Genomic DNA, 72089 nt, shown 5'->3' on the forward strand with positions numbered 1-72089 from the left:
AACAAACGTTCATTTTCCAATTTGATCCAATAACGTAAGCATTTGTAGCTTATTATCTAGTTGATGATTGCCAGAGTTTCTTGCATTTAAAAACCTCTTTAAACAAACCTGAACTGCGATAGAATTGTGGCCTCGTCAGTAACTTTTCTACAATTCCTTACATTTTAATTCTTTTCCATTTTTTGAAAACTGCTCAAGAATTATTTTTTGGGCTCACTCGTTATTATTGCTTGTTGGAGTCTCACAATTGAAGCCCTTATGCTGTCCTTGGGTAGAGGAGCCAAAAACTGCAAAATTGTAAAAAAAGGAAACAATAGCAAGAGTTAAAAGATAAACTGGGTTGCAGTCTCAGCACAACGTGGATTATGTTTGAATTGCAGTTTATGTAGGCAAATGCAGGAACCAGTTGCACACAGCAATGAATAGCCAGATAATCTCTTTCCAATGGTGTTGTTTGAAAGAAGAAAGTTAGAACTTAAGAACATAAGAAATAAAAACACGGGTAGACCATACAGCCTGGCAAGCCTGCACCACCATTCAATATGATCATCACAGAATCGTTACTGCACAAAAATAGGCCATTTCGCCCATCATGTCTGCACTGGCACTCCAAATCAGCCTCAGTGCCATTCTCCCACCCTCTGCCCATAATCCTGCACATTCTTTTCAGATAACTCTCTTATGAGTCCTTAAATTAAACCTGCCTCTGCCATACTTTTAGATAGTGCATCCCAGGATTTTGCTCACTCACTGTGTGAAAAAGATTTTCCTCATATTGCACTTGCTTCCTTTGCCAATGACTTTAAATCTGTACTCTCTCGTTCAGCCCTTTTCTCCCTATCTACTCTGTCTAGACCCCTCATTATTTTGAATACCTCTATCAAATCTCCTCTCGGCCCTTTTTCTCCAGGGAACACAGTCCCAGATTATCAAAGTCTATTTTCTATTTTCAAGGCCAAAGATCCTTATCCCTGGAACCATTCTTGTGAATATTTTCTGCACTCTCTCCAATGCCTTCACATCCTTCCTAAAGTGTGGCGCACAGAGCTGGACACAGTAGTCTAGGTGAGGATGAACTAATTTCTTACACAAGTTCAACAAAAGCTCCTTGCGCTTGTACTTTAAATCCCAATTAATAAAGCCTAGGATACCAAATGTGTTTATTACCCATGCCCTAAATCTGTCTTGCCAACTTCAATGACTTATAAACCCTCTGCTCCTGCATCCCCTCCAGAATTGTACTTTTTTAGTTTTCTCTCCATGTTCTTTTTACTAAAATGAATCTCTTCACATTTCTCCACATTGAACTTTATCTGCCACCTGTCTGCCCATTTTGCCAATTTGGCCATGACCTTTTGAAGTTATACACCATCTTCCTCATAGTTCACAATGCTTTCAACATTCCTATCTTCTGCAAATTTTGAAATTGTGCCCTGTGCACCAAGGTTTAGGTTTTAATATATATAAGGAAAAGCAAGTTGGCTGATCTTTAGCTTTAACTCCACTTTCCTGTTCACTCCCTGTATCCCTTGCTTGCCTCAGAGAGCAAAAATCTGTCTATCTCAGCCTTAAATCTACTCAATGATGAAGCATCCACAACTCTCTGGGGTAATGAATTCCAAATATTCACAACTCCTTCAGTGAAGAGATTTTTCCAGTCCTAAATAATCACCCCTTAACCTGAGAGTCTGCCTCCATCTTCTAGATTTCCCAGCCAGGGAGAATAACCTCATAGTGTCTGCCCTGTCATTCCCCTTCAGAATATTGTATGATTCAATAAAATCATCTATCTTCATCCTTCTAAACTCCAGAGAATATTAACCCAATTTACACTGCTTTTGTTGACAAAGCCTTTCTTCCAATAATGCTATGGGGTCTTTACATCCACTTAGGCAGGTAAGCAGGGTCCCCATTTAATATCTCATTCAAAAGTTATCTCCAACAACGCAGCACTTTCTCAATGCTACACTGAAGTTTCAGCATAGAGTGGGGGCCCTGACATTCCTGAGGCCAGTGACTGGAGCTTTCCATTACAACAGACAGTACTTATCTGGCAGGGGAGAGTCAATGATCAGGCAGGTTGATCTAACCCATTACACTTAGGATGTGCTGACACCTGCAATAGTGGTTTGCCTAAGCTACGGTAAAGTAAAGTATCAGGGTAGCCAATGAGGTTAAACTGAGGCTTTGCCTGATGCAAGTTTTCAAAATCATCTCAGCCTTTTGGCTAAGGTAAAGCATTAGATCAAGCCTGAGAGGGGGTGCAATGCCTCATCCTGTCAGATTGGATCTTGTTTGATCAAGCCTAAGATGGAATGCAATATCATAGAATCATAAAATCATAAAATCCCTACAGTGCAGAAGGAGGCCATTCGGCCCATTAAGCCTGCACAGACAACAATCCCCCCAGGACCTATCCCCATAACCCCACCTATGTTCCCTGCTAATTCCCCTGACAATAAAGGCTAACGTAGCATAGCCAATCCACCTAACCTGCACATTTTCGGAGTGCAAACTCCACACAGACAGTCACCGTGGCTGGAATTGAATTCAGATCTCTGGTGCTGTGAGGCAGCAGTGCTAACCACTGTGCCACCATACAGCCGATGTCTTGTCTTGTCAGCTTGAATCTTGTTTGTGCCTCATGTGGGGACCATGATTGGACTTAATTTGAATTGGATTTTTGATTAGAAATAAATTACCGAAAAGTACCAAAAAAAGGCAATCACTGGCTGGAATTTGGGATGAAATTCAAAATCCACGGGCTGTTTGCTGTTTCAATCCTGTCAAAAATCCTGACACTTTCAGGAACAAGTGTGTGCCATCTACACAATGCACTGCAGCAACTCGCTAAAACTCCTTCAACATCATCTTTTTATTATTCATTCATGGGACATGGGCATCTCTGGTTGGCCAGCATTTATTACCCATCCCTAGTTGCCCAAGGGCAGTTGACATTCAATCACATTGCTGTGGCTCTGGAGTCACATGTAGGCCAGACTGGATAAGAACGGCAGATTTCCTTCCCTAAAGGACATTAGTGAACCAGATGGATTTTTCCAACAATCGACAATGATTTCATGTTCATCAGTAGATTCTTAATTCCAGATATTTTTTATTGAATTCAAATTCCACCACCTGCCATTGTGGGATTCCAAACCCAGGTCTCCAGAGCATTAGCTGGGTTTCTGGATTAATAGTCTAGTGATAATACCATTAGGCCATCACCTCCCCTATTACCACAAGGCTATCACCTCTTCTAAATCTACAACCTCTGTCACATAGAAGAACAAGGGCAGCAGACACATGGGAGTACCACCACCAGCAACTTCTCCTTCTGATTTGGAAATATAAAGGTGTTCCTTTACTGATACTTGGTTAAAATTCTGCAATTCCCTTCTAACTGCACAGTAAGTGTATCTACATGACATGGACTGTGATGGTACCAGAAGGCAGCTCACCACCACCTTCCCAAGGACAATTAGAGATGGACAATTAATGTTGGCCTTGGCAGCAACACCAACATGAGCAAATGAGCCAATTTCCTACATTTACACCTTTAGCAATGTAGAATCTCAGGCCATCTTTGAGTCCCTGGCACCTAGAATTAATAGGATGGTGGAACAATTGAGTGTAAAGTTCAAATGATAGTTTTACTGGTGACTGATTACATTGCTGAAATGGGAGAAAGTGAGCAATTCATTTTTAACATCTTGTCTCTCCTTCCCAGAGTTCCACATGAATTTGTCTCAAATGTCTCCAACTCTCAAAACAAAAGTGACACACCAGACAGACTATCCCAACTCTGTGATGTTGGGTTTCGGAGTGTGCAGGGTTGAAAAGCCCCAGAAATTAGTATTGGGTTGCATCCCAATGTGATTCCGTGTTCTTGCAGCTTTTCATGGGATGGTGGAGAATCCAGTTATTCCAGATAACAGTCGAGGAGATCTTTTGGACTATAACTGGTCTCACAAGCCCAGAAGACCCAGGTTAGTGCTTGTTGGGACTGCCTACTTCAAAATATGGGGACCAGCTTGACCCTCAGCAGTAGCTGCAAAAAGATGCATTCTCCCTCTGTAACATGTGGTGCCTGCACCAATCAAAACACATTACATTCAGTTTATGCCTGGATCTGGGAGAGAGTCTGAATGTTGGGTCAAGGCAGTTGAATGAATGGACACAAATGGTGGAGCAATTAAAATCAAGGATACACAAGAGACCAGGATTGGAAGAGCACAGAAATCGCAAAAGCTTACTCCATCTTCCGCCATCTCAAGCGTGATGCCATCCCCAAGTTCTCCACTTTCAGAATTCTGAAGGGACCATTCACTCCACAACACCCTGGTCCAATCGTCAGCCACCTCAACATCCCACCGCTCTCTTACAATACTTTTCCATGTGTTACAAATATAGGACTTTACAAGGTGGTTATATTTTAAAATGTCTCCTTTAACATAAGGTGAAACAGAATGTTCTTGAAAGCAGGGGTGGTGGTCATGCTAAATCCCTTCCTGGAGACTGGCCTACATGATCTTTTTGGCATGGAAAAGAAATCTAAACCAAAACCGATTGAAAATCAAGTGACCATTTCACATCTTGACACAGAAAAAGGGCATTTTTTGAGACACAGGAACAAAGAGAGAATGAAAGAGACAATGTGTCTGCTGTGAATAGCAGAGAAAGATCATGCTTCTGTTAGCAGCCAAGCAGGATGCTGTTAAGAGCTGGTATCTGTTCAAAATGAAGAAGATGAAGAAGTAGGAACAGAATGGATTTTGAGATTTAAAGAAAAAGGAGATGCTGATGTGGGCCTAGTGGGTGGTAATTGATTCTGGAATACTCAGGTTGAGTGGGACGATTTTTGAAGGACACCTGAAAATTTGACCTGGTGGCGAAGATCTGCTGAATTTTGAACATTTTCAGTTTTAATCTCAAAGCCTAAGAGGGCTGGAAGAGGCTACAGAGGTAGGAAGTATCAAGGCCATGGCGGCATTTGAAAACAAGGATTAGGGTTAAGGTTTTTAAAATTGAAGTGTGGATTGGGAGCCAATAAAGATCAATAAGCAAAGGATGATAGGTGAATGAGATTTGGAGCTAATGTAGCTATGGTCAGAAAAGTTTTGAATGTGCCCAATGGAAGGTAGAAAACAGGAGGACACCAGGAGAGCCAAGTAACAAAGGTATGGATGAGACTTGCAGCAGCAATTGAACTGAAGTATGGTTAGAATTGAACGGGAGGGAAGTAGGCAGTTTTGATGATATATGCACTTGGAAATTCATCTAATTGTAAAACACAAGTTTGTAAATGACTTACTCGGCTTAAGGCAGTTGTCAGGAATTGGAAATGGTGATCCGGTAATGGGATTCATGACACTGGCCAAAATCACTGGCTTCTCAATATTTAGTTGGAGGAAATTCTCTGCTCAACAAGTGTTGGATTTCAGACAATCAGGGTGATAAATCATTGACAGTGGACAGATCCAAAAAGATGGTGGTGAGGTACAGCTGAATGTCTTGGCAGACATGTGGAACTTGATGTTGTATTTTTGGAAGATATTGCCAAGGAATAGAATGCAAATTAGAGATAGAAGAGGATCAAGAATGGATTCTTGGAGATTCCAGAGGCAACAATCCAAGAATGCGAAGGGAAGCCATTGCAGAAGATTCTCAGACTACAACTTACTCAACAAAAAATGTAATCAAGCTAGGTCATGCTGGATGACAGAGGAGAGGCATTTGAGGAGGATATTGTGGTCAACTGCTTTGAATGTTGATAAATCGAGAAGAATAAAGAGGAATAACTTATCACAGTCATGGTTACAGTCACAAAGGATGCCATTTGTGACTTTGTCAACCAGCATTTTCAGTGCTGCCAGAAATTTAATTGCAAGGATTCAAACATGGAATTGCTGGAAAGATGGAGACAGATTTATGAAGCAACAAGGTATTCAATGATTTTGGAGAGAAATGGTTGGACTTGAGGCTGCAGATGTCTAGATCTTTGGGACAAAAATGTCCATGAACTCTCTATTGTCAGAGGTGAGGATTGAAGAGGTTGGGGAGGATTGTTTAAGAAGGCAGTTTGTGGTAGAGGAAAGAGGTCAGGGGTTATAATTGCATTTCAGGGTGATATTTGAATAGTGAGCACTTTTATCAATGGAGAGTCTAGTCCAGCCAGACCCGGTGATGAATGTCAAAATCAGTTGTTTGCCAAAGACATATTTGTCCTTCAGACTTAAGAGAGTGGAAATGAGGGGCATAATACGAGGGGGAATGATTAGGGTGAGAGAATAATAGTTCTAATGGGGCAAGGGCATTAAAGGCAATGGAGAAGGTATGATTTAGTAACTCAGTAGCTACAGAAATGTTATGATGAATTCTTGGTTAATGGTTGTGAATTTGAAAGTGCAACGGTAAGTAATTTGAAGTAGAGTTTTTTGCTGAACACTTTGAAGAGATATGCATCACACTTCCCTATGTGCAAGGTGCAAAAAAAGCAAGACCTTTCAAACAGAACATTGTGATAACATATTATTAATGGACTGAGATTGGGAATGGACTTCTACATTGATCAGTCATGGGACTTCTGGGGGACGATTCTCCCGTTCTTTGGGTGAGCTGAGTGGAATGAATCTCCAGGACTCTGTGCATCACAGAGACCGTAACGCGATTTACTCTGGTGGTGGTGGTGATGGTGGTGATGGGGGGGTGGGAGCCTGAACTTGCCCGAGAGGCCGGAATCAGTGCACTGAGTGGGCCACTGTGCATGCGATGATCTGTCAGTGGGGAAATTGGCGCATGCACACTGGCCCTCCCATCGCCAGCCTCCTGATCACCGGCCTCCCAATGTCATTGCTGACCACCCCCCTTGCTGATCGCCGGCCTCCATGACCCCTCATGCCCTTAATTGCCAACCTCCGTGACCCCCCCATGGCCAGCCTGAGCTCCCTCATGGCCAGCCCAAACACCTATGGCCAGCCCAAGCCCCCCCACCATGGCCAGCCCTCCCATGTCCAGCCCGGATCACCCCTCCCCATGGCCAGTCCCACACCCCTCCTAACTCCCGATCCCACTGATCCCTAATGCAGAGTGTGCAGCAGGTCCACCGACCCCCCCCCCCCCCCCCCCCCCCCGGCACTCCACCACCGCCGATGATGCCCGCCTACCGTAAGCCACGCCCAGTAGGCCCTGCTCTAATAGGCCCTCCCCCCTCAGGCCCTGTCCCTTGGCACTGCTCAATGCCCGGTGGGTATTGTCAGGATGTCCAGTGGGCAGTGCCAGGGTGCCAGGCACCCCTCCTGCCCTCGACCTCCTGGGGGGGAACCATACATGATTCCCACTGGTTGGAACCTCTCCCGTCGGGAGGGGCTACATTAGTGAGCTCAGACGCTACTGCTGCAGGCTTGCTAATGATATGAAAATTGACATTTCTATATTCTAATCAGCCTCGCGCTGATTTCCGGCGTGAGGCTGATTACATTTTTTTAAATGGCCTGGGAGAAGCGTGATCGGCTGGACACTGGTTGTAAATCCCACTACAAGCCCCCCACAGATATTTCCTGGCCCACCACGTTATTCGAGCAGAGCATTGGGCCGGGAGAATCACATTTCTTGTGTTTTATTCTAATCTATAATATTCTACCATGAGATAAAACATTTATTAATAATAATGACACGGGCATTGTACCAAGCCTGCCTAAATTTGGTGAGGATACAACACAGTACATAAAAGCAAGTCAGAAAAAGCATAAGTACAAGGCCTCCCAACAGCCCACGGGAAGTTGAGGAACGGATATGTAAGGAGATTCTGGACAGGTGCAGAAAAAATAGGGTTGTTGTAGTGGGAAACTTTAATTTCCCTCACATAGACTGGAAATCACTTAGGGCTGGGGGCCTGGACGGGGAAGAATTTATAAAATGTGTACAGGAAGGCTCTTTGGAACAATATGTTGACAGTCCAACTAGAGAGGGGGCTATACTGGACCTAGTACTGGGGAATGAGCCCGGTCAGGTCATTAAAGTTGCAGTAGGGGAACATGAGGCAAATAGTGACCACAATTCTGTAAACTTTAGGATAGTAATGGAAAAAAGATGAGTGTTGTCCTGTGGGTAAGGTGCTGAATTGGGGAAAGGCTAACTACAGCCGGATTGGGCAGGATTTGATGGCTGTTGATTGGGAGAGGCTGTTCGAGAGCAAATCCACATCTGGCATGTGGGAGTCTTTTAAGGAGCAGTTGATAGGACTGCAGGACAGGCATGTGCCTGTAAAGAGGAAGGATAGGAAAGGTAGGATTCGGGAGCCGTGGATAACCAGTGAAATTGTGGGTCTAATCAAAAAGAAAAAAGAGGCATACATGAGGTCCAGGCAGCTAAAAACAGATGGAGCACTGGAAGAATACAGAGAAAGTAGAAAAGAATTCAAACAGGGACTTAGAAGGGCAAAAAGGGGTCACGAATTGTCCTTGGCAGACAGGATTAAGGAGAATCCTAAGGCATTTTATACATACGTTAGGAACAAGAGGGTTGTTAGGGAAAGAATCGGACCTCTCAGGGACAAAGGAGGGGAATTATGCTTAGAACCAAAGGAAGTAGGTGAGATCCTAAACGAATACTTTGCATCAGTATTCACAAAGGAGAGGGACATGTTGACTGGTAGTGTCTCAGAGAGATGTGTTGACCCGTTTAGAAAAAAATCTCAATTACAAGGGAGGAAGTGTTAGGTTTTTTAGGAAACATTAAGACAGACAAATCCCCAGGGCCAGATGGCATCTATCCTAGACTCCTCAGGGAGGCGAGAGATGCAATTGCTGGGCCTCTAACAGAAATCTTTGTCTCTTCACTGGACACAGGTGAGGTCCCAGAGGATTGGAGGATAGCAAATGTGGTCCCGTTATTTAAGAAGGGTAGCAGGGATAACCCGGGTAATTATAGGCCGGTGAGCTTGACGTCCGTGGTAGGGAAGTTGTTGGAGAAGATTCTTAGAGATAGGATATATGCGCATTTAGAACTGAATAGTCTCATTAGCGATAGACAGCATGGTTTTGTATGAGGGAGGTCATACCTCACAAATTTGGTTGAGTTTTTTGAGGAGGTGACAAAAACGATTGACGAAGGAAGGGCCGTGGATGTCGTCTATATGGATTTTAGTAAAGCGTTTGACAAGGTCCCTCATGGCAGGATGGTGCAAAAGGTTAAATCTCATGGGATAAAAGGTGAGCTAGCTAGATGGGTACAGAACTGGCTCAGCCATAGAACAGTAAGAAGTCTCACAACACCAGGTTAAAGTCCAACAGGTTTATTTGGTAGCAAATACCATAAGCTTTCGGAGCGTGCTGCTCCTTCGTCAGATGGAGTGGTCTCGGAGGGCCGAAGGGCCTGTTCCTGTGCTGTATTGTTCTTTGTTCTCAAATAGATTCACAGAGACAACACAGTCCAGTAATTATTATCAAAAAGAAATGTATATTGGTGCTAAAAGTAAATAGATATAGTTACACAGTGATTGATGCATCTTTGAAGGAGATGACAGAAGTACAAACATTTGAATGTAATATTTGCACAATATCAAATTTTAGTGCAACAGCTGTCAGGATAATATCTTGCATTATTCAATCTTTTTGAGAAGAGGGAATAGAAACATAGAAAAACTACAGCACAAACAGGCCCTTCAGCCCACAAGTTGTGCCAAACACATCCCTACCTTCTAGACCTACCTATAACCCTCCATCCTATTACGCTCCATGTACTCATCCAGGAGTCTCTTAAAAGACCCTATTGAGTTTGCCTCCACCACCACTGACAGCAGCCGATTCCACTCGCCCACCACCCTCTGTGTGAAAAACTTACCCCTAACATCTCCCCTGTACCTACCCCCCAGCACCCTAAACCTGTGTCCTCTCGTAGCAGACATTTCCACACTGGGAAAAAGCCTCTGAGAGTCCACCCGATCTATGCCTCTCAACATCTTATACACCTCTATTAGGTCTCCTCTCATCCTTCGTCTCTCCAAGGAGAAAAGACCAAGCTCCCTCAGCCTACCCTCATAAGGCATGCCACTCAATCCAGGCAACATCCTTGTAAATCTCCTCTGCACCCTTTCAATCTTTTCCACATCCTTCCTATAGTGAGGCAACCAGAACTGAGCGCAGTACTCCAAGTGGGGTCTGACGAGGGTCTTATATAGCTGCATCATTATCCCCGGACTCCTAAACTCAATCCCTCGATTGATAAAGGCCATACGCCTTCTTAACCACCTCCTCCACCTGCGGGGCCGATTTCAGAGTCCTATGGACCCGGACCCCAAGGTCCTGCTGATCCTCTACAGTACTAAGTGTCTTTCCCTTTATATTGTACTCCTTCATCCCATTTGACCTGCCAAAATGGACCACGACGCATTTATCTGGGTTGAAGTCCATCTGCCACTTGTCCGCCCAGTCTTGAATACCGATACTTTGCATCGGTATTCACGAAGGAGAGGGGCGTGTTAACCGGGAGTGTCTCGGAGGGAGGTGTTGACCCGTTAGAGAAAATCTCCATTACAAGAGAGGAAGTGTTAGGTTTTTTAGGGAACATTAAAACTGACAAAGCCCCAGGGCCTGATGGCATCTATCCTCGACTGCTCAGGGAGACGAGAGGTGAAATTGCTGGGCCTCTGACGGAAATCTTTGTCGCTTCTTTGGACACGGGTGAGGTCCCTGAGGATTGGAGGATAGCGAATGTGGTCCCGTTGTTTAAGAAGGGTAGCAGGGATAACCCAGGAAATTATAGGCCGGTGAGCTTGACGTCCGTGGTAGGGAAGTTGTTGGAGAGGATTCTTAGAGACAGGATGTATGTGCATTTAGAACGGAACAATCTCATTAGTGACAGACAGCATGGTTTTGTAAGAGGGAGGTCGTGCCTTACAAATTTGGTGGAGTTTTTTGAGGAAGTGACAAAAACGGTTGATGAAGGAAGGGCCGTGGATGTCGTCTATATGGATTTCAGTAAGGCATTTGACAAAGTCCCACATGGCAGGTTGGTTAAGAGGGTTAAGGCTCATGGGATACAAGGAGAAGTGGCTAGATGGGTGGAGAACTGGCTTGGCCATAGGAGACAGAGGGTAGTGGTCGAAGGGTCTTTTTCCGGCTGGAGGTCTGTGACCAGTGGTGTTCCGCAGGGCTCTGTACTAGGACCTCTGCTATTTGTGATATATATAAATGATTTGGAAGAAGGTGTAACTGGTGTAATCAGCAAGTTTGCGGATGACACGAAGATGGCTGGAATTGCGGATAGCGAAGAGCATTGTCGGGCAATACAGCAGGATATAGATAGGCTGGAAAATTGGGCGGAGAGGTGGCAGATGGAATTTAATCCGGATAAATGTGAAGTGATGCATTTTGGAAGAAATAATGTAGGGAGGAGTTATACAATAAATGGCAGAGTCATCAGGAGTATAGAAACACAGAGGGACCTAGGTGTGCAAGTCCACAAATCCTTGAAGGTGGCAACACAGGTGGAGAAGGTGGTGAAGAAGGCATATGGTATGTTTGCCTTTATAGGACGGGGTATAGAGTATAAAAGCTGGAGTCTGATGATGCAGCTGTATAGAACGCTGGTTAGGCCACATTTGGAGTACTGCGTCCAGTTCTGGTCGCCGCACTACCAGAAGGACGTGGAGGCATTGGAGAGAGTGCAGAGAAGGTTTACCAGGATGTTGCCTGGTATGGAGGGTCTTAGCTATGAGGAGAGATTGGGTAGACTGGGGTTGTTCTCCTTGGAAAGACGGAGAATGAGGGGAGATCTAATAGAGGTATACAAGATTATGAAGGGTATAGATAGGGTGAACAGTGGGAAGCTTTTTCCCAGGTCGGAGGTGACGATCACGAGGGGTCACGGGCTCAAGCTGAGAGGGGCGAAGTATAACTCAGACATCAGAGGGACGTTTTTTACACAGAGGGTGGTGGGGGCCTGGAATGCGCTGCCAAGTAGGGTGGTGGAGGCAGGCACGCTGACATCGTTTAAGACTTACCTGGATAGTCACATGAGCAGCCTGGGAATGGAGGGATACAAACGATTGGTCCAGTTGGACCAAGGAGCGGCACAGGCTTGGAGGGCCGAAGGGCCTGTTTCCTGTGCTGTACTGTTCTTTGTTCTTTGTTCTCTGTTCTATCTATGTCCCTCTGTAACTTCTGCCATCCCTCCAGACTATCCACAACCCCACCAACCTTCGTGTCGTCGGCAAACTTACCAACCCATCCCTCCGCTTCCTCATCCAGGTCATTTATGAAAATGACAACAGCAAGGGTCCCAGAACAGACCCCTGGGGCACACCACTGGTGACCGACCTCCATTTAGAAAAAGACCCATCTATACCCACTCTCTGCCTCCTTTGGGCAAGCCAGTTCTAGATCCACCGGGCAGCAGCCCCTTGGATCCCATGCCCTCTCACTTTTTCTAGAAGCCTTGCATGGGGGACCTTATCGAACGCCTTGCTAAAATCCATATAAACCACATCTACCGCCTTCCCTTCGTCAATGTGTTTAGTCACATTTTCGAAGAACTCCACCAGGCTCGTAAGGCACGATCTGCTCTTGACAAAGCCATGCTGAGTATTCTTGATGCTCTAAATGCTCATATATCCTGTCCCTCAGGATCTTCTCCATCAGTTTACCAACCACTGAGGTTAGACTCACCGGTCGGTAATTACCTGGGCTATCTCTATTCCCTTTCTTGAAAATAGGAACCACATCCACAATCCTCCAATCCTCCGGCACCTCTCCCGTCTCCATCGACGACGCAAAGATCATCGCCAGAGGCTCTGCAATCTCTTCTCTCGCCTCCCACAGTAACCTGGGGTACATCCCATCCGGACCCGGCGACTTATGTATCTTGATGCCATTCAAAGATTCCAGTGCAACCTCTTTCTTAAAGTCCACATACTCAATCCTTTCAGTCCACCGCACGCCCGCAGTACATCCACCCAGGTCCTTCTCCTCTGTGAAAACCGAGGCAAAATACTCATTGAGCACCTCTGCCATTTCTACTGGATGTTAAAGTTATTTTGTGCTTTACTCAGGTAAACAATTCATTCCAGGTTTCTAAAATGTTGCTCATAAACCAGCCACAAAGAACTTGCTTCCCTGTTGCCTCCCCTTCTTTTGGATGAAGTGCAAGTCCTCTACTGAGCAAAGCTGAGACAGGAAACTCGCTGTCTAAAGAAGTACAGAAAGGATAGCCGACTTGACTCAAGACTTTGAGCACTGAGGCAGTCTGACCATTCAAATTTAAAAACCATCCGAGCAGAATATACTTATTTCTATGTTATTTTTAAAGGTGATACAATGAAAGGTGACAAAGTCTGAGGTAAGATGTTTTTGTCGTCTTTGTTGCTCTAGTAATGTGACAGCGGACAGTACAACAGCAGAAATAAACAGAGGAAGACATAGGATTAATGAGTGAGCAGGAAATGGGATTGGTTTTGGAATACTCTAGCAAATACCCATTATAGGCTGAATGGCGTGTTAGTGAGCTGTAAACTTCTATGGTTCTAAGATGTTCCCTGAAGGTTTTGGGACCTCATTACTACAGATTTAGAGAGAAATAATTTTCAGTTAATTACAGAGGGATTCCTTAACCAATAAATTATATGGTACTTTCCTGTAAACATACAATACAGTTCTCCTAATCGTAAAAAGTTTCTTATATAAGGTTTTAATGGAGGATGGACTATAGGTCTTGGCGGTTTACTGAAAATTAAACCACAAATAATTTTGGACACCTAATTCAACAATCCTCACTGATCATTTACTTTTCTGTAACTCATCGAGGGGAATTTTCCTATCTCACTGGTGACAGGTTTGGTGGTGGGCAGGAGCGGAGAATCAAGTGGGTGCCTAAAAAGTCAGAAACCCTCAGGTGTAAAATAACTGCAATTCTCCCAGTGGCAGGTTAATAATGGTGGGTCACTCTTGCTGCTGGCTGGTGGTGAGCACCACACCATTTACATTCATTTGCACCTCACGAAAGTTCATTAAAACAGCTGCTCACTGGAATTTGTCAGGCCTTCTAATCTTGTGTCATGCCAATATGAAATTACATCGGTCTGAAACCCAAGTGATAACAAATGGTGTGCACAAGGCAGTCCTCAGTTCGCAAGAGACTTTGATGTGAGTGCAACAAAGCCTTTCTGCCATTATGCTGCACTGCCCCCAATGCACAGTTCACCACACTGCCGGGGCAGACCGGTTCCTGCCTCCATCTCCATGCTGAGCTGGTCTTCATGGACAGCACCATACTGCTGGACCCATGAATTCTTCTGTGTCACTGAGTCGGATCAGCATTGCACCTGGGGCTGGGGAGTTAACTTCCCCTGGTGCTACACGCAGCACACTGGATAGCACTGTGCTGTGGGACTCCTGCAGCCACCGCAACAAAAGTCTGAAATTCAACCGGGGGTGGGGTGCGAAGTGAGGGCGGGGGTTGGAGTGGGCTGATGAAGACAAGGGAGCAATGTGGAAGGAGGGCTGTGCAAGGGGTGGGGAAAGACAAGGGCTCACGATGACAGAATGAGGGGCAAGGAGGTTGATGAAGAAAACAAACAATAGAAGGCAGAGGGGAGGCCAAAGGGATCCCAACAAGGCTGCATGACACACAGACAAACAAGGGGGTCTAAGGAACAGCACATGTATTACAGAAAGGGGATGCATGCAGACTGCAGATTAAGGGGTGGGGGTTTGTTAGTCCGGCACATTCGGGATTGTTCACACGAACACTAAACAGTTCAAGATTGCAGTGCTTTGTGAAGGCTACTGTTTTCCATAGTCCTCGTTAGAAGACAGGCAATCCAGGGGCTATGTGGACCTCAGTCTGAAGTCAGAGAAAGGAGACAGTGCTAAAGAGCAGCAGCCATGCAGCAGGAGCAATCACTGAAAGCTTCGTGCAGGGAGGGACGAGGGCTCTGCAGGACAAATGCACAGTTGGTGTGCAGGGCTGTCTGATAGTCAATGCCCCTGGATATGGTGGGCTCTGTACTGGGTTGGTGATGGTGATGGTCACTGGAACCATCTGCAGCCTGTAGAACACATAATACAGGTTGGGGAAAATGTGTGAATCTCTCATGGTGGGGAGTCCCTGTACACAGCCTCCAGATGGGGCGGGCACAGTTCCACATGAGGCATGGGTGTCTCACAGGTATTGGGTTCATGGGGGGGGGGGGGGGGGGGGGGGGGGGGGCGGAGGGGGGCGGGGGGGAGGGTGGTGAAGTGTGTCAATGTCTGCTACCACAATGACATGATCCAGTATTAGTGGAGGAGACTATTGAATAACAGGTGGCAACTTTACCTGCACATCATGTGGCTCCAGGAAAATTGGAGGCATGCAGACAATGAGGGAAGGAAGGTCGAACTCTGTCCTGTAATACAGGTGTAGCACCACTATCTGGACATTCAGATAAAACAGCATCTTCCAAAATTTAAAATAAACCCATTTCTGTCTGGGAGGGCTATGATGAAGTGTAGGAGTAACGCTAACCTGGGCTCTGGGGCTCCACATACTCACTTGTTGATGCTGCTACAGTGGAGAAGGTCCAGATCAATTACACAGAATTCCGAGATCATTGACCTGGAAGCAATAGAAAGTCAGCTTTTGAATTTTGAAATCTTAAAGGGATAGACACAACTTAATAGCCTCAGGTCAAATTTGGAAAAGCTACATTGTGGAAGTCAGGAATACAGCCTTTGGGAATGAAGGATGCAGCCTCATCAATCCTACCCTATCATCAGTGAAGGGGAGTCACATGTTAACAATTAACGCCATTCATCAGTAGCCAAATAGATTCCATTAATTCACCATGAACAAACAAACACTCATAGTTATGCCAAGTCAATGAGTGGAGTTCAGAGCCACATTAGTTCAATGATGAAATTCGCAAGTCCTCACCCCCCAGAGGGCTCTGTGTGAATTGCAGGATTTGGTAAAGTGATAGCACTGAAATCGATACTAGGTTGTTGGGGGAGATGAAGTTATGTTGCCACAGGAGTGATCTCTGTCCTTGTTACCGAGTTCTTGAACCTTCTTGAACTTGCTGAGGGTGATTGATGATGGGAAACTGGCGTTTGGCTGAATTACTACAAACACCCATTATTGTGGCACCATTGAAAATGGCCACACCAGCTAGACAGTCTACACCTCCGGACCTACAACATGTTGGGTACCATTGTTTTGGGGTGGCACAGTGGCACAGTAGTTAGCACTGCTGCCTCACAGTGCCAGGGGCCTGGGTTCAATTCCGGTCTTGGGTCACTGTCTGTGTGGAGTTTGCACGTTCTCCTCGTGTCTGCATGGGTTTCTTCCGGGCGATCTGGTTTCCTCCCACAGTCCAAAGATGTGCGGGTTAGGTTGATTGGCCATGATGAATTGCCCTTTAGTGTCAGGGGGATTAGCAGGGTAAATATGTGGGGTTATGGGGATATATTCCAATTCGATGTTCATGTTTGCTGACGACACCACCACAATGGGTCGGATCTCAAACAATGATGAGACAGAGTACAGGAATGAGATAGAGAATCTGGTGAACTGGTGCAGCAACAATAATCTCTCCCTCAATGTCAACAAAATGAAGAAGATTGTCATTGACTTCAGGAAGCGTAAAGGAGAACATGCCCCTGTCTACATCAATGGCAACGAAGTAGAAAGGATCGAGAGCTTCAGGTTTTTAGATGTCCAGATCACCAACAACCTGTCCTGGTCCCCCCCCATGCCAACACTATAGTTAAGAAAACTCACCAACGCCTCTACTTTCTCAGAAGACTAAGGAAATTTGGCATGTCAGCTACGACTCTCACCAACTTTTACAGATGCACCATAGAAAGCATTCTTTCTGGTTGTATCACAGCTTGATATGGCTCCTGCTCTGCCCAAGACCATAAGGACCTACAAAAGGTCATGAATGTAGCCCAATCCATCACGCAAACCAGCCTCCCATCCATTGACTGTGTCTACACTTCCTGCTGCCTTGGCAAAGCAGCCAGCATAATTAAGGACCCCACGCACCCGAGACATCCTCTCTTCCACCCTTTTCCTTCTGGAAAAAGATACAAAAGTCTGAGGTCACGTACCAACCGACTCAAGAACAGCTTCTTCCCTGCTGCTGTCAGACTTTTGAATGGACTTACCTTGCATTAAATTGATCTTTCTCTACACCCTAGCTATGATTGTAACACTACATTCTGCAGTCTCTCGTTTTCTTCTCTATGAACGGTATGTCTTGTCTGTATAACGCGCAAGAAACAATACTTTTCACTGTATGATAATACATGTGAATAATAAATCAAATCAAATCAAATCATCTGGGTGGGATTGTTGTTGGTGCAGGCTCGATGGACCGAATGGCCTCCTTCTGAACTATAGGGATTCTATGGCGAGGGTTTTACCAGCTCATTCCACCCATTGATGGGCGGCACGAGCTGGTAAAATCACGTGGGAGCCGAGAAACCAGGATCACGCCCGATTTATCGGCTCTCGCAATTTTACGAGACCCGGATTTCTGGCACGGTCAGCCTCACGTTGGCAGTGGGCCAGAGGCTGAATAATTTATTCAAATATATTTTACTGAGGATTTGCATCTATTTAGAGAGCCCGGCGCTCAATCGTCCCTGGCTCACCTTTTGGCCTCACAGGGAGAGATGCTCACTGGTGAGAAAAAAGCTGGTCCCCATAAATGGGGAACAGTTCTGTTGGCCTCGCCGGTGGGATCAGAGGCTGTTGAGGCCCCTCGGGGAGGCCGAGCAAGGGGGAAGCCCCTTGGGCAGTGCCACCCTGGCAGTGCCACCGTGGCACCTTGGCAATGCCCAGCAGGCACCATGGCACTGCTGACTGGAGTGGGCCTATGGGGGCAGGGCCAGTGGCAGGGCCTGAAGGGGCAGGGCCTGAAGGAGGTGGCCCAATCAAGGAAGGTGGGGGCTGCTGCGCACTCTGCAGGTGCGATCAGATGGGGGGGAATGGGCCACTGTGCACTCTGCCTGCGATTAGATTGGGGGGAGGGGGGCGCAATCAGTCTAGGCGCATGCTGTGGCGGGGGCCAGATGTCCGTGTGTTGTGGGGCTCGCGATTGGCCACGGGCCCCCACGATTGCGGTGGGGGAGGGGGGAGAAGAGATTTGAGGCTGCCTGCAGCAGCAGGGATTGACAGCTCTCTGTCTGTCAGACCCCTGCTGATGAAATTGCACATGTGCCGCATCAGAGGTCTGCACATGCGCAGTAGCCCCCTCTACAGGCTGGCGAGCGAATTAAGCCCTACCTACAGCCTGCAGCAGCTAGGAATGGTCTACACTATTTTTTTCAATGGCCAAGTCTGTAAGACTGGGCATGAAAACTCACCCAAAAAGCGGATCAGGAACTCTCCCATTTTCACTCTTGAATCAATCTCCTAAAATTCCGCCCAATGTTTGTATGAACACTGGTCCGGGTAAAGCAACAAGATTAAAAATCCTTGCTGATCGCTTCTCATTGGGCAAGCTTCTGCTCACTCATTAAGGATATTCATACTCCACAAAGTCCACAGGGAGATCTATCAATGATGCCCCATATGGCCACAGTGATGAGCTCTGCTGTCCCTTCCCTCGTCTGGGCTCATTTGGCCTGTCTAGAAACAAAAGAAAGAGATGTGCTCAGAGAGGATGGAACAGAGGTTGGGTGAAATGCATGTCCCCTGTGTGTGGTGTACCATATCCAGAAGGGGCAGAAAATGGAGTGTGAAAAACTAGACAGATGGGCTGGTGGTGTTGTGAAAGTCTTGTTGAAAGAATGAGTGTTGATTTGTGTCTCCCACAACTGGATGTGTGAGATCTATGAAGAAACTTACTGTTTGAGTAGATGTACCATGCCAGAAGTTTGAGAGTGGAGGAAGCTGAGAGGGGACTTACCCTGGAGGAATGGATGAGATCATTCATTTGCCACCTGCACTGGATGGCGTTTTGTGGGTGGGTGGCAGCCACACTAACCTCCTGGGCAACAGCCTCCCTGGCTGGAGAGGTGAGGTTGGTCAGTTTTCTTGAGGCATCTCTGGGATACAGCACATGCCTGTGGGTCCGCACTCTTCGAGGGCCCTGGTGATAAAAGCTGGTGCTGTCTTCCTGAGGCTGCCCGCCTTTTGTTTCTGGATTCCGGATATGTTGGAGAGTCTCCTAAAGACAAGTGGGCTGGATAGAATGACATGAGTGTGCTGGACTGGTATTTAAATATGGCACCATGACCTTTGAGCCCACCTGCGGAGAGCAGGTGGATGAATCAGCCCCCAACCTGCCAACTAAGGGGAGCAGCTGCTTCCTGTGCGTACCTCTCATAATCTTATATACCTCAATCAGGTCCTCTCTCAACCTGGTCTGCTCTAAAGAAACCAACCCGCCTCACTTCATAACTGAAGCATTCCAGCCAGGCAGCATCCTGGTGAATCCGCTCTGGACCCTCTTTGGTGCAATCATTTTTTTCCAATAGTGTGACAACCAGAACTGCACACAGTATTCTAGCTGTGGTCTAACGAGCATTTCATACAGCTCTATCATAACTTCCCTGCTCTCATACTCTATGCCTTGGCTAGTAAAGGAAAGTATCCCATATGCCTTCTCAACCACCTTATTTACCTCTCCTGCTGTCTTCAGGGACCTATGGACATGCACCCCAAGTCCCTCTGATCTTCTGTACTTCTTAGGGTCTGACCATTCATTGTGTATTCCTTTGCTTAGATAGTCCTCACAAAATGCATCACTTCACACTTTTCAGGGTTAAATTCCATTTGCCACTGCTCAGAAAGTCTTTCACTGTCAATTTTAGCCCCTGCTGCAGACACCATTACGAAGTGCAGGTTAGCTTTCTTCTGTATGTTCATCAATCATTGTGTGAAGATTAAACTCCTGACAATTCACGATGGGCTGAATGGCCTCCTTCTGTGCTATAACAATTTTGTGATTCTATAATTCTGTGATCCTATTGAACGGTAGCCTCTTGTCTTACTTTTGTAATTTAATTTGAAATCAAGTTTTGGAGTTACCATTTTTATGCATTATTTTATAGATCTCTTTAAGATTACCTCTCAATTATATCCTTTCATAGTCAAAAGATCTAATGGTTGAATTTTCTCCATTAATCTGCTTGATATTGCAGGAGACAGTGACTGAGCAGGAGACAAAACGAGAATCAGGTATGCAACCACCTCACTGCCCTGTGCTGAATTTCTTCCTGATTTATTTTGACACTATTCATGGACTGTACAGTATATGTTGCCCATTTATCTTTCTACATGAAGTATTTTACACTTATCTATATTAGCTTTCATCCGCCAATATTCTGCCCACTTACATATTTTTTAACTTGTTTTATAATTCCTTGTTTTCCTGCTTAGAATAAACCGCTCCTCCTAGTTTAGTACTTTCAGAAACTTTGACCAATTTGCACCGAGATTTTAAATCAGTTGTTTAAATAGAAAACAATAATAGTTGGATCATTAATTTATTGAACAGCCACTCAGCATGTCTCCTACCCTAAACATTTGTAACATTATCAGTCTGATCTGCCTATTGGACCTTTTAGCACCCCTTTCATTGAAATGCTTCGATGACCCTGGGGCAGGAGAATCAGATGCTTCATGCCTCACGCGTGGCGTTTTTCACATGGGGAACGGCCGGTAAAATCGTACCCAGAATCTCTGACAATGGAGTGCTCCCTCAGTACCCTACACACTCAAATTTCAGGAGTGGATCTTGAACCCATAAGCTTCTGACTGAGAGGTGAGAATGTTATCAACTGAGCCAAGATGAATGGAGGTCCCACTCATTACAAATTAACTAGGAAATCAACTAGGAAATCCCTGGAATGGCAGAAGCCTACTGCAGCTGCATCCACACTGTTTACAGAAAGGTTCCAGCAGTCTCCCACTGGAGCTACAACGGGAGAATCCCTGTGGAACTTCAAGCCAAGTTCTAACCTTTGATAATTCCTTGGAGGTTGGGTTTACCATTTCAGACACCCTAATATAAATGGCTGGATGGGAGAGGTGTCTGCCACCCAAAATAGTTTCTGATCAGAAGAAAATCTATTTGTGCAGATTGTTTAACTGCAGCAGCTTTAATTGTCTGTTGAAGGCCATCTACAGAAAAAGTCCCCTTGATTTTCATTGTCAGTTTCGTAGAGGTTGCGGGGGAGGTGCCAAGATCTCTGTAAACTAGGAAAAAGAGGTGATCAATCAATTACTGCAGAGCCAGCTAATCTGCTGGCAAGATTGCTGGAGATGAGCAGATACTGTCGTTAACACTCATGTTTGTATTCTGTGTGTGTGGGATTGAGCAAAACTGTACGTCATTGAATCATAGAAACCCTACAGCACAGAAAGAGGCCATTCAGCCCATCGAGTCTGCGCCGACCACAATCCCACCCAGGCCCTACCCCCATATCCCTACATATTTTACCCACTAATTCCTCTAACCTACTCATCTCAGGACACTAAGGGCAATTTTAGCATGGCCAATCAACCTAACCCGCACATCTTTAGACTGTGGGAGGAAACCGGAGCACCCGGAGGAAATCCACACAGACACGAGGAGAATGTGCAAACTCCACACAGACAGTGACCCAAGCCGGGAATCGAACCCAGGTCCCTGGAGCTGTGAAGCAGCAGTGCTGACCACTGTGCTATCGTGCTGCCCTGAATTGCATTCATGTGCATGCCTGCTGACTCTCTTGTGATAAAGTGGTACCACTGGTTAGTTACTGCTAATCTGTATTGTCTCCAAACATCTCCAAACTAAACATAGCTTTAATGGAATAAGTAATGTTGACCTTTCCTAAACACTCATTAAAACAATTGGGGGTTGATTTCCATCTGAATAAGCAATGTTTTTGTTCTGAGCTAAACGTTATCTATTCAATTTAAATTTGGCTTTTAAAAAATATTCATTTGTTGTTAGACATAAAGCCAAATCCTTAAGACCATAAGACCATAAGACATAGGAGCAGAATTAGGCCACTCGGCCCATCGAGTTGCTCCGCCATTCAATCATGGCTGATTTTTTTCTCATCCCCATTCTCCTGCCTTTTCCCCATAACCCCTGATCGCTTCATTAATCAAGAACCTATCTACCTCTGTCTTAAAGACACTCAATGACCTGGCCTCCACAGCCTTCTGCGGCAAAGAGTTCCATAGATTCACCACTCTCTGGCTGAAGAAATTCCTCCTCATCTCTGTTTTAAAGGATCGTCCCTTCAGCCTTACATTGTGCCCTCTGGTTCTAGTTTTTCCTACTAGTGGAAACATCCTCTCCACATCCACTCTATCCAGGCCTCGCAGTATCCTGTAAGTTTCAATAAGATCTTCCCTCATCCTTCTAAACTCCAACGAATACAGATCCAGAGTCCTCAACCGTTCCTCATACAACAAGCTCTTCATTCCAGGGATCATTCTTGTGAACCTCCTCTGGACCCTTTCCAAGGCCAGCACATCCTTCCTTAGATATGGGGCCCAAAATGGCTTACAATACTCCAAATGGGGCCTGACCAGAGCCTTATACAGCCTCAGAAGTACATCCCTGCTCTTGTATTCTATCCCTCTTATATCCCTTAAACTTATATTTTGACCATAAAATCAGTTTTGGAACAGTAATCACTATCAAGTTGTATCTCTGGACATCATTTGGGCTCTTTAAAAATTTTCAAGTGTCAAGACTATTTCTGGTTTTCGCCCCACTTGGGTCAGGAGTGAGCTGACAGGGGATTCTCGCAGAACGTAGTTGGTGAGGAGGCAACATCTGCATTCATCGTCTAATTAAGGTGGGAGGTGGGAGTGCAATGGATGCTGGAAACCACAACAGCGAGACGGGTGGGATTATTACTGAAGACTACACTCACAGAGTGGCATGGAGGCCCTGCAGCTACCATTAGTGTCTGTGGAGGGCTGCACAGTTTACTGCATATGGATATTGGAGAGATCCATCTCTGCAATTTTTTCAAAGAACGGGAAGGCTGCAATATGGGCAAACAGCAGCCTTGCCATATGCTGCTCATGAACTCTTCAACAGCCTCAAAAACAACAAGACCCCAATCTCACACTGAGAGGCCATTTCCTTTAACCTCCTGGAAGGCTCACAGCGCAGGGAAGTTGAGAAGTTGAGTGTGGACCAATGGCAAACTAGCTGAAAATACAAAACTTTGTGTGTACCATGACTATGTTCTCAGCACCTTCTTTTACAGTCGCAAAGTATGGACAATTTAATGCAAGCCAGGAAAAAAGGCTGAACAGCTTCCAGCCCTGCTGCCTCAGATGAATATTCAGATGAAGAGTGCTGAATAGAGAAGTACACCAATGTTCAGGGATCCCCAGCATGTTGGCCTCCTGTGTCAATGGCGACTCCATTGTCTGGGTCTTGTGAGCCACATGGATGATGACCATATCCCGAAAGATGTGCTCTATGGTGAGTTTGCTATTGGCAAGAGACTATCAGGTCACCTACATCTGCAATACAAGGGTAAGCAAAAGAGCAAGAGAGACTTCAAGTTGACTGGAATTAGAGTTGATGCATGGGAAATCCTTGCTGCTGATGCAAGTGCCTGGAGGCAAGCAGTCAGCAAGCATGTGGAACTTAGACAGGACAAAAGAAATGACCAGATTGCGGAAACGGTAATCCGTCAGAAGGAAAAAATGTCAGTCAACCTCAGTCCAAGCCTATTCATCTGTGCCAGCTATGGAAGGGATTGCCACTCATGAATTGGCCTTTACAGCCACAATGGATGATGTTCAGTATTAAAGTGATATATGCAGTCCATCACCTCCCAAGATGTACAGATGGTAATAATAATCTATGAATTGCTTTGATCTGTCCTAATATCTCCTTCTTTGGTTCAGTGCTATTTTCTGGCTGATTACACTCCTGTGACATGCTTTGGAGAATTTTAACACATTAAAGGCGCTGTATAAATACACAGTGTTGTTTATGTAAATTTGATTCCTACTTTCAAAATTGAGATAGAAAGATTGGAGGAATAGATGTGCAGGTTAGGTGCATTGGTCATGCTAAATTGCCCCTTGGTGTCCCAGGATGTGTATGTTAGGGGGATTAGCGGGGTAAATATGTGGGATTACAGGAATAGGGCCTGGGTGTGATTGTTGTCGGTGCAGACTCGATGGGCCAAATGGCCTCCTTCTACACTGTAGGGTTTCGATGATTCTATGAAAATATTTAGCAGAATTAGAGTATTATAGTTCTATTGTTAGTTACAAGGATGTTACTATTTATTTGTTTTAGATAGGTTTACTATAATTAAATTATTCCTGATGTTTGAATAATTTATACTACAATATTATGGCGACATGGTGGCACAGTGGTTAGTACTACTGTCTCACAGCACCAGGGATCTGGGTTCAATTCTGGCCTCGGGTCACTCTCTGTGTTCTCCCTGTAGTCTGCGTGGGTTTCCTCTGGGTGCTCCGGTTTCCTCCCAACTCCAGAGATGTGCAGGTTAGGTTGATTGGCCATGCTAAATTGCCCCTTAGTGTCAGCAGGGTCAATACTTGGAGTTACCAGGATAAGGCCTGGGTGGGATTGTTGTCAGTGCAGGCTTGATGGGCTGATTGGCCTTCTCCTGCACTGTAGCGATTCTATGATTCTAATAACATTTTCAATATTACAGTGGTGTGAGCAAAAGTAAAAAGTATTAGTCAGCCCAGGTAAACACTGAATTTCCCTCAGCCTGTCCAAGTTCTAAGGTCACATCTTCCTGAAAAAATAATGGCCGAAATCTTCCATCCCCGTTGGTGGCTGGGATTTTCCAGTGCTGCTGACAGTCAATGGAGTTTTGGCTGGAATGCCAAATTGTTCACAATGGGTCCTGCCATGGACGAGATGGAGAATCCCGCCCAATGTCACTAATAATGTGCAAATTGGCCAATATGTTCAGAGTAGTTGAAAATCTCCTGACAACTTTCATAGATATGGGCATCACCAGTAAGTTGAACATTTGTTGTCCAATCTCCAATTGTTTATAAACTGAGTGGCTTGCTGGGCCACATTGCTGTAGGTCCCGAGTCACATATAGGCCAGACCAGGTAAAGATAACAGATTCCCTTCCTTAAACAAGGTCACCATTACTTAGACTAGTTTTCAATTCCAGAATTATTAACTACTACCATGGTGGGAGCCGAACACTTGTCTGCAGAACATTAGCCAAGACCTCTGGATTATAAACTCAGTGATATTACCACTACATCATCATCTCACCTTCACTTCCTTGTCATTTTAAAGAGCTCGTTGGATTTATGTTTTAATTGCCCATTAAACTGGCCATAGAAAAACAGTGCTCACAATTAAAGGTGTAATATACTTTAAATGATACGATCATTGTTAATGCAATACCAATGAACCTCGCTCTCAAATAAAAGGAGCAATTTAAACTGTTAAGTCTTATTCTTGCATATAGTCAATTATATTAGAGATATTAAAAATGTCAATTCTAAATTTTGGGGCAACACAATGGCACAGTGGTTAGCACTGCTGCCTCAAAGCACCAAGGCTCTGGGTTTCAATTCTGGCCTCGGGTCACTGTCTGTGTGGAGTCTGCATGTTCTCTCCGTGTCCGTATGGGTTTCCTCCGGGTGCTCAGGTTTCTTTCCACACTCCAAAGATGTGCAGGTTGGGTTGATTGGCCATGCTCAATTGCTCCTTAGTTTCAGGGGACTAACGGCATAAATACGTGGAGTTAAGGGGATAGGGCCTGGGTGGGATTGTCGTCAGTGCAGGCTTGGTGGACTGAATGGCCTCCTTCTGCACTATTGGGGTTCTATGATTCTATGATGATTCTAAAAAATTATATTTCACTTTCCCTGACTGTTTTTTCCTCTCTCAATCCAATCTTTCTTTACTTCTAATTTTTTCCTTGCATACCGGAATGGACTCTAATTCAACCTGGGCAAACCTAGGCTAGTGAACCCATAAGTGGCCCTCCTTCATCTCAGTTGGCCACAAGATTGAAGTTGGGCATGCTGACTAACCATGATCTTATGAATAAGATTAAATACACTTATTACCCGTCAAATATTTCACAATGAGTTATAGAAAGTGCTTAATCATTCATATATTAATAGAACTATCAACTTCAAATGGTAAAAACAAAATAAATTTTTATATTTTGGACACAGAGGGAATGGATGGTCATTACAATCAAGGTTGTGTACTATCAGCATGCACCTCACTTCACATGCCCCTCCTTTATGTGCGCATCATTTCAATTATCCCGGTAGGGAAGAAACTACCTGAATGGAAATCTGCAGAACTTGGCAACCCTATGGTCAATAAAATGTCTCATAGGCCACACTCAGAACCCAGATGGACCACATGTGGCCCCTGGGCTGCAGGTTGCTCACCATTGTCCTAATCTGTCAGTTACTTTTTCTCTTAATCATCAGATGTTATTGTTAATCCCATCGTTCACCAAGATCCCAGATGCTGTCACAATGAATGGTTATCGGCCTGAAATGTTAACTCTGTTTCTCTGCACAGATGCTGCCTGACCTGTTTTTGCTCTTGTCACGCTCTTCAGAGTTTGTACATCCAGCAAGTTATAATGCAAAATATGTTTGAGCTGAAGGGCTTGTGCAAAATGGCCCATGCCATTTGATGCCTCACCCAGCAAGGTTTGACACAAATACATAATTTTTCAATAAATGTAGCATTTTAAAATGGTACCTTTTTTTTCCATAATCACAATGAGATTGGAGTTTGTTTCTGTCCCATTTTATAGGGCGGAATTTTCCCGTCCTGCCCACCATGGGAATTGCAGTGGGCATAAAATGGACCATGCAAAGGTTTGAGGTATGCGCGGCCAGAAAATTCCAACCTATAAGTTGTCTTTGACCCTGAACAAAGAGGCTTGTCTATCGTTATGAAATTCATACAACTGTGAATTGAATATTGAAACTGGCCTCAGAACAGCCTAGGTTTAATTATTTTTCTGTGCATGTTACCAGCAAAGGCAGAACTTAGTGCAAGTCCACATACTGTGGTGCAAAAAGACATAATTGTATTTGGGCAGCATAAAGTGGAGTTTTGTGACTACTGAATTAATGCTGATAAATTGAATTAAGTGCATTTCCTGAGTACTTTCATTTCAGAATTCTGTCTCTGCCAGCAATACAATGATCTCACACAGCTTACAAAAGTTAGAGGGGTCATTTATTTTCCAGTAGCAAAGCAGAGGGAAAAGTAAAGAGAAATCTGTTGGACTCAGTTGGAATTCTGTCCTTCGTGTCACTTGTATGTTGCTTAAAGATGCAGAATGGAGAATACTAAAGTAGAAATTGGTTAACCCCACTAAATCTTAAATGTAACCGGCAAAATTCACAATGGTTAAACACTAGTAAACAACTTTACACCATTATTGTTGGAAAGGAAATATGAAAGAAAGAGCTTGCATTTAGATAAAACCTTTCACAACCTATTTGAGCACAGCAATTTGCAACTCTGAGTGCAAACTCCCAAATAAATCAACTAAAATACAATACAGGGATATATATTACATTAAGTATTTAGGTGGCTCAAAAAATGAGACTTTCCCACTTAATTAATGCATTTATCATTTAAGCAGACACATGAACCAACATATGCAAAAGCTTAAATGCTTCTACAAGTAAAGTACACCATGAACATTTTTGTTTACAACAGCACAAATGTCAAAATATTGTTGGTGAAATATCGCATTGTTTCGTTAAGGTGTGTTATTGGCTAAGGTATGTTAAAGTATCCAAGGTATGTGAAGCTGTCAATGACCTCCAGATTAAGGGTGTTAGTGGTGATGGAAGGTGGAGTCTCTCTGTCCAGCCTAGAACTTTGATTTTCCTGACATTGATTGTCAGTCAGAACTCCTTGCAGATCGAGGAGAACCGGTCTACAAGCTGTTGCAAGTGAACTTCAGTACGGAGTCTAGCGCAGTGTTATCAGCACACAGCAACTCCAGAACCTGGATGTTACACACTTGATCTTGGCGCGCAGTTTTGCCATGTTGAACAGCTTGCCATTGGCTCTGGCATGCAGGTAGACACCCACATTTGACTCAAATAGCAGCTTGGAGAAAAATATGCCAAAAAGAGGTCATCGACAGCTTCACATACCTTGGCACCAGGACACAGTCATACTCTATCCCACTGTTGATCTTGAAAGCCCCAAATGATGCTTCAATTGTAACTGACAAAACTATGGCTCTTCCTGTGGAAAGAAGAAAGTACACCCAAGAGGGGAGCCTATTTTCCGCAAACGTTTGAGGGATCTGCCTCTGCTTACAATCCAAAGGCCTTGTTGAGATTTATGAAAGCAATAAAGAGTAGCCTGTGCTGTCTGTGGCAGTGAGAAAATCATGTCAGCTATCCACCTGTGATGTGGAGATGCCGGCGTTGGACTGGGGTAAGCACAGTAAGAAGTTTCACAACACCAGGTTAAAATCCAACAGGTTTATTTGGTAGCACAAGCCACAAGCTTTCGTGTGTCGTGAAGGCCACCTTGGAGAATGCTTACCCGAAGATCAGAGGCCGAATGCCCGTGACCGCTGAAGTGTTCTCCAACAGGAAGAGAACACTCTTATCTGGTGATTGTCGAGCGGTGATCATTCATCCATTGTCGTAGCGTCTGCATGGTCTCCCCAATGTACCATGCCTCGGGACATCCTTTCCTGCAGCGTATCAGGTAGACAACGTTGGCCGAGTTGCAAGTATATGTACCGTGTACCTGGTGGATGGTGTTCTCATGTGAGATGATGGCATCCGTGTTGATGATTCGGCGTCTTGCAGAGGTTGCTGCGGCAGGGTTGTGTGGTGTCGTGGTCACTGTTCTCCTGAAGGATGGGTAGTTTGCTGCGGACAATGGTCTATCCACCTGCCAGCTCTAAAGCCACACTTAGATTCAGACATAGATACAAGGTGCCAGGGTGTGCAATCTGTTCAAGGCAATGTGAACAAAGACCATCCTCATAGTTAACAAGGGCACAGTAGTCACTGTGATCCCCTTTGTTTTTGTAAAATCAAATTTGCTATTATTTCTTCCACACCTGTCTTGAGGCATAAATCTTTTCTTTCAGCAGAGACACGCAATAGTTCATGGAAATGCTGCAGCCAATTTTGATGATTTCAGGTAGAATGCCATTATTTCCTGGGCTTTACCACTGGCAAGACGGTTAAGAACATAAGAAATAGGAGCAGGAGTAGGCCATTTAGCCCCTCGAGCCTGCCCTGCCATTCAATAAGATCATGGCTGATCTGAAGTGGATCAGTTCCACTTACCCGCCTGATCCCTATAACCCCTAATTCCCTTACCGATCAGGAATCCATCTATCCGTGATTTAAACATATTCAACAAGGTAGCCTCCACCACTTCAGTGGGCAGAGAATTCCAGAGATTCACCACCCTCTGAGAGAAGAAGTTCCTCCTCAACTCTGTCCTAAACTGACCCCCCTTTATTTTGAGGCTGTGCCCTCTAGTTCTAGTTTCCTTTCTAAGTGGAAAGAATCTCTCCACCTCTACCCTATCCAGCCCCTTCATTATCTTATAGGTCTCTATAAGATCCCCCCTCAGCCTTCTAAATTCCAACGAGTACAAACCCAATCTGCTCAGTCTCTCCTCATAATCAACACCCCTCATCTCTGGTATCAACCTGGTGAACCTTCTCTGCACTCCCTCCAAGGCCAATATATCCTTCCGCAAATAAGGGGACCAATACTGCACACAATATTCCAGCTGCGGCCTCACCAATGCCCTGTACAGATGCAGCAAGACATCTCTGCTTTTATATTTTATCCCCCTTGCGATATAGGCCAACATCCCATTTGCCTTCTTGATCACCTGTTGCACCTGCAAACTGGGTTTTTGCGTCTCATGCACAAGGACCCCCAGGTCCCTCTGCAAAGCAGCATGTTGTAATTTCTTTCCATTTAGATAATAATCCAATTTGCTCTTATTTCTTCCAAAGTGAATAAAGGCCGTCTACTGTGGGAGCTCCAATATGGTGGGCCCGGTGACCAGTCCTTCGTGACAGGAAGGTCTGGAAAAGCGCTGAGAACTTTTTCAGTGACAACGTTCTCCATCGTGAGAGTTTGAGATAATGCCCCTTTCCATCTGTTTTCAAGGTTCAGTGACAGTCATTTCTGTCTTGGTTTTCAAGGAAGCTGATATTGTTGCTGCTTTCTTGATACTTATACATACCTCTAGCATCCCCGAATTCAGCAGTAGACTGTATGTTACTGCAGAGTTTCAATCAGTATTGATAGGAACACTAAGTGCCATGCAGTTAACTGAGATATGATTCTGGCAACTCTGAAAGCAGCCAGGTTTTGTTTGCTGGGGATTTGCTTGTAGTTCATGAGGGCTCTCCTCTTGATTGCAGTAACTAGCTCCATTTCAGTCCAAGAAGCCTCAAACCAATCAGAATTTCTCTGATCTCTTTTCCTGTAAGCAGTGAGTGCAGTGTTATAGATGACGTTGTGCAGATGATCAAACATTGATGCTACAGTCTGGCCTTGGGGGTTATTGTCCAAAGGAGCCTGATTGAGGATATTGAAAAACTCCTGAGTACTTTCTGGATCAGTGGTACAGCAAGTGTTGATCTGAGGATGACCTTTGTTTCTTGGAATGTTATGGTTTCCTTGGCTGAAGCCTGACTTTCTATGCACCAGTGAGTGGTCAGTGTCACAATCAACACTGTGATAGCTATGGAGGCTGAGGACACTGTTGAGAATGATAGGTCTGGTGTTATTGAAATCTAGCTGATGCTAGTGGCATGATCTTGGATCTCTCCAGGATATTGTGTGACATGATTTAGTTTGGAAGTAACTGTTTATCACACAGAGTCCATAGTAACGCAGCATAGCTCCAGCAAGTTCTGCCCATTTTCATTCATCTTACCAATTTCTCAGTGCCTTGTGCATGTTGGTCTAGCTGTGTATTTAGTACTCACTCTTGTGCTGAAGGCCCCTAGAACATATAACCCCTCAGTGCTGGGAATTCTACTAATTGCAGCAAAAAAACTCTCACACAATTGACCTTTGACTTCTGGGGTGGAGGTGAGTGTTGGACATGAGGTTACTGGGACCCATGTATGTTGGTAAGCAAAATATCAAAAGTTTTTCTTAATCTTCTTGGGTATTCAGTCCTCATGAGTGGAATGTTTTAACTGCAAATCACATTCCATGCTCATGTGCTACCTGTTGAGCTTTCCTCCGCTTGAAGAAGATGTAATGTTTCCCTTTAAGGAATTCACTTTGAGTGAGCCAAACTTCTTGCAGCACAGCAATGTCATGTCCACATTGGGCCCGGTAAATTCTTTATGGATCACAACGTCTTGTGTGCATCATCAATCTGCAGAAAGTGATCAGTAAAGTCAGGACGCACAGTTCTTATATTCTAGCTTGTTGTGGGAAAGGTTTAGTGTCCGGTTTGTTCAGTTGGTCTTGCTTGCCGCATAGATTAACAAGCTTCCTGTCAAGAAGATGAACCTTTAAGTCTCAAGCACCCATTGAAGCAAACAGGACATGGTGGGACAGCATCTAACTGACTGGGGGTGTCCAGCTTGAGGTGAGCAGTGGCTATCCAGTGGGACACAGTGATCTCTTTGCGAATATCGAGTGAGAACCTATAACTGCTAACTGTTTCTTCTCATGTTCATAGAATAGAATCATAGAATTCGTACAGTGCAGAAGGAGACCATTTAGCCTATTGAGCCTGCACCGGCAACAATCCCATCCAGGCTCTATCCCCATAACCCAAATATTTACCCTGCTAGTCGCCCTGACACTAAGGGGCAATTTAGCATGGCCAATCAACCTAAACAGCACATCTTTGGAGTGTGAGAGAAACCGGAGCACCCAACTCACACAGACATGAAGAGGACATGCAGACTCCACACAGACAGTGACCCGAAGCCGGAATCGAACCCAGGTCCCTGGCGCTGTCAGTCAGCAGTGCTAACCACTGTGCCACCGTAAACCACAAAGCTGGAGTGCCCTCTCCAGTGTCCAGGCCTGGACCAACAGTATGGAGGCCTTGAGCTTCTCAAGCATCGGACATACCCCTCAGCATTGCTGGTATTATTCAAAGGAAAGGAGGAAACTAGTATTGTTTGGCAACAGTTGCCATTAGCAGCTCTTTGGTTTGTTCAATATTGAACTGGAGGAAAGTTCAGCTGATCCCATACCACGTGTCCATACAGAGACAGTGGAGGGATTGAGAGACATGGTGGTGACATAGAACTGGATGTCATCAGCATGACATCTTTGGATGATGTTGCTGAGGCACAGCATTTAGATGAGAAATAGGAAGGGCCTCAAGATAGATTCTTGGAGGACCTCAGTGCTGGATAGGAAGAAAGGTCATTGCTGGAGATTCTCTGGCTGTGAATAGATGAGAATGGAACCAGGAGAAGGTAGTCCCGCTCATCTGGATAATGGAGGAGAAGCACTTGGAGCAGGATAGTGTCAGTCAACAATATCAAAGGCTGGAGACAGGTCAAGAAAGATGATGTGGGATATTGCACCAAGTTTGGAAATTGGGTGATAGTTTGCAAGGATAGAGGCATCAATGTTTTTTGGAAGAGGCAGATGATGGTCACAGGTTTGAAAATGAGGGTAACAATGTAAGGAGAGGGAATCAATTATATCTACTGGCATGGGGGTTGGGATGAGAGGTTGGGTGGACTGCAGTCTAATCAGAATAGGGTCGAGAGAACAGGAGTGGGTCTTATGGACAAGATAAGCTTGAGGGGAATGGAGGACATGGGGGTACAGAAGGAAAACTAGACAGAGAATCAAGCTCAGATCTATGGGGAGGGTAACTCGGAGGTGGTATATCCTGGTGGGTTAAGGAACATAGCAACAGGAATAGGCCATAAAGCCCTTTGAGCCTGTTCTGCCATTCAATGAAATCATAGCTGATCTGTGGCCTAAATCCAAATACCTGCCTTTGGCCCATATCTCTTAATACCTTTGTTTAACAAAGATGTATCTAACTCAGATTGAAAGATAACAACTGATCTAGCATCAGCTACGGCCTGTGGAAGAGAGTTCCAAACCTCTACCACCAATGTATGTAGAAATGCTTCCTAACATCTCTCCTGAATGGTCTGGCCCTAATTTTTAGATGATGTCCCCTGGTTCTAGAATCTCCAAAGGAAGGGAGGGATGTGGGAAGGGAAGCTGAACGGGTGATAATCTTACTGACAAAAGTCAATGAACTCCCTGGAGATGAGGATGGCAGAGGTAAAGAATAAAAGTATATTTTTAAAAATGATTTTAATTTGTTTAATATGAATATTAAAGGTGATGGGCCCAAAATTCCAAGGGATGGATTAAATTTTATTTGCACTAATCTTTGTTGCTTCCAGATGCTTTCAAACCTGAATCCTCTCTAATATCCTAGGTAACCCTATTTGCAAATCCAATGGAGGATCTATTATGCAAATCTCATGTAAAATGGAAGTAACATGCTGGGGGTGATTGGAAATTAGAGGACACCTTTAAGAAAAAAACACTACCAGCAGAAGATTGCAGCAAAAGGCTGTAGGACAAGCAGATAGGCAGCAAAGAATTTCCATCTCACAGTTTGCTGTCAGAGATAGTGGTTGGAACAGATTTGAATAATACCTTTCAAAAAGAAATTGGATAAATACTTAGAAACATAGAAAATTTACAGCACGAAAGATGACTATTAAGTCCACGGTGTCTGTGCCAGCCAAAGAAGTGCTATCCGACCTAATCCCACTTTTCGGCTTTTGGCCTGTATGCCCAAATGTTAAAGTACTCAACAAAGAACAAAACAGCACAGGAACAGGCCCTTCGGCCCTCCAAGCCCGTGCCGCTCCCTGGTCCAAACTAGACCATTCTTTTGTATCCCTCCATTCCCACTCCGTTCATATGGCTGTCTAGATAAGTCTTAAACGTTCCCAGTGTGTCCGCCTCCACCACCTTGCCTGGCAGCGCATTCCAGGCCCCCACCACCCTCTGTGTAAAATATGTCCTTCTGATATCTGTGTTAAACCTCCCCCCCTTCACCTTGAACCTATGACCCCTCGTGAACGTCACCACTGACCTGGGGAAAAGCTTCTCACCGTTCACCCTATCTATGCCTTTCATAATTTTATACACCTCTATTAAGTCTCCCCTCATCCTCCGTCTTTCCAGGGAGAACAACCCCAGTTTACCCAATCTCTCCTCATAACCAAGCCCCTCCATACCAGGCAACATCCTGGTAAACCTCCTCTGTACTCTCTCCAAAGCCTCCACGTCCTTCTGGTAGTGTGGCGACCAGAACTGGACGCAGTATTCCAAATGCGGCCTAACCAACGTTCTATACATCTGCAATATCAGACACCAACTTTTCTACTCTATGCCCCGTCCTATAAAGGCAAGCATGCCGTATGCCTTCTTCACCACCTTCTCCACCTGTGACGTCACCTTCAAGTATCTGTGGACTTGCACACCAAGGTCCCTCTGCGTATCTACACCCTTTATGGTTCTGCCATTTATCGTATAGCTCCTCCCTACGTTATTTCTACCAAAATGCATCACTTCGCATTTATCAGGATTGAACTCCATCTGCCATTTCTTTGCCCAAATTTCCAGCCTATCTATATCCTTCTGTAGCTTCTGACAATGCTCCTCACTATCTGCAAGTCCTGCCAATTTTGTGTCGTCCGCAAACTTACTGATCACCCCAGTTACACCTTCTTCCAGATCATTTATATGATTCACAAACAGTGCAAAGACAAATACTTTTTAAATAAAATGAGAGTTTCTGCTTCTGACACTTCTTTAGCAGTGAGTTCCAGACCCTCAACACCCTACAATAAAAAATATTCTCCTCACTTAACCTAGAATCATAGAGTCCCTACAGGGCAGAGGAGGCCATTCAGCCCATTGAGCCTACACCGACAACAATCCCACCCAGGCCCTATCCCCGCAACCCCACGCATTTACCCTGCTAATTTTCCTGATACTAAGGGGCAATTTAGCATGGCCAATCAACATAACCCACACATTTTTGGACTGTGTGAGGAAACTGGAGTACCCGGAGGAAACACACGCAGACATGGGGAGAATGTGCAAATTCCACACAGACAGTCACCTGAGGCTGGAATTGAACCCGGGTCCCTGGAGCTGTGAGGCAGCAGTGCTAACCACTGTGCCACCGTTAATCCTTCTACCAATTACTTTAAATCTTTAACCTTGCTAAGGGAAATAAGGGCTGGGATTTATTGGGCTTGCTAGTCCCTTATGGGAATCCTGGCAGCCTGTTTAATCGGGTGTTGAGCCTAAAACAGGATTCCCGCCTGGTGGCAAACCCATCACAATGCTTCTGGCCCACCTGCCAGAGTAGTCAGTAACCCAACAAATATGTAAAAATCCTCATAAACATGTAATTAAACCCATAAAATATCCAATCTAACTGCAATGTTTATAAACATTCAGTCTTTGATAGACAAGTTGCATATTTAACAAGGTTTAACATTTTCTAACCGCAATGTTTATAAAGTACTCGAGATGCATTCAAGCATGAAGGGAAAGAAAAACAAACAAGGCTCTTTTCTGGTGGGTAAATAATCCATACGTGTCAGTCAAACCACTTTATAGGATGCAAACCTCAGATGCTAACCATTTAATGTTAAAAGGGTACTCCCCAGTGAAATTGACCATCAAAGCACTTCAAAGTGGTTTCATAGCAGCTGTGGGCTATGAGAGAAGGCAAAGGGTCCTCCAGGGAAATCCTGTCAGATTATTTCTATAAGATCACTTTAAAAAGGGTTTTTAGCTCATGGGCCAACCCCTATGGTGGAATGGAGTGCTGCAGTGATTTTGAAGGCTTTCTGGTGTCCAAGGGGCATGGATGTCAAAGTGACCAGGGCACTCAAAGGTTTCAGAGGACAGAGGCAATAATGAATATTTTACCCCAGAATGGTGTCAGAATTCACCATCCTAAAACTGAACAACAGCAGAGAGGTACATGAACACACCACTTACCTCCTTGACCTCCCTGCCGCCTCGGAGTACAAGATATTACGTCAGGGTGTCACTGTTCAGATGCCTGGACAGTGCAAGGTTGGCAAGGGGGGCTCGGAGGGGTACCTGAGAGGGGTCCTGAGGGGGGGGGGGGTGTCCTGAGGTGGGAGGTGCTGAGGGGACCACATCTGAGAGTGTCCCTCTTGTACAAGGGGGGGTTCTTTGAGGCCTCTGGTTGTGGGGGGAGGTTCAAGTCATCCTCGTGCCTGTGTGGTTTGGGTGGGTAATGGGGTGACCCATTCTTTCAGTGCTGGGGGGGGTGGAGGATGTCCCTCTATGCAGAGAGGTTGGGGGTGTTCTCCTTGCCGGTGGGGGTCGCCAGGTCCGTTGTGGGGGGAGAGAGGCCTGTCTGTCAGTGCAGAGATTGGGGCACCTTTAAAAATGGCACCCTGATCTCTATAAAGCCTGGCTGCCTGGTGTGATTCCCGGGATGCATAAATTTAAATGCTGAAGTGGGTGAATCCCACCTGACAGGTGCTGTACTGCCAGTGGGAAACACTGGGATTCCCCCTGGTGGGAGCACTGAGAGTGCAAATGGGTGATTTACGCCCAAGGTCTTCTATGCACTGTATCTGGTCCCTCATAGTGTTGTGCCATTAAATCTCCCCTCAGATTTGGGCGGCACGGTAGCACAGTGGTTAGCACTGCTGCTTCCCAGCTCCAGGGACCTGGGTTCGATTCCCGGCTTGGGTCACTGTCTGTGTGGAGTTTGCACATTCTCCTCGTGTCTGCGTGGGTGTCCTCCGGGTGCTCCGGTTTCCTCCCATAGTCCAAAGATGTGCAGGTTAGGTTGATTGGCCATGCTAAAATTGCCCCTTAGTGTCCTGGGATGCGTAGATTAGAGGAATTAGTGGGTAAAATATGTAGGGATATGGGGGTAGGGCCTGGGTGAGATTGTGGTTGGTGCAGACTCGATGGGCTGAATGGCCTCTTTCTGTACTGTAGGGTTTCTATGATTCTATGATTCTCAGCATCCTCTATTCAAAAGAAAATAACCTCAGCTGACCTAATCTTTCCTCATAACTAAAATCCTGGCAACATCCTCATAAATCACTTCTGCACCCTCTCCAGTGCGATCATATCCTTCCAATTGTCTGGTGACCAGAACCGTACATAATTGTCTAGCTATGGCCTCATCATGCTTTATACAGCTCTGACATAACATCCTTGTTCTTATATTCTATACCTTGACTAATAGACAAAAGCATCCCATGAACTTCCTTAATCACCTTATCTACTTTTTGATCCTGCTACTTTAAGGGATCTATGGGCATGCAATTCTAGGTATTCCACTTCTCTATACTTCTCAGTATCCTCCCATTTATTGTGTAACTCCTTTTCTTCTTTGGAGGGCCAAATTCCAAAGGGTGAACCATGGAGTCACGTGCAATCTGTACATTCAGAATGGCTACCCATCTTATTGAGGAAGTTTTGGGGTTTAAAGTAGGAACTTGCAAAGCGACATGAATGTCACCTGTTACATTGTGGATCTTGGGACAACCAACAACCCATCAAACTGATTAGCTGTTTCTCACCACTGCCTTGCTGGAATGTAAAAGTCAATGATTTCCCCAACTTGTCTGTAAAGTGAATCAGTCACTTGATAACTCAATGGAACAAAACCGTTCGGAGCAGTCTTCGTATTTCTCAGGTTTTACGTTCTCGGCCTTTTGGCTAAGATCAAGTGTATGGTCGGCACCCCATTGTCGGCCGCACTTGGTCGAGGTCATTGGGTTACGCTGAGGCTTCATATGTTTCATATGAAGCAATTTTGAAAAGCGGCATCTCGGCCTTTTGGCTAAGATGCAAATGAGCTCAAGTCTTGGAGGAGGAACCTCCCCCTTCTCCAATCAGCTTGGCTCATGTAGATCAGGCCCAGGACAGGGTGGTTTGGTCGCTCGCCCTGTCTTGTCAGCCTGGATCTGAAATGTCTCAACTTGTTGAGACTCTGAATTGGATTTGATTTGATTGAATTGGAAAAGTATTTAAAAAAAAAAATTTTTTTTTAAGATAAACAAGACCAATTTGGATCAGTTTACTTAATTCCCCGTGTTATTTTTTTCTGTTTCCTTTTGGGAAATGCATGTCTGAACTACAACCTACCCGATACTTCAGGGATCCTCCTGCTCTGTGGCTCCCTGAAATGATCCAGCACTGTAGAAGTAGAGCAAATTTGTTTCTCTCATAACTGCAGAAAAAACACCACAGGTAGATAAGTGTAATTGTAGCTCCTCACACAGTGGGCCCTATTTTATCATTTTCATTCTAAGGCATTTAGAGATGCAAGGACTGATTAGGAACAGTCAGCATGGCTTTGTGAGTGGAAAATCATGTCTCACAAATTTAATAGAGTTCTTTGAAGGGGTAACTAAGAAGGTAGATGAGGGCAGTGCAGTTGATGTTGTCTAAATGGACTTTAGCAAGGCCTTTGACAAGGTACCGCATGGTTGTTGCATAAAGTTAAATCTCACGGGATCCAGGGTGAGGTATCTAAATGGATACAAAATTGCTTCTTGGCAGAAGCCAGAGGGTGGTTGTAGAGAGTTGTTTTTCAAACTAGAGGCCTGTGACCAGCGGTGTGCCTCAGGGATCAGTGCTGGGCCCACCGTTATTTGTCATTTATATTAATGATTTGGATGAGAATATAGGAGGCATGGTTAGTAAGTTTGCAGATGACACCAAGATTGGTGGCATAGTGGACAGTGAAGAAAGTTATCTCCAATTGCAGCGGGATCTTGATCAATTGGGCCAGTGGGCTGACGAATGGCAGATGGAGTTTAATTTAGACAAATGCGAGGTAATGCTTTTTGGTAGATTGAACCAGGGCAGGACTTACTCAGTTAATGGTAGGGCGTTGGGGAGAGTTACAGAACAAAGAGATCTAGGGGTACATGTTCATAGCTCCTTGAAAGTGGAGTCACAGGTGGACAGAGTAGTGAAGAAGGCATTCGGCATGCTTGGTTTCATCGGTCAGAACATTGAATACAGGAGTTTTGTTGAAGTTGTACAAGACATTAGTAAGGCCACACTTGGAATACTGTGTGCAATTCTGGTCACCCTATTATAGAAACGATATTATTAAACTAGAAAGAGTGCAGCAAAGATTTACTAGGATGCTACCGGGACTTGATGGATTGAGTTATAAGGAGAGGCTGAATAGACTGGGACTTTTTCCTCTGGAGCGGAGGAGGCTGAGGGGTGACCTTATAGAGGTCTATAAAATAATGAGGGGCATAGACAAGGTAGATAGTCAATATCTTTTCCCAAAGGTAGGGGAGTCTAAAACTAGAGGGCATAGCTTTAAGGTGAGAGGGGAGAGATACAAAAGTGTCCAGAGGGGCAATTTTTTCACACAGAGGGTGGTGAGTGTCTGGAACAAGCTACCAGAGGTAGTAGTAGAGGCGGGTACAATTTTATCTTTTAAAAAGCATTTTGATAGTTACATGGGTACGATGGGTACAGAGGGATATGGGCCAAATGCAGGCAATTGGGATTAGCTTAGCGGTTTTAAAAAAAAAAGAAAAGGGCGGCATGGACAAGTTGGACGAAGGGCCTGTTTCCATGCTGTAAACCTCTATGACTCTAAGTGCTGGGCGGACTTGAAACTGGGAGTGTTTCAGATCCGACTTTTAGACCCGTTCTCAGGCACCCCCATACGCACTCTGCCTGCAAAGATATCAGCAATTCCGAATCGTGCTGCAGAAGCTCGTGGGCGGTGCTCAATGCGCCCGAAACCCTGCAGCTCCGATCGGCACCTCAACTGCGCATGCGCAGAAAACAAAATGAGAGAATGCTCCACTGCCATATCCCTCCAGGGCCAGATAATGCCTCACCCTGGCCCCCAACAAACATTGCCCTACCCCCCACAATATTACTGACCTCCTTATCCCCCTACCCCCCTGCCACCCAGACTGATTGCGGGCCCTTCTCCCCCTTCCCTCCCCACTGATCTCAGGCAGAGTGGCAGCGGACCCCCCTTTCTCTCTACTGATCTCAGGCAGAGTGGCAGCGGACTCCCCTTACCCCCCCCCTCCACTGATCTCAAGCAGAGAGCTGTCGGACGCTAGGCACCTACCTCCTCACTAACTGGAGTGTCCGAATCGGACTTCTATGGAGCATGTCTGTTTAGTGGCAATTCTGGATGGGCGAACGCGATGGTAAAGGGGGAAGTGCCAGTAAAGTTGGGCTAGCAGCCCGTTAGGTCAATTTAAATGCATGTGTTTTGGGCGCAGTCCTGATCGTGGCCATTTTCAGGCCTTGGTAAAGGGGGAACCGGCGCGGAGGGGGCACGGATCGTGCTACTCACCTCACGCCCGACTTTACCAAGTTTTCGTGCCCGAAAATGGGCGCAACGCAAAGAGCCAGATTGTGACAAAGGTTCTCTGCTCCCTCTTTGGTGAGGTGCATTTGTCTAATTCACATCATCGTATGGAATCTAAGTTGCTTGTATATACTTTGATTGGGAGGGTGTGGCAGGAGATATATCTGCTAGGGTCCCTCTGTTTTCCTAAACTCCACCTGCTCTGCCTGCTCAGAGAGAACAGCGTGCGAGGCTAAGCTATGGAGCAATGCTATACCTGCTCTGAGAACCCCTTGTGTGCTTGGGTAAGTTAAGGAAGAGGGTCTTGGTCAAAATCCCAAACTGCAGAAACAGTCAGAAACAAGGCCAGGGCGGTGCAGAGAGGATGCCAAAAATATTGTTCCAAAAATCCCAGCTGTATCACAAGTCAAACTTTCAGCAGTCTTTAGGCTCAAAACCCCTCAATTCCACCAGTCTCAAGTGACCCTGGAAACAACTGTTCCTTATATTCATTACTTTAACTTGCATGCTTTGAAAAAAGAAATAAACTGATTTATATAGTGTCTTTCTCAGGCCATCCATTCCAAAATACTGTCAAGACAATAAAGTACTTTTGAAATGTGATGTAGGAAGTGCAGCAGCCAAATTGTGCACAGGAAGATCCCTCAAACAGCAATGAGAGAATAACCAGATCGATTGTTTTTTGGGATGTTGCTTGTTGTGAGTGCAAATTAGGAAACGCAAGGCTATAGCATATTGAATACTGAATTTATTCCATACAATACAAATTATTTGTGCCTGTATTTAACATCTAAGGTGCAAGTTTGGAAGGCTGAAGGGCCTGTTCCTGTAACTTTATTTGTTCTTTGAATGAATTGGATACTCCCAATCAAATTACTGAGGACAATCAAAGAGAAGACAACATAAAATTTAAATCTGCAGACTTCCAATGCTTCAAATCTACAATATACCTTCTGCCAGAACACTATTTATAAGATGCTGTGATATAAATTAGCAAGTGCTAACTACTTTGTTTGCATTCTGTGTGTTTTGATTATTCAATCAAGGCAATTGAGATGCAGTTTAGTACAACAACTGAAACTGTGCTTCTTCAGCTTGTTTTCTTAGACAGGAATTGGAAATTGCAATTTAAAATTAAATTTAAGTAGTGCCAGCTTTCATAAAAAAACTCCATGTTTAGCTTCATATCTCTTTTCAATCCATAATTGTAAACGGACTTTTAAAAATGGTTTGTTTATTGAGTAATGTTGGCTTTTTCTTTAATGATTTGATTTAACAGGAAGGTAATGGGACTGTTGGGATATGTTACAGGAAGCGTCCTACAGGTTTGAAACTGTATTCATTTATTTGTTTCATGTGCACACCATTTGTCTTCGTAAACATACATTATGCACGTATACAACCTAATTTTACTAGGTGATTTAATCAAATAAATTGGAGACAGTAGGCTTGTCCCTCAAACAAATGTCTTCTTGTTAATTTCTGGTGAATTTCATTAACTCAGATTTAACCAATTAGTTATTCCCCATCAAGATGATTAATTTTACTGGTCCTATCAGTAAAGAGATTACAAAAATAAAATTGAAATAGTCAAAGAAATTTGTTCAAGTTAGTTCAGTTGCAATCTTTTGTGGTAAGCCTTCATCGGGCAACAGAACTGCTGGTTCTATTTTCTTCGTATTATTTTAGAACATAGAACATAGAAAAAATACAACACAAACAGGCCCTTCGGCCCACAAGTTGCGCCGGTCATGTCCCTACCTACCTTGGCTTATATATAGGCTTACCTATATCCCTCAATCCTTTTAAGTTCCATGTACTCATCCAGAAGTCTCTTAAAAGACCCTATCGAGTTTGCCTCCACCACCACTGACGGCAGCCGATTCCACACACCCACCACCCTCTGAGTGAAAAACTTACCCCTGACATCTCCTTTTAATTCACATATCACCTTGAGTTGGAAATGTATCGTCATTTTTCGGTTATTTGTTGAGTTAAAATCCTCATGTGGTGTTTAGCATGTCCTAGCATGTCCTACCCCATTGGGGTATTTGGAGGCAGGGAAAGCAGCCTCGCCAGCCTCCCATCTCCACCCTGATTAAATCTGTGGTGAGAAAATCCTTGGATGGTCTTGCGTCCCGCTGGCAATTGAACCAATGGCAGGACGGCCTGTTGCCATTTGGGAGAATGGCAACACATTTATGTAGAGCCAGTAACGTAAAAAAAAATTGAATAAAATGGACAATGAGAGATAAGGAAGATGATTTTCGGAAGTCGCCAAAAGCTTGATTAAATGAGGAGGGAAGGGTCGGTGAAAAGGCATACAGGATTCGGAAAGGCAGCTGAAGGTAAGGCTACCAATGGTGGGGGGAAGCAGAGGGAAGTGCACAAGAAAGCAGAATCATTTTAGTAATGATGTTGAGGGATGAATATTGGTCAGTACATGGAGGTAAGCTCACCTGCTGTTCTTCAAAGTAGTGCCATGAGATCTTTTATATCACCTGAGAGAGTAGACAGAGTCTAGATTTAACCTCTCATCTAGAAGACCATACCTCAGACAATGTTGCACTCCCTCAGTACTACATTGAAATATAAAGTATGGAATTTTCCTTTTCCTTCCGCCTCTTGACGACTTAGGCCCTGATTTAACCAGCACGTCTGCCCCGATTTCAGGGCGGACGAGGCTCACAGAACGGCATTCTCCGTTGGCCTCGGGCGCGATCATACAAGCCTCGGGTGGGCATGCCAATAAAATTCTGGCCTTACTCTCCTACCTAAATTGGCGTAATCAGCAAATTTCGCAACCTATCTGGGCGTACATGTCCACCGATCACTGAAAGTGGCGACGCAGGTGGATAAGGTAGTCAAGAAGTCATACGGCATGCTTGCATGTCGGGGCATTAAGTATAAAAATTGTCAGGTCATGCTGCAGCTGTACAGAACCACATTTAGAATATTGTGTACAATTCTGGTCGCCACACTACCAGAAGGAAGTGGATGCTTTGGAGAGGGTGCAGAAGAGGTTTTTCAGGATGTTGCCTGGTCTGGAGGGTATTAGGTATGAGGAGAGGTTGGATAAACCTGGATTGTTCTCACTGGAACGACAGAGGTTGAGGGGTGACCTGATAGAAGTTTACAAGATTATGAGTGGCATGGACAGAGTGGATAGTCAGATGCTCTTTCCTAGGGTAGAACAGTCAAATACTAGGGGACATAGGTTTAAGGTGCATTGGGAAAAGTTTAGAGAAGATGTGCGAGGCAAGTCTTTTACACAGAGGGTGGTGAATGTCTGGAATGTGCTGCCCGGGGAGGTGGTGAGAGCAGGTATGATAGTGGCATTTAAGGGGCAATTAGACGAATACATGAGTAGGATGGGAATGGAAGGATACTGATTCCGTAAGTGCATACGGTTTTAGTCTAGGCAGGCATCATGATCGGCACAGTCTTGGAGGGCTGAAGGGCCTGTTCCTGTGCTGTACTGTTCTTTGTTCTTTTTTTGTTTGGTCCATTCATCCAAGTCACTGACGTAAATTGTAAATAGTTAAGACCTCAGCACTGATCCTTGTGGCACTCCGCAAGTAACAGCTTGCCAATCCATAAAAGACACATTTGTCCCTATTTTCTGCTTCCTGTTAGCTAACTAATCCTCCATTCATACTAATATGCTATCCCCTACACCATGTGCTCTTATCTTACGTAGTAACCTTTGATGTGGCACCTTATCAAATGTCTTTTGGAGATCCAAGTACAGAGCTACAGGTTCCCCTTTATCCACCTTTCTTGTTACTTTTTCAAAAAACTAATAGATTAGTTAAACACAATTTCTCTTTCACAAAGCTACGCTGACTCAAGCTGATCATAGTATCACTTTCTAAATATCCTGCTCTAACCTCCTTAATATTGGATTTGAGAAATTTTCCTATGACATATATTGGCTGGAATTTTCCTGCCGTTCATGCCAGCGGGATCTTCTGGTCCTGCCAATGGCGTACACCAACTGTGGGATTCCCAGTGGCACGGGGTGGATTCAATGGGAAAACCTGTTGACAACGACTGGACCAGTAGACCTCGCTACTGGCCAATGGCGGATCATCTCTACCGCCACTTAGTTTCCTGTTTCTTGACTCCCTCCTTTCTTGAATAAAGGTGTTACATTTGCTATTTTCCAATCTGCTGGGTCCCTTCCAGAACCTAAGGAACTTTGGAAGATAACAACCAATGCCTCTACCAACTGGAAAATCATGTCTCACAAATTTAATAGAGTTTTTTGAAGGGGTAACCAAGAAAGTAGATGAGGGCAGTGCAGTTGATGTTGTCTACATAGATTTTAGCAAGGCCTTTGACAAGGTACCGCATGGTAGGTTGTTGCACAAAGTTAAATCTCACGGGATCTAGGGGTGAGGTATCTAAATGGATACAAAATTGGCTTCTTGGCAGAACCCAGAGGGTGGTTGTATAGATTTGTTTTTCAAACTGGAGGCCTGTGACCAGCAGTGTGCCTCAGGGATCAGTGCTGGGCCCCCTGTTATTTGTCATTTATATTAATGATTTGGATGAGAATATAGGGGGCATGGTTAGTAAGTTTGCAGGTGACACCAAGATTGGTGGCATGGTGGACAGTGAAGAAAGTTATCTCCAATTGCAGCGGGATCTTGATCAATTGGGCCAGTGGGACGAATGGCAGATGAAGTTTAATTTAGACAAATGCGAGGTAATGCATTTTGGTAGATTGAACCAGGGCAGGACTTACTCAGTTAATGGTAGGGCGTTGGAGAGAGTTACAGAACAAAGAGATTTAGGTGTACATGTTCATAGCTCCTTGAAAGTGGAGTCACAGGTGGACAGAGTGATGAAGAAGGCATTCGGCATGCTTGGTTTCATCGGTCAGAACATTGAATACAGGAGTTGGGACGTCTTGTTAAAGTTGTACAAGACATTGGTAAGGCCACACTTGGAATACTGTGTGCAATTCTGGTCACCCTATTATAGAAAGGATATTATTAAACTAGAAAGAGTGCAGAAAAGATTTAATAGGATGCTACCGGGACTTGATGGATTGAGTTATAAGGAGAGGCTGGATAGGCTGGGACTTTTTTCTCTGGAGCGTAGGAGGCTGAGGGGTGACCTTATAGAGGACTATAAAATAATGAGGCGCATAGGTAGATAGTCAATATCTTTTCCCAAAGGTAGGGGAGTCTAAAACTAGAGGGCATAGGTTTAAGGTGAGAGGGGAGAGATACAAAAGTGTCCAGAGGGGCAATTTTTTCACAGAGGGTGGTGAGTGTCTGGAACAAGCTGCCAGAGGTAGTAGTAGAGGCGGGTACAATTTTGTCTTTTAAAAAGCATTTAGATAGTTACATGGGTATGATGGGTGTAGAGGGATATGGGCCAAATGCGGGCAATTGGGATTAGCTTAGGGGTTTTTAAAAAAAAGGGTGGCATTGACAAGTTGGGCCGAAGGGCCTGTTTTCATGCTGTAAACCTCTATGACTCTAAATCTGCACTTGGGATGCAGGCCATCTGGTCCTGGGGACTTGTTAGCCTTCAGGTCTACTAATTTTGCCAGCATCTTTTCACTGATGATGGTGACGGTTTTAAGATCCTCCCTCCTGTTCACCTCTTAAGCTTCAAGTATGTTTGGGAAGTTTTCTATGACTTCTACAGCGAAGGCAGACACAAAATAACTGCTCATTGCCTCTGCCATTTCCTTGTTTTCCAATGTCAAATCCCCAGACTCAGCCTCTAAAGGACCAACCCCAGCTTTAGCTATTCTTTTCCTTTTTGAATACTTGTAGAAACTCTTACTATCTGATTTAATATTATCATCCATCTTTCTCTCATACTCTGTTTTCTCCTTCTATATTATCTTTACAGGTATTCTATGCTGGTTGTTAAATCTGACCAATCTTCTGATTTATGATTAATCGTTGCAGATTTGTGCAGTGTTTCTTTCAATTTGACACAATCCTTAACTTCCTAATTTAACCATGGATGAAGCATCCTTCTCAAAGTGTCTTCCTTTCTCACTGGGTTGAATCTTTCCTGAGCGTTATTGAATATTTCCTTCAAAGACTGCCTTCGAATCTATGCTGTCCTACCTTTTAACCTAGTTTCCCAGTTCCAATGAGTGAAATTTGTTCCAATTTCCCAGTTCACTTCAACTAGATCTGCCCTCATACATTATTCAGGTTTAAAACACTCTCCCTTCAAACTGAACTGATGACATTGTAAGCAATAGTAGATAAAGGAGGAAGAGGTGTGAATCAGGGACAGATATTTGCAGAACTTCAGAGGTAATTTTGAGGAAGTCATTGCTTGAGACACTCTGGCTATATTTGGATGGGTAAGAGTAAAACCAACAGGGGGCAGTTCTACTAACCAGGACGAAGGAGAAGGGAAAATGGAGTTGAATAATTTGGTTGGCCATGTCAAAAGTTGCAGAGAGATCAAGGGAACATTGCCCACTAGCTGGAGTCATATTTAGCACAAAAGAAAGATGGTTGTGGTGTTTGAAGGCCAATCACCTCAACCCCAAGACATCACTGAAGGATTTCCTTCAGGTAGTGTCCTAAACCCAAACATCTTCAGTTTCTTTATCAGTGACCTTCCCTCCATCATAAGGTCTGAAGTAAGGATTTTCACTAATGATTGCACAATGTTCAGCAATTCCTCAGATAATGAAGCAATTGATGCCTGCATGCAGCATGACCTGGACATCACTCAGGCTTGGTTAGATGATTGGTAATTAATATTCGCACCACACAAGTGCCAGGAAACAACTATTTTCAACAAGAGAGAGTTTATTCCCCTCCCTTTGATACTCAGTGACATTAACATTACTGAAACCCGCACTATCAACATCCTAGGGTCAGTTTTGCACATACAGCAGATATATACTGTAGTTACAAGACTAGGGCTGAGGTCCAATATTCTGAGATTAGTAGCAACTCATCCCATGACTCCCCAAAGGCTTTCCATTAACTATAAGGTACAAGTGAGGAGTCGGCCAGAATAATTTCCTCTTGCCTGGATAGGTGCAACTCCAACAAGATTCAGGAAGCCTAACAGAATCCAAGTCAGAAAAGACAACTTGATTGGCAGCTCATCCATTATCCTAAACAACCACTTCCTCTACCACTGGCACATCGCAACTGCACAAAGCACACAGCAGCAACTCACTAAGGCTTGCTTGTCAGAACTTTTCAAAAGCTGCAACCTCTGTTGTCTAGGAAAACAAAGATGGCAGGCACATAGGAGCACCATTTCCTTCAAGTTCCCTTCCAAGCCACACACCTTCCTGACTTGAAACTATGGCTGGGGGGATTTATGCAACTCCTGCCAAAACCTATTGGATTTTTTGCCCCATTTCAGGTGGAGAGCGATGCGTCTGACTGTGCCCTCGTCGCCACTCTTAACCAGGCAGGCAGACCCGTGGCCTTCTTCTTGCGCACCCTCCAAGGCCCTGAAATTCGACACTCCTCTGTCGAAAAAGAGGCACAAGCCATCGTGGATGCTGTGCGGCACTGGCGCCACTACTTAGCTGGTAAACGATTCACCCTGCTCACGGACCAACGGTCCTTTGCCTTTATGTTCAGTAACGCGCAGCGGGGCAAAATCAAGAATAAGATTTTGAGGTGGATGATCGAGCTCTCCACCTACAATTACGACATTTTATACTGGCCTGGGAAGCTCAATGAGCCCCCAGACGCCCTGTCCCGGGGACCTGTGCCAGCGCGAACCTAGACCGATTACAGACTCTCCACGACGACCTCTGCCACCTGGGGGTGACCAGGTTCTTCCACTTCATCAAGGCCCAGAACCTGCCCTATTCCATCGAGGAAATCAGGTCTGTAACCAGGCACTGCCAAGTCTGCGCAGAGAGTAAGCCGCACTTCTATCGGCCAGACAGAACGCACCTCATCAAAGCCACCCGCCCTTTCGAACGCCTAAGCGCTGACTTCAAAGGCCCCCTCCCCTCTTCTGACCGCAATATATACTTCCTCAACGTCATCGATGAGTATTCGCGGTTCCCCTTCGCTATTCCCTGCCCAGATATGACCTCGGCCATGGTCGTCAGGGCCCTGCACAGCCTCTTCACCCTGTTTGGTTTCCCCAGCTATATTCATAGCGACCAGGGTTCCTCTTTTATGAGTGACGAGCTGCACCAGTACCTGCTCTCCAAAGGTATAGCCTCGAGTAGGACCACCAGCTACAACCCCAGGGGGAATGGACAGGTGGAGAGGGAGAGTGCGACAGTCTGGAAGGCCATTTTATTAGCTCTCCGGTCTAAGGGTCTTCCAGTCTCCCGCTGGCAAGAGGTCCTCCCTGATGTGCTACACTCAATTAGGTCACTACTGTGCATGGCTACCAACGCCACCCCTCATGAATGAATGTTTGTTTTCCCCAGGATGTCCTCCTCGGGGACCTCACTACCGTCATGGCTGACGTCCCCAGGCCCTGTCCTGCTCCGGAAGCACGTGCGGAACCATAAATCGGACCCCCTGGTCGAAATGGTCCAACTCCTCCACGCCAACCCCCGATGTGGCGTATCACGACAGGCGGGAGGACACGGTCTCCATTCGCGACCTGGCACCTGCAGGTACTACGTCCCATGGCCTCAGACCCCCAGCTCCCAACGTTGCCCATGATGCACCAGGGTCGCAGCACGCTCATCCAGCCCCTGTGTACGGCACACCTGAGCCCCAGGAGCAGCCTCCACACACCCGGCAGTCTGAAGGCGCTACGGACGGCTTCACCGATTATGGACTGGCATCTGACTCATCACCGCGGCCTCCTGAACCGGCATCACGGCCGACACTGCGGCGGTCGCAGCGGCAGATCAAGCCCCCGGAGAGACTGAACTTGTAACTCTGACTGTTGTTCCACCACCTCGCCCCCGCCAAACCTTTTTAAACAGGGGGTGAATGTGGTGAACCACTGTAGCATTGTCTGTTTGTGTGATATGCCTGGACACGCCCCTGCTGCCTCAATCCGGGGCTCCGCCCTTCTCTGGGTATAAAGGTGACTACTCTCCACCCCTTTTGCCTCAGTTCGGATTAGCTATCGGTTCGGGTGTGCTCCAGTTCTTTCGTTAATTTGTTAATTTTGCAACAACGAGTCTTTGCATAATCAATGGTGCATCAGACCCGCCATCCACCTCTGAGCCCCAGCTCCTTTGAAAAGGACAGGGAAATTGTACCTCAACAGAGTGAACTATTTACTATGCCAGCTAGCATGGGGCCAGGAAAGGAAGCTGGGTAGTCAGAAGTTTAGTGGCAATGGGCTCAAGGAACCTGGAACTAGATCTTATGACCTAGGACAAGGTTTTGGAGTACTATTGTTGGCTAAAGTAGTTTCACCCCAAGGTGGTGTCTGCATCTGTAGGATATGATTCACAGAAACATAACGTGGAAGCAGTCCATTTTGCCCAGTCAGTCTATGTTGGTCTTTACTATTCATATGAGCAATCAGTTCTAATCTCACTTACCCACCCTGTACCCACAAAAAGGGAGAAAATCCAAAAAGGAAAACATTGAGTTGCACTTACTCCGGAGGTTGAATTATTGACAACATCTCAGTGTGCTATAATAATTGTCAATTTTTTCTAAAGCGACATTTCTGTCTTAGTAAGAATCTTTCAGAGGGTAATACTTGTACAAGAGTACACAGTATACATCAATGTGGCTACAAGGTTGTACCTGCAGAACAATACTTTAAACCTTTAAACTATAATTTAGGATTTTCTTCTTGATTAGGATAAAATGCAAACATACATGTAATTTGCCCGTGCTTCCAGATCCAGGCAATCTGTGATTAACATGTTGTGAAGTTATGTGGGGGTGGAAGGGGAACTAAGTTATAATAACCCACTGCCTGTGTCTAATCAGTACACATTATTAATCCATTAGATTCTATCATGCTAATTAGATGTTTTCAATGCTTCCACATAATGTTCACCATATTTAATGGATCTCCATTTTCATACAGCCAGTTTGTTCATGTGTAAAATGGTGATCTTGGCCACACTGACTTTCAAAAGTTTCCAAACATTATTAAATGTAAACCATCAAAGAGGATAGTCATTTTGAAACTTCCTTGTCATCCAGTTTTCTTACAAACCAGAACACCAAGTTTATAAACAGATCAATTTGTTGGTATTATCTCACAATCAATTCATTTTTTCGACATTATTTGATGCAAAGTGGACAGTTTGATATAACAAGTTCCTGTTCTTCATTGTTGTAACATTTATCAAATTGATAGCTACCAGCAGAGAAACCAAAATTTTCAAAGTTAAAAATAATATTATTAATTTAATTCTCAATAACTGAGAAGTCTATTAATAGGGCACAACCATCTTTTCTAAATTAGGGGGAAAAATCTCACTGATGTGGTGGCATTTCATATGGATGAAAAAGGAGGTTTACGATTTAGAGAAGAAAACAGTCTTTTCCCTTGTTTGTTTGTGCAGATTAAAGAATAAAAGACTGACGAATATAAATAGGACCTGGTCAACCTTTTCTCTCCATGGGCAGTTTAGATTCCTCTTTTCTGATGAGCTGCCTGGGGTTAGGTACCCGATTAGGTTTCTGAGGCTCGTCAGTTCAATACTGAGGCACGAGGCCGAAAATTGCATGCACATACACCTCGGGCTTATTCGTTTAGGGGCAGGGATTATTCCTTCTGTTCATTTCATGCTAGTGTAAATGAATATCTAGGACATTGGAGGTGGTGGGGGTGGGGGGGGGGGGGGGGGGGGAGGGGAGTCGTCATTGGGTGGTCAGGAGCAGTGGGGAGTAGTCAGGGGTCCATGAGAGGGGGTGAGAGGGTGGAGGAGGGGGGGGCGGGGGGGGTGCGGGTTCAGTGCCATAGTTACCCAGGAGTTAGAAATAATTTTAATCCTTCTATTTTTTTCTGAGTAACTGTTCTGCAAAGAGTGTTCGAACCATCTGAAGTCTCCAAATTAAATCATTGTAGGGTAATTGCCCATTGGTCGTTTACATTTCCGAGGTAATTCCTGTGCAGTCTTTGCTGGGAACCTCTGGGAGAGGCCTCCCAGCACATCTTCTGGGATGTCTTTGTGGTATCTGAGTTGCAAGTTCCATTCCCCTGCCATATAAAAAAAAAATTATAATAACAGCTACAGATCCAGAAGTTACCTTCTAAAGAGTCATACTGTTTCACTACCATTCCATACCACTCCATAGTCAAGCAATGCTGCATAGGCCTTGTCAATTTTCATCTTGAGATTTGATGCTGTGTCCCCTGGAAATAATTGATCAAGTTGCTTGGCTCGAGGACTTATGAAGACAACAACAATCACCAGAGTTTACATTTTATCAGCAGTTCTGATGAGAGATCATCAATCTGAAGTATTAACTGTTTCTGTCTCCCCACAGATGTTGTCTGACCTGCTGAGTTTTATCAGCATTTTCTGTTTTTGTTGCATTTATTTAACTCCTATAATGTTGGAAAACATCCTAAGGTGCTACACAGAGGTGTATTTAGACAAAAATGGACGTCAAACCCAACCATCCGCAAAGTAGCGGATTTCAAATAACAAGTTGGTTCTATTGTCTTCACAGCTGTGAGGAAATAGTATATACATCTGCGCAGGAAGTCAGATAGGGATGGGAAGCTGTGAAAGTTACAACCTGGGAATTAAAAGAAAAATTGATTGACTAGACTGGATGTCATTTGGAAATATCCTCTTACGCGAAACCACCGACCATTGTGTAACTTATACAATATGATTGAAAAATGTAAAGAAGGCAAAGGAGCAGTAAAATGTGAGCCAAAGCAATAAAACATGTTTTCACTGGCTGAAGGTACAATTTACTACAGAATATACTTTTAAAATTGTGAACACATCCGTATTACTGTGAGGAGGGCTTGTTTATTCATTCTTGCTGCAGCTACTTTAAAAAAGGATAAAATTGAGAACAGTCAATGTCAGTTACACCATTTTAACAATGTGAGTGTAAAGCCAGTCAATGTAGTATAGGTCGTAAATGCTACATTTGTTGCAAAATTAGATGGTGACAAAAATGACCACAGGGGAATCCTAGCCTATATGATGTGGTTGGAGATAACGTAGGGATCTGGTATTTGTTCATAAACAGGCAGGCTGTGATGAAAGATCTTCATAGGCAGCTGTCATTATAGGAATTTGTAAATGTGTGACAAATGTGATAATAGGAAGTAAGATTTTATGGACAGGAAGGGCACACATACATAGTTCTTTTAATTTATTAGAGATTATTTGTCTTCCACAGCATATGATGATCTGTTCTTATCTTTTAATGTTGTGGAGATGCCGGCGTTGGACTGGGGTGAACACAGTAAGAGTTTTAACAACACCAGGTTAAAGTCCAACAGGTTTATTTGGTAGCAAATACCATTAGCTTTCGGAGCGCTGCTCCTTCGTTGAAGGAGCACCGTGTTGTTAAAACTCTTACTTACCTTTTAAACCAGCCTGTGGATATATATTACACCAATGTGTGGGTAACCATATTCTATAATATCCCTTCTCTCTCAGTGTGAGATGACAGCTCCAGCTAACCTTTACTTGGATGTACTCTTTGACAAGTCAGCTGTGTTCACCATATCACTTTGTGACTCAGAACATTTGCATCGATGAACATCCTGAAATATATTAATCCATTATTCACTATCAAACGGCCCCTACTGCACCTAGCCCATTTCAATCCTCAAATATAGTGTTATTATGCTGAAAAATTCAACCATAAAATCTAATTTTGAAGAAAAATATATTTTTCAAACAAAATAAATTTGTGTTTTAAATAAGATTCAATATTTAGGGATTGTATAATACTGATTTCTATCTAATGTTGTCTTTCATAAATTATGTGGGTAGGCAGAACATCTAAAAAAATGAGATGCAAAATCAGTACCTCATTCACTTTATATAGGCCTCTTTATTTTAAATAGTATGATATGCAAATGTCTGTACTCATGTTTAACTATCAATGTGCAGAGTTCTGTTTCACTTAAGTAAAAAGGCGCAAGTGAGGCAGCATGACTGAATAGTAATTTCTCTCTCTCTCATAACAGGCAAACTGCTACTTGTACAATGGCCAGATCTGCTATTGGAATACAACACAACATTTCACCAATTTCCTACTGATATCAAGCTTGGAGGAGTGGCACAAAGGATGCAAATTGACTGCAACAGGACGTAGAAAGAGTAGCAGAATGGGCAGATGGAATTTAATACTGAGAAGTATGAAGTGATGCATTTTGGCAGATGGGATATCGAGAGGCAAAATAGAACGGCATAATTCTAAACAATGTGCCGGGATGGAGGGACCTGGGAGTTCATTTGAATAGATCTTCAGAAAATGCTGGATTTATTGAAAGGCTAATTAGCAAAGCATATGGGATTTTAGGCTTCAGACGTAGAGGTAATGATTACAAAATCAGGAAAGTTATATTCTGGTTAGGGGTGATGGTGATGTACTGGTAATTTTACTGGACTAATGCTCAGAAAACATGAGTTCAAATCCCACCATGGAAGCTGGTGAAATTTAAATTCAATTAATAAATAAATTGGGAATAAAAAGCTAGTCTCTGTAATGGTGAGCATGGAACTTGAAGCTACTGGATTGTGATAAAGATCCAGCTGATTCATTGATGTCTGCCATTCTCATCTGGTCTGGTCTATATGTGATTCTTGACCAATAGCAATATAGCTGACTCTTAATCGACCTCTGATATGGCCTAACAAGCCACTCAGATGTATCAAACCAGTACAGAAAAGTTGATAAAGAATAAAACTGGAAAACCATTGCGCGTTGTCCTAAGTACTGGAAACAACTAAGGGCACATCCTGCCTAGTGGACCTGGCAAAGTCCTCCTTACTAACATCTGTGCATGTGTCCAAAAATTGGGAACGATGTCCCACAGATGTCAAGCAACATAGTATATAGTTATACTCATTGGATTATATACCTTTCAGTCAATGTCCCAGACACAACTGTCACCATTCCTGGGTATATACTGTCCTACTGACATGACAATTCCACTAGAAGTACATTGGTATACAGTCTTGGAAGTGCTCAACATTGACTCTGGACCTCATGAAATCTCAGGGCATCAGGTCAGGTGCTCCTGATTGATAACCTCCTTCAGTTGATGAATCAATACTCTTCCATGTTGAAAACCACATGGAAGAAGCACTGAAGATTTCAAGGACACACAATCGGGGTGGGGGCTTCATTGCCCACCACCAAGAGTGATCACCTACCTATCTCAGATACATCTCTCCATGACAGTATTGGCAGGAGTGACCACTGCGCAATCCTTGTGAAGACACCTTCCATCGTATTGTATGGCACTATCGCTGTTCTAAATGAGGTAGATTCAGAACAGATCTAACAATTCAAAACTGTGTATACATGAGATGTGTGAGCCCTCAGAAGCTGAGCTGTATTCAGCCACAATCCGTAACCTCATGGCCTGGCCTGTCTCTCACTCTACCATTACCATCAAACTAGGGAAACAACGTTGGTTCAATGAAGGATGCAGGAGGACGTGCCGGAAGCAGCATCAGGCATGCCTAAAATGACGTGCCAACCTAATGAAGCTACAGTACAAAACCATGTGCATGCTAAAAGCAGTTGACAATGGACAAAGCTAAGCGATCCTACAATCAATGATTCAGATCCATTGACAATGCAAGGTCTGCAAGACATAACAGGTTAAAGATGAAGGCAGGTAAAATCGCCAGATCCAATGCACCCCTCCAAGATGAGTTCAACACATTCTATGCCCGTTTTGAGCAAGAGGTCCTGCGCAGACCAGCTGGCGGGGGTATTCGCAGACATCTTCAATCTCTCTTTACACCAATCTGAGGTCCCTACCTGCATCAAGAAGACGACCATCATCCCGGTACCAAAGAAAAGCCAGGCAGCATGCCTCAATGACTATTGTCCGATGGCTCAAATATCCATCATTATGAAGTGCTTCGAAAGGTTAGTCATGGCACAAATCAATTCCTGCCTCCCAGACTGCCTGGATCCAATACAGTTTGCCTATCGCTGCAACAAGTCCACTGCTGATGCCATCTCCCTGGCCCTCTACTTAACCCTGGAACACCAAGATAACAAAGGCACCTATGTCAGAATCCTATTCATAGAATTCAGCTCAGCCTTAAACACCATTATTCCTATGAGACTCATCTCCAAACTTCGTGGCCTGGGGCTCGACTCCTCCCTCTGCAACTAGATCCTAAACTTCCTAACCCACAGACTACAGTCAGTAAAGATGGGCAACAACACCTCCTCCATGATCATGCTCAACATCGGTTGTCGGCAAGGCTGTGTCCTCAGCCCCTTACTATACTCCTTATACACCTCTGACTGACCCCTCCAACTCGATTTTCAAGTTTTCTGATGACACCACCATTGTGGGTCGGATCTCAAACAATGACGAGATACAGTACAGGAAAGAGACAGAGAATCTGGTAAACTAGTGTGATGACAATCTCTCCCTCAATGTCAACAAAATGAAGGAGATAGTCATCAACTTCAGGAAGCGTAGTGGAGGGCATGCCCCTGTCTACATTAATGGGAATGAAGTAGAAATATTTGAGAGCTTCAATTGTTTAGGTGTCCAATAACCTGCCCTGGTCCCTCTATGGGGACGCTATAGTTAAGAAAGCCCACCAACATCTCTACTTTCTCAGGAGACGAAGGACATTTGGCATGTCCGCGACAACTCTCATCAACTTCTACAGATGCACCATTCTTTCTGGTTGTATCACAGCTTGGTATGGCTCCTGCTCTGTCCAAGACCGCAACAAACTATCAAGTGTCGTGAACAAAGCCCAATCCATCACTGAAACCAGCCTCCCACCCATTGACACTGTCTACACTTCCCGCTGCCTCGGAAAAGCAGTCAGCATAATCGAGGACCCCACGCACCCCGGACATACTCTCTTCCACCTTCTTCCATCGGGAAAAAGATACAAAAGCCTGAGGACACGTACCAACTGACTCAAGAACAGCTTCTTCCTTGCTGTCATCAGACTTTTGAATGGACCTACCTCGCATGAAGTTGATCTTTCTCTATACCCTAGCTATGACTGTAACACTACATTCTGCACTTTTTTCTTTCCTTCCCTATGTATGGTATGTTTTGTTTGTTTAGCGCGCAAGAAACAATACTTTTCACTGTACAATAGTACATGTGACAATAATAAATCAAATCAAATCAAAGATCAGCTGTCTTGCCACATCCAGTTATGAGTGGTGGACAATTAAACAACTAAACAGACGAGGAGGCTCCAAAAATATGCCCATTCACAATGATAGGGGAGCCAAGTATGTCAGTACAAAGACATGGCGGAAGCATTTGCAACTGTCTTCAGCCAGAAGGATTGAGTGGATGATCCATTTTGGCCTCCGAGTCAATTTAATAATGATATCAAGAAATGACTGAATACACTGGAAACAGTAATGCTATGCACTATGACAATGTGATGTGGAGATGCCGGCATTGGACTGGGGTAAACACAGTAAGAAGTCTCACAACACCAGGTTGAAGGGGCAGCGCTCCGAAAGCTAGTGGCTTGTGCTACCAAATAAACCTGTTGGACTTTAACCTGGTGTTGTGAGACTTCTTACTGTGACAATATCCCAGCTGTAGTAAGGAAGACTTGTGTCCCAAAACTAGCTGCACCTCTAGTCAAGTTGTCCAGTGCTGCTATAACACTGGCATCTACCCAACTATGTGGAAAATTGCCCAGGTATGTCATGTACACAAAAAACCTTGCCAAAGGCAATCTGATCATTCCTGCCAATCAGTCTATTTTCAATCATCTGTAAGGTGATGGAAATTTTTATTGACAGTGCTATCAAACTACATTTACACAGCAACAACCTGCTCACTGATGCTCAGTTTGGGTTCCGCCAATGGCACTTGGCTTCAAACCTCATTACAACTTTGGTTCATGGAGCTGAATTCCAGAGGTAAGGTGAGAGTTACTGCCCTTGACATGAAGGAAGCATTTGACTGAGTTTGGCATCAAGAAACCCTCGGAAAATCGAAGTAAATGGGAATCAGATAAATAATTCTCTTGTGGTTGTGGTTGTTGGAGCCCGATCATCTCAGTCCAGGAGTTCCTCATAGTGTCTGAGGCCCAATTGTCTCCATCTGCTTCATTAATGATCTTCCTTCCATCATCAGATCAGAAGTGAGGATGTTCGTCCATGATTGCACAATGTCCAGTAACATTCCCAACTCCTCAGATTGAAGAAGTCAGTGTCCATATGCAGCAAAACCCGGATAACATTCAGACTCGGGCTACTTAATGGAAGTAACATTCATGTCACACACATTCATGCCAGCAATGACCATCTCCAACAAGAGAGAAACTAGTCATCTCCTCTCAACATTCAACTGCATTTCCATTGCGGAATCCCCTGCTGCATCAACATCAGCAGAAACTTTACGGTGCAGAAGGAAGCCATTTGGCCCATCTACTCCCCATAATCTTGCACATTATTTCTATTCAGATAGCAATCCAATTCCCTTTGAATACTTTGATCGAACCTCCAGCACCCTCTTAGGATGCTAGTTCCCGACTCCAACTACCCCGCGTAAAAATTCTTTCCTCACGGTTACCATTGACTAGAAATTTAATTGGACCAATTATATAAATATTGTGGCTATAAGAGGAGGTCAGAGGCCAGGAATACTGCAGTAGTAACTCACCTCCAAACTCACCAAAGCCTGTCCATCATTTACAACACGTAAGTCAGGACTGTGATGGAATACTCTCCACTTGCCTGGATGAGTGCAGCTCCAACTCAAGAAATGCAGCACCATCCGGGAAAAAACAGTCTGCTTGATTGGCACCTCATCCATCACCTCAGTATTCATTCCCTCCACCATCATGGAGCAGCATGGTGGAACAGTGGTTAGCACTGCTCCTTCTGCATTTTATGGATTCTATGATTCTAAGAAGGCTGAAAGGAGATGTGATGAAGGTATTGAAGATCCAGAGGGGTATGGACAGGGAAAATAGCAAGAAACTGTGCCCACGAAAGACAGCATTGAGAACTGGAGAGCACAGATTCAAAATAATTGACATAAGGAGTAAAAGTGACGTGAGGAAAGAATTTTTACGCGGGGTGGTTGGAGTCTGGAACTAGCATCCTAAGAGGGTGCTGGAGGTTCGATCAAAGTATTCAAAGGGAATTGGGTTGCTATCTGAATAGAAATAATGTACAAGATTATGGGGAGTAGGTGGGCCAAATGGCTTCCTTCTGCACCGTAAAGATTCTGCAAATCTGTGATACATATCTAAAAACTTAGAACATACTATAGTGTAAATAAAGGGGTTTTTGAAGAAACTTACCAGAGTCACATCTAAGTTACTCATATGTATTGGTAAACCTTCCCAATTCAGAACAGGCCATAAGTTACCCAAAGAGAGATCCAAATACTATCCAATGTGGAAATCAAACCACAAACTACGGTAGGCAACAGTGGTGACTCCAATTTAACAATGATTTAGTGTCTTCAACAGAACCCATAGTGAGAAATCAGAAGAAGACTTCTTCAAAGGAAGAATCAGAAGACTAATCTCAGGGAGAGGCACACTGTAAATCAGTAGCAACGTGAGAACAGGTTGAGCAGTCACCGCCCCTTCATTGAAGGGCCACAGAGAGACCAACATTCTGAGTTTTATAAAAAGCAAGAGTCGCTGGAGAGGTTGGCAACATAACGTTAAGTGGGCCACTGCACATGCACCGATCTGTCAGAGCGGAGATCGGCACATGTGCAGTGGCCCCTGTCTGCCGGCCTCCCGAATGCTGGCCAGCTTAATCGCTGACCCTTGCATCGCCAGCCGTGTGACCCCCCATGGCCTGATTGCTGGCCCCTCAAAAAATGCCCGGGCCAGCCTTAACCGTCTCCCCGCCCCGCCTCGATGTTTCCCCCCTCCCTCCCCAATCTCCTGATTACCCCCCGACCTGCAGCCCCAACCCTCCCAGCAAGCTGACCCATTCACCCACCCTGATGGTCAGCCCCAATCGCTGATCTCCCTTCCTTTGTCACTCAGCCCAAATGCAGAGTGGCAGCGGGACCCCCCCACTGATTGCCCCCCAGAGGTCCCACCCCATTAGGCCCTGCCCCTTGGTGTTGCCGTATGCCTGGTGGGCAGTGCCAAGGTGCCCCCTGGGCAATGTCAGGGGGCACCTCCCAGACTGAAATGCCAAGGTAGCAATGCCCAGGCGGCAGCCCCCCCAGCACCCAACCCTCTGGGGGGGGGGGGGGGCCTTGATTGCCCCCCCTTCACTCCAGTGGGTCGGGCTGCTAGGTGGGAAGCTACTGTAAACCCCGCTGGAGTGAACCACTCCTGCTGTTGGTGGGGGGGGGGGAAGAGGCTATCGGGCCCAGAGACTTCAGTCCCGGGCCCGCTAAAGATATTATGTTAGTATGATAATGGCCATTCAAATAAATTATGCAGCTTCGCGCCGATTTCTGGCACAGACCTGATGGCGCCGGAAATCTCGATGCTGGAAATGCGCAGAGGCCGTGGCGCCCAGCGGGGAGTCTGCGAAACGACCTCTGCTAGAGTCTCCCGACTCGCTGCGAAAAGTAGCACAGCGGAATGGGAGAATTGCCTCCATGACGTTTCTGTTGTCTAATTTGAGGAGTCAGCTGTGTTTGCTGCCAAAGTGTTGAATTTGTATATTCCTCTCACTGATTTTGATTTGATTTGATTTATTATTGTCACATGTATTAACATGCAATGAAAAGTATTGTTTCTTGCGCTATACAGACAAAACGTACTGTTCATAGAGAAGGAAACAAGAGAGTGCAGAATGTAGTGTTACAGTCATAGCTAGGGTGTAGAGAAAGATCAACTTAATGCAAGGTAAGTCCATTCAAAAGTCTGACGGCAGCAGGGAAGAAGCTGCTCTCGACTCGGTTGGTATGTGACCTCAGACTTTTGTATCTTTTTCCCGACAAAAGAAGGTGAAAGAGAGAATATCCGAGGTGCGTGGGGTCCTTAATTATGCTTTGGGCTGTGGGAGGAAATTGGAGCACCTGAACGAAACTCATGCAGACAAGGGGAGAACGTGCAACTCCACACAGACTGTTACCCAAGTTCAGAACTGAACCCGGGTCCCTGGTGCTGTGAGGCAGCAGTGCTAACCACTGTGCCACTGTGCCAAGATGGCAGGGTAGGTTACCTGTTCTTAAACATTTGGTTCAAAACTTTTGGAGTCTGAATGAAAGGGTGGTGTGCCATTCTTCCCACCTACTGGAAGGCTTGATACATCCTTGTGATAATCAGATCAAGGTGTAGGAAATAAAAAGATGAACTCATGGCCCATTTGTTGCACAAGGCATTGCTACAATAGAAGAACACTGCAGTGTCCACACTAAAAACATTAACTTATCTGTTCTCTGTGACTTGTTGAATATTCCCAGGATTTTCAGTCTTTGTCTAGGCATCCCAAAGCACTCCTTGTATTAGTTAACTTTTGGTTTGAAAATGGTGCTACTTTTAATTTACTGTAGTCTTCATTGCAGTCAGGGTTAGTGTGATGACTTTAGCCAGGTTAATGAGTTGGCTTGCTCAATTGTGAACTACCTGATGAGTCCTGTGTCCCTAGAAAGGGAGCATGAGGTGTCCGGGGGCACAGTTGATGCCTTCCGTGCCCGCTGGGCACCGCAGGAACTGGGGTGTATTATTGACCTCCCATAACCACATTTTAATTTGATGTTTTAAGTTTCCTTTCTGCTTTATTTTTTTGTTTCGGGCGGTTCCCCTCCTTTTAGGGAGCTGCCCTTTTTGAGTTTGTCCGTGAGTTAATTTGATTTTGTTTATTTGGTTGGTACGCAAAAAGAGGTACCTGATGAGTCCTAATTGGTGGTTAAATCAGGGAGCCTCATGCTCCCTATTTAAAGCAGTTGTGTCAGTTTCCCAGCCTGCATTCGGCAGGAAGCAACTGTTCGAGCTGGCTGTGTACAGTGTTGTTGCTGCTGACAGGAAGGAAAAGAGAAGCTGGGTGGAAGGGTCTTTTTGCTTTTGTGGAGGATTCACCAGAAGGAGGAAGGAACAGCCATCGCCCCGCCTGCCCACCCAGCCACTGAAGGTGCTTTCTCCTTGAGAGAGGAGAGGGAGAAAGGGAGCGACAAAGACTTCCATCTGCAGGAGGGAGGACAACACTCAACAAAAAGAAAAATATATCAATATCAAAGGACTGAGTTGTTGGGCTGGTGCCCCTAACCATCGAAGGTCTGTGCCTGAAAGGGAGGGGGGGGGGAAGAACACAGAACATCTTTTACAGGGGTGGGGGGCGAAGACACTCCTGGACTTTTCATTGTCAGGCCCAATAGGGCTGAAGATTAAAAGTCCCTCTACCCACTGCTGCTGCCCCCAACACCGGCACCCTCCCCCTCCTCCACTCCTGACCTGGGGCACTAGCCCACCTCAGTGCCCTGTCTCTCATCCTCCCTCCTGCTCCTCCATCCCCCTCTCTCCCTCTCTGAAACCAGGGAGAGAGCACCTGGACCCACACCCACCCCACCCTCCCTCATTCCCTCTCTGACCCCCCAATACCTGGGTAGAGACCCCCCCCCCCGCCACCATACCCACACTCCCTTCGCTCCCTACCCATCCACTCTCTGTGCCTACCATAAAGGCAGAGAGGCCCCACACCCAACCCTCCCTGCACTCCCACATAGGAAAATAAAATACATTGTTAATAAGCCCAACAGTGCATCTGGGCAGTCTCGGGGTGGGCATAGCACTCATTTAAAGAACATGGCGACCACAACACCGTCACCGGTGGCAGGGCCTTTCAGGCCCACCTATGTGGGAGCGGTGGCGGCCAAAGCCGGGACTTTTGCCTCCGTGGAGTTATTACATTTAGATACTTCTCTCCAGCTCGAGTCCACACAGACATTTATGATTCACAGTTTATATAGTCAGTATAAAGTTGAGACATCCAAAGCTTTGCGCTGCAGGGAAAGATCACCAACAGGTAAAATATTTCAAAATCCAATAACCAATAGGATAGACTCCAATCTGCTTCTTTACAATACACACACATAGGCAAAAAAAAACTGAAATCCAATTCCTCTAAAATTTAGTACGTGTGCTTTATCATTACCAGTAAAATTGTGTGACTCACTGTTTAGTCAGTCTAATTTCAAAATTAAATTGTTAACATTTAGATATTGGCTCATGGAATTTGGAAAAAAATGTTATTAATTTTTCTTGCCTTCCTCTGATGAAGAGAATGACATATGATGGGACATGATTCTGACATGGGCAGAATTTAACACTCCCCACAAGGTGGGTTCTGAGAGCCGGGGGGGGGGTGGTGGTATGCGGTGGAGAGCATAAAATTGAATGGATGGAATTCCCTCTGGGATCCTACCCACCTGGACCCAGATGCAATTTCATGGTTGGGCGGGCAGGGCCTTTGGTGGGAAATGTGCCCTTTAACTTAATTAAAATCTTATTTAACCCTAATTAAATACTTAATGGCCACTTATGGGTCTTTTCCCGCGCAGCCTCAATTTGTAGGGCTGGTGGGAGCAGGTGCGAATAGGGTGGGAAACAGAGAGATAAACTTTTCTCCATCTTGGATGAGAAGAAAGGTGGTGCGCCTCAATCTGAAAGCCCCTTCAGATTTAGGGTGCCCTCCCCTCCAGGACCTTGGATCAATGCCTTTCCCTCCCTCCCTCCCAGTCTACCCCCAGACAGCATGATCACCCCCCCTCCCCTCCCCTCCGACCCCCAGGGCATCTCCTACTCTCCCGTCTCCAGGACTCCCAGAACTAACCTTGAGGAAGACCCCGGGATGTACTTTCAGACATAGCACTGCAGAATCTCTTCTGGCCACAGCAGCGCTGTGCTTGGATGGTTTGGAGAGTTGTCAGCCAATCAAATTGGATAGAAGTCCCATCCACTGTCAGTCGATGCTCAAGTGAGCGTTAAATGGCAGTGGGCTACTGAGAGTGGGCAGTAGTGCATCAATGCACTGACTCTCAGGATCGCGAGTATGACCACTCGCCAGCCTTAAAACTCTCCCCATACTTTGCATCTGTCTTTACCGTAGAAGAAGTTGCTGTCAAAGTCATAGTGCAAGAGGGTGTAATTGAGATAATGGATAGGTTAAAAACTAATAAAGTGGAGCTATTAGAAAGGCTGCCTGTTGATAAGTCACCATGTCCATTTTGGATGCACATTGAGGATGCTGAGGGAAGTAAAAGTGGAAATTGAAAAAGGTACAGGTTATAATGTTGCAATTCTCCTTAGATATAGGGATGGTTCCCTCGGATTGGAGAATTGTAAATGCCATCCCTTGTTCAAAAAAGGGTGCCAGGATGAACCCAACAACTACAGGCCAGTTAATTGAGACTCGGTGATGGGAAAGCTTTTAGAAGTAATAATTTTGTCCCAGCTTAACAGTCACTTGGACAGATCTAGATGAATTAAGGAAAGTTGACACAAATCATGTTTAACGAAGATCATTGAGATTTTGGATAATGTAACAGAGAGGGTTGAATGGGGAGAGGTGGTTGTTGCAGAGTCAATGGACTTTCAAAAGATGTTTAATAAAGTGCCACATAATAAACTTCCCAGCAAAACTGAAATTGAATTCCATGGAATGAATGGTCAGTGTCAGCATATACAAACACACGAACAAGAAGCAGGAATGGGCTATTCAGCCCCTCGGGCCTGCTCCGCATTTATGGCTGATCTGATAGTAACCACAAATCTTCATCCTGCCTACCCCCAGTAACCTGTCATCCCCTTGCTTACCAAAAATCTATCTACCTCTGCCTTAAAAAATATTCAAAGACTCTGTTTCCACCGCCTTTTCAGGAAGAGAGTTCCAAAGACTCATGACCCTCTGAACAAAAAGGTTGCCTCATTTTTCTTTTAAATGGGCAACCACTTATTTTTTAAACAATGACCCCTAGTTTTTTTGATTTGAATTTGATTTATTATTGTCACATGTATTAACATACAGTGAAAAGTATTGTTTCTTGCGCGCTATACAGACAAAACATTCCGTTCGTAGAGAAGGAAACGAGAGAGTGCAGAATGTAGTGTTACAGTCATAGCTAGGGTATAGAGAAAGATCAACTTAATGCAAGGTAAGTCCATTCAAAAGTCTGACAGCAGCAGGGAAGAAGCTGCTCTTGAGTCGGTTGGTACGTGACCTCAGACTTTTGTATCTGTTTTCCGAAGGAAGAAGGTGGAAAAGAGAATGTAAAGGGGCGGCTCGGTAGCACAGTGGTTAGCACTGCTGCTTCACAGCTCCAGGGACCTGGGTTCGATTCCCGGCTTGGGTCACTGTCTGTGTGGAGTTTGCACATTCTCCTCGTGTCTGCGTGGATTTCCTCCGGGTGCTCCGGTTTCCTCCCACAGTCCAAAGATGTGCGGGTTAGATTGATTGGCCATGCTAAAAAAAAATTGCCCTTAGTGTTCGGAGATGCATAGGTTAGAGGGATTAGTGGGTAAATATGTAGGGATATAGGGGTAAGGCCTGGGTGGGTTTGTGGTCGGTGCAGACTCGCTGGGCCGAATGGCCTCTTTCTGTACTGTAGGGTTTCTATGATTTCTATGAATGTCCAGGGTGCGTGGGATCCTTAATTATGCTGACTGCTTTGCCAAGGCAGTGGGAAGTGTAGACAGAGTCAATGGATGAGAGGCTGGTTTGCCTGATGGATTGGGCTACATTCATAATCTTTTGTAGTTCCTTGCAGTCTTGGGCAGTGTAGGAGCCATACCAAGCTGTGATACAACCAGAAAGAATGCTTTCTATGGTGCATCTGTTAAAGTTGATGAGAGTCGTAGCTGACATGCCAAATTTCCTTAATCTTCTGAGAAAGTAGAGGCATTGGTGGGCTTTCTTAACTATAGTGTCGGCATGGGGGGGACCAGGACAGGTTGTTGGTGATCTGGACACCTAAAAACTTGAAGCTCTTGAACCTTTCAATTCGTCCCCATTGATGTAGACAGGGGCATGTTCTCCTTTACGCTTCCTGAAGTCGATGACAATCTCCTTCGTTTTGTTGACATTGAGGGAGAGATTATTGTTGCCACACCAGTTCACCAGATTCTCTATCTCATTCCTGTACTCTGTCTCGTCATTGTTTGAGATCCGACCCACTATGGTGGTCGTCAGCAAATGTAAATCGAATTGGTGGGGAATTTGGCCGCACAGTGATAGGTGTAAAGGAGTATAGTAGGTGGCTGAGAACACAACCTTGTGGGGCACTGGTGTTGAGGATTATCGTGGAGGAGGTGTTGTTGCCTATCTTTACTGATTGTGGTCTGTGATTTAGGAAGTTCAGGATCCAGTAGAGGGAGGTGCCAAGGCCCAGGCCACAGAATTTGGAGGTGAGTTTCATGGGAATAATAGTGTTGAAGGCTGAGCTGTAGTCAATAAATAGGAGTCTGACATAGGTGTCCTTGTTATCTCGGTGTTCCAAGGTTGAGTGAGTTCTATATTTTCCCGCAGGAGGGAACATCCTCTCCACGTTCATCCTGCCAAGACCCCTCAGGATCTTGAAGGCTTCAACCAAGGCATCTCTTACTCTTCTAAACTCAAGTGGATACAAGCCTAATCTGTCCAACCTTTCCTCATAAGACAATCCACCCATTCTGAACTGCTTCCAATGCATTTACATCTTTCCTTAAATAAGGTGACCAATACTATACACAGTACTCTAAATGTGATCTCATTAGCACCCTGTACAACTGAAGCATATCCTTCTTACTTTTGTGTTCAATTCCCCTCGCAATTAATTATAACATTCTATTAGCTTTCCTAATTACTTCCTGTACTTGCATCCTAGCCTTTTGTGATTCCAGATCCTTCTGAACCTCAGAGCTCTGCGATCTCACCATTTAGATAATATACTTCTTTTCTATTCTTTGTGTCCAAATGGATAATTTCAAATTCTCCCACATCGTACTCAATTTGCCAAATCCTTTCCCACTCACTTAACCTATCTATATCTTTTTGTAGCCTTCTTATATTCTCTTCATAACTTACTTTCCTACCTACCTTTGCATCATCAGCAAATCTGGCAACCATCCCATCAATCACTTCATCCAAATAATTTATATAACTTGTAAACAGCTGAGGACCCAACTAATCCTTGTGACATGCCACTCGTTACATCTTGCCAACCTGAAAAATACTCATTTACTCTCTGCTTCCTGTTAACCAGGCAATCTTCTATGTGCACAAGTGCGGCTTTGCAGGGAACTCATATGGCAGCTGTGGTGCACCCCAGTCAATGACTCACATCATTGAAAACTGCCCCCTGACAAAATTCAGCGAGGGCTCAGAGAGCTCCATTTAGCTACTGTGGAAGGTATGACCTGGCTTGGTGATTACTGCATGCACTAAACATTACCCGATAACCTGAGCTTATTTTTTTCTGCAGTAACCTTTGATGTGGCAAAATATTTGTTCAATTCATCTGCCATTGTCTTGTTCTCCATTATCAATTCTTCAGGCTCACTTTCTATAGGACCAATGTCCTGTTTGTTAATTCTTTCCTTATTTAAATATTTATAAACACTCTTGCAATCTGTTTTTATATTTCTGGCTAGCTTCCACCCGGATTCCCTTGCCCCCACCTCATCTATCTTTTTGTCGTTGGTCCTATATTGTGTCCAAACTTCTGCCCTGTCATTTACCTTTGCACAATTATATGTTTTTTTCTTTATCCTTTCTAGTTAACCATGGATAATTTATATAACTTGTAAACAGCTGAGGACCCAACTAATCCTTGTGACATGCCACTCGTTACATCTTGCCAACCTGAAAAATACTCATTTACTCTCTGCTTCCTGTTAACCAGGCAATCTTCTATGTGCACAAGTGCGGCTTTGCAGGGAACTCATATGGCAGCTGTGGTGCACCCCAGTTAACCATGGATGGTTAACTAGAAAGACTTGGCACTTTTTCTTACTTGTGTTCGTACTCTCAAGGATACAAAATTGGCTGAATGACAGGACATGGAGCAGCGATGATCAGTTTTTTGGACTACAGGATGGTATACAATGGGGTTCTCCAGAGGTAGCTATTAGGATCACTGCTTTTCTTGATATATATTAATGACTTAGATTCGAGTCTACAGGACAGAAGTTCAAAATTTGCAAATGACACAAGGTTTGAAAGTACTGCGAATTGTGAGGAGGATAGTGATACATTTCAAGAGTACCTTAACAGGTGGACTAGGTAGATACATGGCAGATTAAATTTAATGCAAACAAAGGTGCAGTGACACATTTTGTTAAAAACAATGAGGAGAGGAAGTATAAATTAATTGGTACAATTCTAAAGAATCATAAGGAACAGAGAGACATGGCGGTATATGTGAATAATTGTTGAAGGTGGCAGGCTAGGCTGAGACACTGGTTAAAAAGACACAAGAGATCCTGGGCTTTATGAAGAGAGTCATTAAGGACAAAAGCAAAGAGATCATCATAAATGTTTAGGCCTTAACTGGAAATTTGGTTGGAATTCTCTGATCTGGTCTGTGGCTGCCCCGCTGTAGGTGAGAACAGAGAATTTGACTTTCCAGCCAAAACTCCATTCACTTTCAGTGGCACTGGAAAATCCCAGCTGCAAACAAAGACAGAGATTTTCGGTGATTGTGTCCAATTTTGTGAATCACACTTTAGGAAGGAAATAAAGGCTTTAGAGATGTTGCAGAAAAGATTTCTGAGAATGGTTCCAAGGATGAGCGACTTCAGTTTGATTGATAGATTGGAGAAGATAGGGTTATTGTCCTCAGGGAAGGTAGAGAGGAGATTCAATAGAAATGTTCAAAATCATGAGAAGTCGAGACAAAAAAATAGATAGAATTGGCTCCCATTGGCAGAAAGGTCAAGAACCAGATGACAAAGATTTGAGATAAATGACAAAAGAAGCAATGGTGCCATGAGGAAAACTGTTAAACAGCAAGTGGTTCTGCCTGGAGAGCACTATCTGAGAGTGATGAAGGCAGATTCAACCATGGCTTTCAAAACAGAATTGAATAAGCACGTGAAGGGATTAAAGTTTCAGGGCTATGGGGAAAGCACAGGGAGTGGGACTACCTAAATTTGCCTTTGCAAAGAGCTGACACAGACTCAACAAGCTGAATGGCCTCCTTCTGTGTTATTACCAGTCTGTGATTCCATGAAATGAGATAGCACTTTGGTTTTTGGCTAAGGGACATCTTCACTTGAGAATCTACACCAAGGTTACAGACTATTTCTTCACTGAGGGCCATAATCGCAATGTGGCTCTTTTCATCTCAATATTTGTCTTGCCTCCAGTAATACTTCACAGTTGACAGAGTATGGATCAAAGCCCACAGATGTGGAACAGAGTCTACTGCAACGGTTTCAAGACAGAGTAGCACTGACTCAGAGAGTGAATGTTGACAGTTTATTTAATGGGAGTGGGGTGGGATGGGGTGAGGAAAGGGGGGTGGGGTGGGGTATCAAGTCAGGCACAATCCTGCACCTACACACACCCACTTTCCAACAGTCAAGTAATAAATAGTGAATAATGATTCTGTTGGAATGAGTATTTGTGGGTGTTTCCTTCCCAAGCTAGAAGATAGTCAGCTGCTGCCATGGAACAATTTCTACTCTGTTGTAATTTGGATCAAATGTATAACTGCTAGTCAGTTTTGGAGCCAAAGCTGGTACCTACATACCTGAGGTGGGTGGGAAGGGCGGGGGGAGGGGGTTGCAATCAGACTAATTGCTGAAATGCAAAGCAAAATAAATATTCTTCCATCTATGAAAAAAAACAGACAGGCAACAAATGACGCAAGTTCTATATGTGCACTTATTTAAATTGTCCCTTTGTAGAAATTGGCAGGCTGATATACCTGAATGTGTTGTTCTACAATTAATTCATAGTTTCATTACTGGCTTTGTGTTTTAAAAAATGTTAGACTGTCCACACTGTCTACTGAAAATACAAGAAGTAGGGGAGATCTGTAACCAACGCAAGGCAGCTTTAAAAAATAGTTTGCAAAATCTAATAAATAAAGTTTATGATAATTATTTCCAGCCACTGAGTAGTGAACTGGCAAAAGATTTCACATGATCCCCAGATGCTCTTAGTCTTGGCCAATTTCACATGCTCTCAGGGAATGCTTTCTCTTCAGGGACTATCCTCTGTGCAGGTGGGGCGGCATGGCACAATGGTTAGCGCTGGTGCTTCCCATGCCAAGGCCCTGGGCTCAGTTCCTGGCTTGGGTCACTGTCTATGCGGAGTTTGCATGTTCTCCCCGTGACTGCGTGGGTTTCCACCGAGTGCTTTGGTTTTCTCCCACAGTCTGAAAGACTTTCTGGTTAGATGGATTGGTCATGCTAAATTCTCCCTCAGTGGACCTGAACAGGAGCCGGAGTGTGCCTATTAGGGAATTTTCATAGCAACTTCATTGCTAACTTGTGACACTAATCAATAAACTTAAACTTAAATTGGCAAGCTATTAAAGGGGAACCCTTTCTAATTGGCTACATGATGTCACTGGCTGGTGATGGCGTGTTGGCACAAGCACCCCTGATTGGATGCTCTGAGACAGGGAACAGAGTGCTGTTGTGTGTTTACATTGCGGAGGCTGCTGCCCAGCTCCCTCCCTCAACCAGAACAATCCAGCCACCTGATGCGTGTTATCACACATGAGGCTTGAGATGCTCAAGGAAATAAAGGCTTTTATTTACTGTTACAACGAAGCTACCATGTATAGTACACGATCCCAGACTGAGGGGTCCCAGACAGAGCAGTGACCTTTATACCTCTCCCAGGAGGCGGAGCCCGACTGGGATGTACCACAATAACAATAATACAGGTAGAACAGCCCAACCCTAACCCCAACAGCAACAAGTAGAACAACCCATCCCTAACCCCAACAGCAACATATATACATACTCGTAGTACTGGCCAGACCCTGGCTCAGTACTATCTAGTGGGAACCAACGATGGTTCACCACACCACCCAATCAACTCTGTGTCACTCCCTTCATCCTCTCTTCTATACTACACTCCCATTCCCTACAACATTCCCTTCCACTTTATTCTTAGAATCTTCTTGTCAGAGCTGTGGCAATGATGATTAATTTTGTGCTCAGTCCCCACCTAAAACTAGCAAAACATTATTCTGAACCATTCAGTGAGTTGTTAAATGGAATAATTGCTTGGGATTAATTTGTTGTGTGGGAATGGTGCTACAATTTTGATCTATGTCTTCTTAGGTTCTCAAAAGCCATTGCCATTTCTTTGAATTGATTCCTATAGGTAATGGATTTTGAGCAGTCATACAAGAGATACATGCTCTGATTGTATCACTGCTGATTGTGATGGTTGCTAATATGCAGGTCTACACCTGTAATTCTCAGTACTGTTGGCACAAGGACTGCAGTGCTTCAGGGAGGAGACTCAATTCCACATTAGGACAATAGATACATCCCGAGATAATTTTCTGCTCTCAACATGACCAATTTATGGTATTATATTGAAGGAAAATGATGCCCTCCACTTTCTAATAATCATAAGACCATATGACCCCAAGGAATAGAAACAAAAGTGGGCCCTTCAGCCCTTCAAGCCTACTCTGCCATTCAATAAGATCATGGCTGATTTGACATTCCTCACGTCCACTTTCTGCCCTTTCCCAATAACCTTTGATTCCCTTACTGATTAAAAATCTATCTATCTCAGTCTTAAATATACACAAGGACTCTGCCTCCACAGCTCTCTGTGGCAAGGAGTTCCAAAGACTCACAATCCTCTGAGGGAAGAAATTCCTCCTCATCTCAGTCTTAAATTGGAACGCCTATATTCTGGAACTATGCCCTTTGGTCCTAGACTCTCCCATGAGGGGAAACATCCTCTCAGCATTTACCCTATTAAGCCCCTTAAGAATCCTATATGCTTCAACGAGATCATATCTCATTCTTCTAAATTCCAATGAATCCCAACCTGTTTAATCTTTCCTCATAAAATAATCCCACCATAACACCTTGTGAAAGCAATTCTCAGTTTGTGCCCCAATTCATCAATCAGTGAAAATCATCTTTTACTATTTACCCTTTAAAAAAAATATAGACTGAACCATACAGCAGAGAAGGAGGCCATCATCCCATCGAGTCTCTTCCAATGAACAATCCAGTTGGTCCCACTCCCTGCTCTTTCCCCAGCATTTTGCTTCTAGTATTTATCCAAATCCCTTTGGAAAGATTCTACTGAATTTGTATCCACCATCCTACCAGGTAGTGAGTTTCAAGTCCTAACCAAGAAAACGTTTACCCACATGATGCCTCTGCCTTTTTGTTGCCAATCACCTAAACCTTTGTCCCTGCTAATCGACCCTTCAGGCATTCAAACCTGTTTCTCTTTATTTACTAAACCTTGTGTGATTTTAAACACTGTATCAAATCTCCTCTTAAGCTTCTCTGCTCTCAGAACAACTCAGCTTCTAAACCATCCTCATAAACCTCTTCCAAACCCTTTCCAGAGCGTTCACTTCCTTCCTGAATTATGGTGTCCAGAATTATATACAGTACTGCAGTTGGAGCTCAAATGGTGTATTGTGCAATTTTAGGATAACTTCCTGGCTCTTGTATGCTGTATCCCTGTTGGTTAATCCCAGGATCCCATATGATTTATTAACTGCTTTGCTAATCTATCCTACCACCTTCAAA

Source organism: Mustelus asterias, chromosome 1, assembly GCF_964213995.1.
Source record: "Mustelus asterias chromosome 1, sMusAst1.hap1.1, whole genome shotgun sequence".
Taxonomy (NCBI): domain Eukaryota; kingdom Metazoa; phylum Chordata; class Chondrichthyes; order Carcharhiniformes; family Triakidae; genus Mustelus; species Mustelus asterias.